We start from the raw sequence: 58886 nt of genomic DNA, 5'->3' as shown, positions 1-58886 counted from the left end.
GGATTCGGGAGGGGGAAAGAGAAGAGAGAGAGAAGGAAGGGGGGGCGCCGCCCCCCTCTCCTTGTCCTATTCGGACTAGGAGGGAGGGGCGCGCGGCCCAGCCCTGGCCACCTCTCCTCTCTTCCACTAAAGCCCACTAAGGCCCATATACCTCCCGGGGGGTTCCGGTAACCTCCCGGTACTCCGGTAAAATCCTGATTTCACCCGGAACACTTCCGATATCCGAATATAGGCTTCCAATAGATCAATCTTTATGTCTCGACCATTTCGAGACTCCTCGTCATGTCCGTGATCACATCCGGGACTCCGAACAAACTTCGGTACATCCAAATGCATAAACTCATAATATAACTGTGATCAATACCCAAAGAGTACTATGGTGTGATCATGTTTTGCTTGTGAGAGAAGCTTAGTCAATGAGTCTGCCAAAATTTAGATCCGTATGTATTTTGCAAATTTCTATGTCTATAATGCTCTGCACGGAGCTATTTTAGCTAATTGCTCCCACTTTCAATATGTATCCAGATGAAGACTAAGAGTCATCCGGATTAGTGCCAAAACTTGTATCGACGTAACCCTTTTACGACGAACCTTTTGTCACCTCCATAATCGAGAAACATATCCTTATTCCACTAAGGATAATTTTGACCGTTGTCCAGTGATCTACTTCTAGATCACTATTGTACTCCCTTGACAAAATTAGTGTAGGGTATACAATAGGTCTGGTACATAGCATGGCATACTTTATAGAACCTATGGCCAAGGCATAGGGAATGACTTTCATTCTCATTCTATTTTCTGTCGTGGTCGGGCTTTGAGTCTTACTCAATTTCACACCTTGTAACACAGGCAAGAATTCTTTCTTTGACTGTTCCATTTTGAACTACTTCAAAATCTTGTCAAGGTATGTACTCATTGAAAAAAAAACTTATCAAGCGTCTTGATCTATCTCTATAGGTCTTGATGCTCAATATGTAAGCAGCTTCACCGAGGTTTTCTTTGAAAAAATCCTTTCAAACACTCCTTTATGCCTTGCAGAATAATTCTACATTATTTCCGATCAACAATATGTCATACACATACACTTATCAGAAATGCTGTAGTGCTCCCACTCACTTTCTTGTAAATACAGGCTTCACCGCAAGTCTGTATAAAACTATATGCTTTGATCAACTTATCAAAGCGTATATTCCAACTCCGAGATGCTTGCACCAGTCCATAGATGGATCGCTGGAGCTTGCATGTTTTGTTAGCACCTTCAGGATTGACAAAACCTTCTGGTTGCATCATATAAAACTCTTCTTTAATAAATCCATTAAGGAATGCAGCTTTGTTTATCCATTTGCCAGATTTCATAAAATGCGGCAATTGCTAACATGATTTGGACAGACTTAAGCATAGATACGATTGAGAAACTCTTATCATAGTCAACACCTTGAACTTTGTCGAAAAACCTTTTGTGACAATTCTAGCTTTGTAGATAGTAACACTACTATCAGCGTTCGTCTTCCTCTTGAAGATCCATTTAATCTCAATGACTTGTCGAACATTGGGCAAGTCAACCAAAGTCCATACTTTGTTCTCATACATGGATCTCATCTCAGATTTCATGGCCTCAAGCCATTTCACGGAATCTGGGCTCATCATCGCTTCCTCATAGTTCGTAGGCTCGTCATGGTCAAGTAACATGACTTCCAGAACAGGATTACCGTACCACTTTGGTGCGGATCTCACTTTGGTTTACCTACGAGGTTCGGTAGTAACTTGATCTGAAGTTACATGATCATCATCATTAGCTTCCTCACTAATTGGTGTAGTAATCACAGGAATAGATTTTTGTGATGAACTACTTTCCTATAAGGGAGCAGGTACAGTTACCTCATCAAGTTCTACTTTCCTCCCACTCACTTCTTTCGAGAGAAAACTCCTTCTCTAGAAAGTTTCTGAATTTAGCAACAAAAGTCTTGCCTTCGGATCTGTGATAGAAGGTGTATCCAATAGTTTCCTTTGGATATCCTATGAAGACGCACTTCTCCGATTTAGGTTTGAGCTTATCAGGTTGAAACGTTTTCACATAAGCATTGCAACCTCAAACTTTAAGAAACGACAGCTTAGGTTTCTTGCCAAACCATAGTTCATACGGTGTCGTCTCAACGGATTTAGATGGTGCCCTATTTAACGTGAATGCAGCTGTCTCTAATGCATAAGCCCAAAACGATAGTGGTAAATCTGTAAGAGACATCATAGATCGCACCATATCAAGTAAAGTACGGTTACGACGTTCGGACACACTATTACACTGTGGTGTTCCAGGTGGCATGAGTAGTGAAACTATTGCACATTGTTTTAACTGAAGACCAAACTCGTAACTCAAATACTCTTCTCCACGATCAGATCGTAGAAACTTTATTTTCTTGTTACGATGATTTTCCACTTCACTCTGAAATTCTTTGAACTTTTCAAATGTTTCAGACTTATGTTTCATCAAGTAGATATACTCATACCTGCTCAAATTATCTGTGAAGAACAGAAAATAATGATACCTGTCGCGAGCCTCAATATTCATCGGACCACATACATCAGTATGTATGATTTCCAACAAATATGTTGCTCGCTCCATTGTTCCGGAGAACGGAGTCTTAGTCATCTTGCCCATGAGGCATGGTTCGCAGGCATCAACTGATTCATAATCAAGTGATTCCAAAAGCCCATCATCATGGAGTTTCTTCATGCGCTTTACACCAATATGACCTAAACGGTAGTGCCACAAACAAGTTGCACTATCATTATTAACTTTGGATCTTTTGGTTTCAATATTATGAATATGTGTATCACTATGATCGAGATCCAACGAACTATTTTCATTGGGTGTGTAACCATGTAAGGTTTTATTCATGTAAACAGAACAACAATTTATTCTCTTACTTAAATGAATAACCGTATTACAATAAACATGATCAAATCATATTCATGCTCAACGCAAACACCAAATAACACTTATTTAGGTTCAACACTAATCCCGAAAGTATAGGGAGTGTGCGATGATGATCATATCAATCTTGGACCCACTTCCAACACACATCGTCACTTCACCCTTAACTAGTCTCTGTTTATTCTGCAACTCCCGTTTCGAGTTACTAATCTTAGCAACTGAACTAGTATGAAATACTGAGGGGTTGCTATAAACACTAGTAAAGTACACATCAATAACATGTATATCAAATATACTTATGTTCACTTTGCCATCCTTCTTATCCGCCAATCATTTGGGGTAATTCCGTTTCCAGTTACCAGTCCCTTTGCAGTAGAAGCACTTAGTCTCAGTCTTAGGACCAGACTTGGGCTTCTTCACTTGAGCAAAAACTTGCTTGCCGTTCTTCTTGAAGTTCCCTTTCTTCCTTTGCCCTTTTCTTGAAACTAGTGGTCTTTTCAACCATCAACACTTGATGTTTTTCTTGATTTCTACCTTCGTTGATTTCAGCATTACGAAGAGCTTGGGAATCGTTTCCGTTATCCCTTGCATATCATAGTTCATCACGAAGTTCTATTAACTTGGTGATGGTGACTAGAGAATTCTGTCAATCACTATTTTATCTGGAAGATTAACTCCCACTTGATTCAAGTGATTGTAGTACCCAGACAATCTGAGCACATGCTCACTAGTTGAGCGATTCTCCTCCATCTTTTAGCTATAGAACTTGTTAGAGATTTCATATCTCTCAACTCGGGTATTTGCTTGAAATATTAACCTCAACTCCTGGAACATCTCATATGGTCCATGACGTTCAAAACATCTTTGAAGTCCCGATTCTAAGCCATTAAGCATGGTGCACTAAACTATCAAGTAGTCATCATATTGAGCTAGCCAAACATTCATAACGTCTGCATCTGCTCCTGCAATAGGTCTGTCACCTAGCGATGCATCAAGGATATAATTCTTCTGTGCAGCAATGAGGATAAACCTCAGATTACGGATCCAATCCGCATCATTGCTACTAACATCTTTCAACACAATTTTCTCTAGGAACATATCAAAATAAACATATGAAAGCAACAACGCGAGCTATTGATCTACAACATAGATATGCTAATACTACCAGGACTAAGTTCATGATAAATTAAAGTTCAATTAATCATATTACATAAGAACTCCCACTTAGATAGACATCCCTCTAATCCTCTAAGTGATCACGTGATCCAAATCAACTAAACCATGTCCGATCATCACGTGAGATGGAGTAGTTTCATTGGTGAACATCACTATGTTGATCATATCTACTATATGATTCACACTCAACCTTTCGGTCTCCGTGTTTCGAGGCCATATCTGTATATGCTTGGCTCGTCAAGTATAACCTGAGTATTCCGCGTGTGCAACTGTTTTGCACCCGTTGTATTTGAACGTAGAGCCTATCACACCCGATCATCACGTGGTGTCTCAGCACGAAGAACTTTCGCAACGGTGCATACTCAGGGAGAACACTTCTTGATAATTAGTGAGAGATCATCTTATAATGCTACCGTCAATCAAAGCAACATAAGATGCATAAAAGATAAACATCACATGCAATCAATATAAGTGATATGATATGGCCATCATCATCTTGTGCTTGTGATCTCCATCTTCGAAGCACCGTCGTGATCACCATTGTCACCGGCGCGACACCTTGATCTCCATCGTAGCATCGTTGTCGTCTCGCCAATCTTATGCTTCCACGACTATCGCTACCGCTTAGTGATAAAGTAAAGCATTACAACGCGATTGCATTGCATACAATAAAGCGACAACCATATGGCTCTTGCCAGTTGCCGATAACTTGGTTACAAAACATGATCATCTCATACAATAAAATTTAGCATCATGTCTTGACCATATCACATCACAACATGCCCTGCAAAAACAAGTTAGACGTCCTCTACTTTGTTGTTGCAAGTTTTACGTGGCTGCTACGGGCTTAAGCAAGAACCAATCTTACCTACGCATCAAAACCACAACGATAGTTTGTCAAGTTGGTGCTGTTTTAACCTTCGCAAGGACCGGGCGTAGCCACACTCGGTTCAACTAAAGTTGGAGAAACTGTCACCCTCTAGCCACCTTTGTGCAAAGCACGTCGGGAGAACCGGTCTCGCGTAAGCGTACGCGTAATGTCGGTCCGGGCCGCTTCGTCCAACAATACCGCCGAACCAAAGTATGACATGCTGGTAAACAGTATGACTTATATCGCCCACAACTCGCTTATGTTCTACTCGTGCATATAACATCAACACATAAAACCTAGGCTCTGATGCCACTGTTGGAGAACGTAGTAATTTCAAAAAAATTCTACGCACACGCAAGATCATGGTGATGCATAGCAACGGGAGGGGAGAGTGTGATCTACGTACCCTTGTAGATCGACAGCGGAAGCGTTAGCACAACGCGGTTGATGTAGTCGTACGTCTTCACGGCCCGACCGATCAAGCACCGAAACTACGGCACCTCTGAGTTCTAGCACACGTTCAGCTCGATGACGATCCCCGGACTCCGATCCAGCAAAGTGTCGGGGAAGAGTTCCGTCAGCACGACGGCGTGGTGACGTTCTTGATGTACTACCGTCGCAGGGCTTCGCCTAAGCACCGCTACAATATTATCGAGGATTATGGTGCATGGGGGCACCGCACACGGCTAAGAATATGATCACGTGGATCAACTTGTGTGTCTAGGGGTGCCCCCTGCCCCCGTATATAAAGGATCAAGGGGGGTGCGGCAGGCCAGGAGGAGGGCGCGCCAGGAGGAGTCCTACTCTCACCGGGAGTAGGATTCCCCCCTTTCCTAGTTGGAATAGGATTCGGGAGGGGGGAAGAGGAGAGAGAAAAGGAAGGGGGGGCGCCGCCCCCTCTCCTTGTCCTATTCGGACTAGGGGGGAGGGGCGCGTGGCCCAGCCCTGGCCACCTCTCCTCTCTTCCACTAAAGCCCACTAAGGACCATATACCTCCCGGGGGGTTCCGGTAACCTCCCGGTACTCCGGTAAAATCCCGATTTCACCCGGAACACTTCCGATATCCAAATATAGGCTTCCAATATATCAATCTTTATGTCTCGACCATTTCGAGACTCCTCGTCATGTCCGTGATCACATCCGGGACTCCGAACAAACTTCGGTACATCAAAATGCATAAACTCATAATATAACTGTCATCAAAACCTTAAGCGTGCGGACCCTACGGGTTCGAGAACAATGTAGACATGACCGAGACACGTCTCCGGTCAATAACCAATAGCGGAACCTGGATGCTCATATTGGCTCCCACATATTCTACGAAGATCTTTATCAGTCAGACCGCATAACAACATACGTTGTTCCCTTTGTCATCGGTATGTTACTCGCCCGAGATTCGGTCGTCGGTATCTCAATACCTAGTTCAATCTCGTTACCGGCAAGTCTCTTTACTCGTTTTGTAATACATCATCTTGCAACTAACTCATTAGTTGTAATGCTTGCAAGGCTTATGTGATGTGCATTACCGAGAGGGCCCAGAGATACCTCTCCGACAATTGGAGTGACAAATCCTAATCTCGAAATACGCCAACCCAACATGTACCTTTGGAGACACCTGTAGAGCTCCTTTATAATCACCCAGTTACATTGTGACGTTTGGTAGCACACAAAGTGTTCCTCCGACAAACGGGAGTTGCATAATCTCATAGTCATAGGAACATGTATAAGTCATGAAGAAAGCAATAGCAACATACTAAACGATCGGGTGCTAAGCTAATGGAATGAGTCATGTCAATCACATCATTCTCCTAATGATGTGATCCCATTAATCAAATGACAACACATGTCTATGGTTAGGAAACATAACCATCTTTGATTAACGAGCTAGTCAAGTAGAGGCATACTAGTGACGTTTGGTTTGTCTATGTATTCACACAAGTATTATGTTTCCGGATAATACAAATCTAGCATGAATAATAAACATTTATCATGATATAAGGAAATAAATAATAACTTTATTATTGCCTCTAGGGCATATTTCCTTCACTTCTGCTTCGCTGGGTCTAGGTATCTGCTTATCTTCCCCGCGTAACCGTAAGGAAGTTTTACTCCTATGAGACAGGTGAAAAACTACTCGATCTCCTCCTGACTTAGAGTGAAGCACACGGGAGGGTAGTCATTTCCGGTCTTCTTGGCCTTTTTGCCTTTGCGACAACTTTCTTTGTCCTGCTTCCCTCATCATCATCATCATTAGCGTGAAGCTCCTCCCTGATGCCCATTGATTTCATGTCTGCCCTTGCTTTCGGCCCATCTTTGGTCCTCTCTGGCATGTTGAGCAGGGTACCAAGCAGACTCTCGCACACGTTCTTCGTGATATGCATGACATCAAGGCTGTGAGGCACACGGTGGATCTTCCAGTATGACAAGTCCCAGAAAACAGACCTCGTTTTCCATACCTTCAGCAGGGGCTCTGGCGCCTTTCGCTTCTTTCCCGGCTCTGGCGCCTTTTGCTTCTTTCCCGGCAGTGGGCAATCTTTCCAATTTTTCAACAGCTCGTCTATTTCCTCGCCGCTCCTCGTATGCAGGCATCTTCGGGGTTTGGTTTCACCATCGAACAGATCCTTGCGTTTTCTCCACGGGTCATCGTCGCGAAGCCACCTTCTATGTCCCATGAACACAGTTTTCGAAGACCCGGGATCTCTATCTAGCTGGCGATACGTTGTGTCATCCATGCACCCGACGCATCCAGAAAGTCCGTGGACCACCTGCCCCGCGAGATATCAGTAACCGAGATAGTCGTGCACCGTCGTGAGCAGTGCGGCTCTCATAGGGAAATATTATTTCTCTGCGGCGTCCCACGTATTGGCTGGCATTTTCCACAACATGTCTAGCTCCTCTTTCAGCAGCCCCAGATACAGATTGATGTCGTTCCCTGGTTGTTTCGGCCCTTCAATTAGCATACTCATGTGAATGTATTTCCTCTTCATGCACAACCAGGGGGAAGCTTGTACATCCACACAAACACAGGCCAGGTGCTATGTGTGCTTCTCTGGCTGCCAAACGGATTGACTCCATCGGTGCTCGCGCCCAGCATGATGTTCCTTAGATCGTTCCCAAATTCTGGGTCTTCGAAGTTCAACGCTTGCCACTGGCTCGCATCCTTAGGGTGACTCAGCATCTTGTCTTTTTTATTTATCTCCGTATCATTTCCGTCATCTTCTCGCTTCTTCTCCTCCCTATCCGCGTGCCAACGCAGGAGCTTTGCTACCTTAGGGTCCACGAAATACCACTGCAGACGAGGAGTGATCGGAAAGTACCACACCACTTTTCGAGGAGCTTTCTTCCTCTTCTTGTATCGAGTGACGCCGCACACCGGACATATGGTAGACTCCACGTGCTTGTCCCGATAAATGATGCAATTGTTCATGCACACATGGTATTTCACGTGCGGTAAATCCAGAGGACACACAATTTTCTTCGCCTCCTCGAAACTGGTCGGGCACTTGTTCCCCTTGGGAAGACGTTCGTGCCAGAATGACATGTTCTCATCGAAGTATGTGTCGGTCATTTTGTGTTTTACCTTCATCTCCAGAGCCATGAGTGTTACTTTCAGGCGGGTATCCTCGAGCCTTCATCCTTCATACAATGGAGTAACCGCGTCTATCTCTAGTTGATCCAGCTTGGCTTTCTCTCGGGCGGCAGCTCTTGTGTTATCCGTCAGCTTGAGAAGTAGCTCTTGAATATGAGGGTCCTGCACCCAGCCTCCATCGTCGTCTGCTCCGACATCTTCATCTTCATGATCATGCCCTTCGTCTTGATCTTCCTCATCATCATGTCCGGCATCTTCTACATGATGACTGTGTACAGTATCACCGTCGTGATCATGTCCTGGAGATTCTCCGTCTTCTCGCCCGCCCTCGCCGCGGTGATTGTCTTGCTGCCCTTCCTTATTTCTTGCCCGGCCCCCATGGACGACTTCATAGTCATCTTCATCACCTTGTCACCGATAGCGCCATCCATGAAACCACGCAAGAGCAGGTGGTCCCGCACCTGCCCGGAATCCGAGTCCGCAATAAGGCTCTTCAGCTTGCATCTTCGACACGGACATCTTATCTCCGTCTCGTTCTTTTGAAGCATCTCGGCCTTCGCGGAGCTCAAAAACCTATTCACGATGCCTTCGGTCATCGTGCGGACCATGGTCGCATGCGGGGTAGAGCAAAACGATATTTTAGAACCAAGAAAAAATTTGGCATGACTTTCCCTAAAAATAGGACCAAAAAGAATGCATAGTGCCAGAATTCTCGCCGAAACGGAAATGAATCAACATTCCGGCAAAATATTGGCAACTATCGCATTTCAAATACCGGTACCTGCAAATACAAACATATATGCAACACCACAAACATACATAGATCTAGCAAGGCCATAAAAAGTGCATGTGCACGTTGTTGGAGCGAGCTAGGGAGAAAAAAAGTAGATCTACAACATAAAGATAGTTTTTCCCTTACTTACCTATAAAAAAGGTAATTTAACCACTTAATTTTGATGAATTTATGGTGCAAATGAGGTGAGGAGGAGGAGGCAGCCGACACAAGCTTGGAGAAGAAGGTGGAGAGAATGAAGTGGGAAAAGTGAGTGTGTAGGTGTGGCTGTCCAAAATATGTAGCTGATCCCAGGTTACTAATGGCGCACCACTCACAAATGCGCCATTAGTAACCCTTGTTACTAATGGAGCACCAGCTTGAGGTGCGTAGTTTTGCAAAAAAAAGTAGTGGTGCACTGCGTTGGTGGTGCGCCATTACTAGTTAAACTAGTAATGACGCACTCTTCCCTGATGCGCCATTAGTATTTTTGGAAAAAAAATTGTTACTAATGGTGCACCGTGTGTCTGGTGCGCCATTAGTGTCTACCACACTAATGGCGCACCAACTCATGGTGCGCCATTACTATATAGTAGTGACGCACCACATATCTGGTGCGCCATTAGTGGCCATATCATCTATAGCCCTTTCCTAGTAGTGAGCTTAGCAAACACAAGCTAAGCACCTATTGGGGAGTATAGTTGCTAAGCTATTTAATATGCTTAGCACCTCATCTAAGCACTCATATATTGGGAGCAGCCTTATAAACTAATTATACCTAATACTAGCCACAGTGGAGAGTAACATACACGTATCCCTAGACTATGTTATTACCTTCATAATGGGTAGTAACTTAAGTGTGATAACATGTAAAGATTCATTTATTAGGTTATAGACTCATATTGCATTGGAACGTGTGATATTACAGTAACCAGCTAAGTTACTACAACTACCTCTCTCCTCATTGAACTAATTGTCACATAAGCAAATTTGCTGAGTTGAATTTGATGTTACTGTTGAAGTTACTTCCACTGTGGCTAGTCTAAGCCATGTGTGTAACACGAACTAACACGCATTTTGTGTATTTAAGCTAGGTGGTAGACACGGTACCAAGTGTCATGTCATAAGATTGAAGGTCGATGCGATCTTGAGATGGGAGAAAAGTTTCCTTGGATGCCGCTTCGACTACAGTGGCCTGTTAAATTACAACGCACTTTACTAGCGTGGTGTCGTGCCTAATCGAGAGATTCCTCGCTTGCTCCCTGATCGAGACCATTTGTACGTGTGAGCAACTCTAGTTAATTACTCCACCCATGCAATATTCAAACTCCCGCCCGTTTCTTTGGCGCTTGTGAATATGGTACTATGTGCCTGAGACGATCCGACCTATGCCTCTCAGCTTGCGTGTGCACTAGTTTAGTTATAAACTGCTTAGTTTGCATTACCAAGAGAGATGCCTCTGAGCAGATGCATTAGTTTGCATTAATCAAATTAGGCACCGCGCACCACCATGCGCACCCATTTTACTGATTCCATTCCATGCATATATGGTTGTTGTGAAATTAAGATCAATTCCTCATACTTCGCAACAAAAAAAAAAGATCAATTCCTCATGTGTCCAGGAAGAAAATGGCGCTTGCAAAGAAGACACTCGGATTGCCTACGACCGCTGCTCTTGCAGAGCCTACTCATTCTCTTGCTCATGGTCACTCACTGATGCTCATTCTCTTGTGCAAATTAAACAGACTTCAGTTAGACATATCTGTGGAAACAACTGAACAAGATGCTTCTGTGAATTTATCATACCAAGTTGCTAGTAGACAGGTCTTATTTGTCTGCGGCACCATACAATTTGGTCGCAAAATAGCAAAATAAAACATCACATGATTTGCTCCCCTGTATAGAGATAGAAGAGCCACTTGAGTTGAGGGCAACATCCAATCATTCTCTCGTCCAGAAAGCGTTGCATCAGTTGAGGGCAATACTTCCACTCCAGAGTGATTGACAGAAAAGGTACCCACGAGACGAAATGGCAAATCAAGTTCCAGTTGTACTCCAACAGAAAGATGTACTCAATACAGGTCCTAAGCGGGTACATCAAAATGACACTGCCGACTTCCCTGTTTATTTGATCAAAATGACAAATAGAAGATGGAACTTCAGAACATAGGACAAACTGAATGCGGCATTTTAGGTTGCGAGTCTGAAATAAAGTTATTACAAACAATGGAGTGTAATGAAGAATGCAGGAGAGCAGGCAAACCAGACATCAGTACATATATAATAACTAATGGTTCATACGGGCAAATTGCACTGGCCACCATACAAACTGGTTGTTGAATTGACAGAAAATTAACCAGCCAGTCATACATCATAAGTACATAACTCTTCCTTACAAAAGAAAGAAATGGAGAAGGAAGTTCATCATTAGCAAAATGCAGGAGCGCTGCAGAAACTTGGTGCTTCTTGAATCTAACTGAAGTAATAGCAGTATTCAGGCATAAGTGGGTACAATTACAATGAGAGTTTCATGTTGCTGCAGAAGACGAATCAAAACACCATGGCAAATGAAGTGTTCCTGAGCCTCACCATCTCAATTGGCAAGAATGGAAGTGCTCACCACAATATTCTAAATCTAACACATGTAGAACATAAACGCTCAACATATGCGACGCTGAATCGACAATAGCACATGGATATACAAGAGAGCTCACTTGTGGCATTGTTGCTTCTTCTGATGGTGGTCATATCTGACATTCTCTTTCGGGTGGATAATATTCAAATCTTGCCTTTGTATAGATCGCTTTCACTCAGTGCCATGTTAGTGTTTTTCTTCACTTGGCAAAAACATATTGGATCAATCATCATATCATAACACAATAAGATTTTTCATGCCTTCATCAAATTGATGTCTATTGGTTGAATCATGCTTCTATTTATGATCTCATTGAGTAACTCTATCACTGAGCTCAAATAGGCTAATCTCTGGTTTTCCATGATAAACAAAACATTCGGCTATCAATTTACCTATCAAGTGACCTTGCTTAATCTTCTAATCTTCTGAAAACATACTTAGATATAATAACTAATCCTATAGATGACAAGGTAGATCGAAACTAATAGTAAAAGAAGCTTGACTCTAGATTATCACTTTGACATAATCTACAAGTCAAGAGCTTCTTTTACTATTTCTTTGCTGCTTTCCATGTCATTCGTGTGTGTGGCTTCTGTTGTGTTCTATCTCTAGTTTACCCTAACTTGCTTAAGACTAAAGATTATGGTTTTGTTCTATGATCTATCTTCACATCATTTATTATATGTAAGCATATATCCAGAAGATTACAAAATTAAGCGAGACCAATTCATATGAAGATGGATAGCTGAAGATTTGTGTATCATGTAAACACGAAATTAACCCATTTGAGCTAGGAGAGTTACTTCAGTGAGCTGATAAACAGAAGTACGATCCAACCCGTAGACATCACTATCAACGCAGAAAAGTCTTATGGTGTCCATGACATGATGCTTGATCTAATATATTCATTGCGTAGAGAAACGCTCATGGCAATGTTCAATCTAAAAGAACATCGATGGTAGCAGCCAAATAACAGGATATTCTTCATTTCCACCACAACAATTGTGATTCCCATTCCATGCCCAAGTACCTGTGCATGTGAAGATTTTGAAACAATTAGTTGGCAGGCAAGTCAACATGAGTATACTATTTATTCATAAAGAGAAGATAACAATGAATAATGAGCTATTTATCAAGGCAAAAAATAAGCAGAATCTAGAGTGAATCACAAATGATTTGCACTTAAGATGTTAATCTGATATATGTTTCTTCACAAAGAGAGGTCAGTAGTGAAGTATGTGCTAATTATCTGGCAACAAATGGCCTCACTAAAGCAGACCCTAGGAGTAAATCTAACATGGATAATCAAGGATTTGCACCGAAGGATTAAGATGCGCACACCGGCCGGCCGGCCGGTACTTGAGGAAACTAGATTAAACAACCTAGAACGGAAGAAGACCAGAAATTTGAACTGAAGATGCACACCACCATGAGTTTAAGTTCATCGGATCCAGATCAGGAAGAAACGAAATATACCTCATGTCCTTGTTCTGCGAGATCCAGCCTTTGGCACCTCTCCGGGCTGCTGCACGTACTCACCGACGAGGAGGTCGCCGGCGGCAGGCAGGACGCACCAGCCCCGGGACGAGCCCAGCCGGCGAGATCTACTCCACGGCTCGACCTCTGCCTCTGACTGACGGACTCTCCCTCTCTCTAAACCGGTCCCTCCAAACGCTGTAGAAATAACCGACGGGGGGAGAGGGGTTAACGGATCCGACCAATCACATGCCGGCACAGAGCTGCTACCATGTGGGTCCTCCGCGCGGTATGGTCCCATGTGTCATCCAGCTTAGACAAACATTGAAAAAGCTAAGTTGAGGTCTGATAGATCTCCTGGTCAAAGAGCATCTCCAGCCGCGCCCCTAGAAAGGTCTCCCCGAATGATTTTTTTGCGCCGGCGCCGAAAAAACGGCCTAGTCACGTCCCCGGGAGCCATTTTTCACCGGCTTGGGCCGAAATCAGCGCCGGCGGACCCAGGTCGAACCCGACGCGCCGGGGGGCGCCGGGGCGAGTGTTTTTGCGCGAAACAGCCGCGGGCCCGCCAAGTCAGCGAGACAGGCGCTTCGTCGACCTCATCGCCTCGGTTCCCGTGGGAATCAATGCGAAGGCTGCCGCGCCGGTCGCCTCCATTGATGCCTCACGGGCGGCGCAGTGAAGACGCGCGTCCCGCCCGCATGCGCCACGCGTTCGCCCGCATGCCGCCCCCCGGCCACCCCGCTTCGGCTATAAAAAGGCGCCCCTCCCCGCCGGTGAGCGCTGTAGCCTCCCCTCTACCTCCAGTGAAAGCCTTTTCCCCGCCGGCGAGCTCTCCCACCACTCCCATGCCCGCCGACGAGCGAAACCATGGCGGAGAGATACCCAGGCGACGGCGCAGCGGCGAACGGCTTCGGCCGCCGACACCTCCAGGAGCCGGAGGCACGCCTTCTGTACGAGGCCGAGTACCCGGCGCCCCCCGATATGCGCGTGCCTGGCTCGTGGAGACTGAGCGTCGGCGGCGTCCCGGTGCCGCCGGTGCCCGAAGGGGCGGCACGGCGGGCGGAGATCACCCGCATCCGCTCCTCGTTGACGGAGGAGCAGCGGAACGAGCCGAGGTACGCGCCCGACAGCGAAACGCTGTGGACGATGTACTTCCAGCACCGTCGCGAGGAGCAGATCGCCTCCGTCAACGACATTGTCCCCGCGGCTGCCACAACTCCGAAGGACGGCACGAGTGGTGGGGCGTCCCCGGCCGCACACTCGACGCCGTCCTCGACCACATCGAGACCGACAATGTGTCGCGGCTGGAGTACCCGACGCGGACCTCCTTCTCTCATCGGCGTGGCAGTTCCTGGATGCCGCGGCGGATGGAGCCGGGGTCGTCCTCGTCGTCGGGCTCCGGCAGGGGCGGAGCTAGGACTGGGCCATGCCCCGGGCCCCAGGCTGCTACAGTGCGCTACAGTACCGCTACAGTGCAGAATTGCTATACTACACGAAGTAAATCTTCTACACGCCCCAGGCCCAGGCCCCCCCCCCCCCCCCGGCCTGGGTCCTGGATCCGCCACTGGGCTCCGGCTCGCCGGCCCTCCGCCCCGTCAAGCCCGAGCTGGAGGAGACACCGCTCGGGCGTCGTGCTCGCAGCGACGCCCTCGTCATCAACGAGCCCTCGCCTGCGACTGCACCGACGAGGCGCTCCGTCTGCCTGGTCCGGTCGAAGCCCGAGCCAGACATGCTCCCCGTGAAGCCGGAGCACACCGGCATGGTGGCCCCCGACGACGAGTCCGCCCTCAAATGGGTGAGGGAGGACTACGTCCGCGAGCAGGTGCGCCGCCAGCGTCGGGCGTAACTGGAGACCCAGGCCCGTAGCCGCGCCGAGGAGCGTCGCCATGTAGCCGAGGAGGGCGGCGTTATCATCATCGACAGCGACGACGAGGGCGAGTCCGGGCCGTCAACCGCTGTCGGCGACCCCGGCGAGGGATGCAGCAGGCACACAGGTGAGGCGCGCGGCAATGACGACGACGACAGCGGCGGCGGCAACTACACCCGCTTTTACAGGCTTCTCGGCATGTAGACGATGGCGGCAGCGGCTTATTAGGCTTTTAGTTCGTTTTTAAGTTAGTTCATGCATGTTTTTAAGTTTTTGTACAAATTTCGTCAAAAATCGGCCGAACTTCGCCGAGTTTGCAAAAAAATTGAAACGAACTTTTTGCCGAACCCACGGCGACCGTGGGCGCGTGACTGGGAGCAAACCGAGCCCCAGGGGGCGATCTAGCGCCGGCTCGTCCCCAGGGCGCTCTTTTTCGGCGCCCTGGGGCCGAACGGCTGGAGATGCTCTAATTGTGCGTGATTTCACTTTCACCGGAGGATCATTTTCTTACTACTACTAGTAAGCTTGGGCACTGCATCTTTCTGATTGCAACTCCATCTGAAATCTCCCCACTCACGCAGAAGTTGCTACAAAAGAGCAGACAGCAGAAGGCCTGACCAACGTTTCTGGAACGTGTGGTGACAAATCGGAATACCTCACAACAACGCAAGGACCTGAATGTGCCCATGTATAACAAACGCTGCACAAACTGAGGCATCGCTAAATAATCTGTCCGACTGAATTTGGCGTGGCTTCAGCCTTACAGCTTCACTTAGATTTCTGTTGAAACTGCGGCCGAAACCGACTGGCTCTCACGCACCGTTCAAGAAAAAAGATTAATCATGCATTAACCGAGGGGCAACATAACAAGACACTGCTAATGACAATCGATCTATGAGATCATCGTCTTTGTATGCTTCACTTGATACAATTTTGTTGCAAGATAACAAAAAAAAACATCACATATATGATTTGGTCCCCTGTATAAAGTTAGAAGAGTCGGTTGATTTGCCTCATCTTGTTGCAGAACGAAGACGGATCAAACGGCATGGCAAACGCAGTGTGCTTGACAGTATGGCTGGAGAAGAAGCGGAGGCATGCGCGATCAAGTACATGTCGACGACATTTGTTAGCTCATGCTGCCTGCAATGCCATGTTGAAGGACATACATGTCAATGGCCCAGCTAAATGTTACAGAAGAAGAAAACATAGTCCATCCAACTACGAAAAGGGCACATATACAGGGCACGTATTTGTACTAGTACTACTAGTGGATTGCTTGCTAATGTAACGTGGAGCACTTTATATGTGATCTTGTGGCAAGCAGAAGTAACAACTGATGCTATGTATTTATGCACCATAAGTAACCAAGGCGAAATCCACATTGCAGATTTGCTGGAACTTCAGATGGGCGCGTAGCATATACTGCTAGCAAATACATGCAGATGTGGATCGTGCAAGCACATGCATACAAATGGTTCAGTCAAATGTTCCGAACAGAAAATAAAAGCACAGGTTTCATCCAATAGAAACACATATTACTTAGTGGATTGCTCACTAATCTGAATTACTTCACATATGTAATCTTGTAACTTTGCTGCATAAGTAGAAGTAGTTCATATTACAATATTTAGGCTTTAGGGTCCAGATCAATCGACCTAGCTAGCTAAACAAAATATTGAAATTAAGTATAGCTCAATGCTGTTAGCATAATACCTGCTGAGTGAAAGAGTTGGTGAATCGACCTAGCACTCTCGCCGCCTAAAACTGTACAAAGAAGTGGAGAGGAATTAAACACTTGGTGAGAAAACAAAAGAATACACGTACACCAGAGGTTAGCTCGTGGAGGTGTATTTCTCTAGAAACTGAGAAAGAAACAAAGAAAGAGCAATGACACATAAGAATGAACACCTAGTGTGCGTACCTATTCCTATACATGCGTCAATGTAAGTCAAGGACGGGATGGTTGGGGTGGTCCTCTGCTGCGGCCCTCAGCACTACCTTTGCTTCATACACCTCGCGATCACTAGCTTCCTCCTTAATAACTTTAACCTCAACTCGCTCCAAGGAAGGGAGGTGGCACATGCACAAATCGATGTTTTCACGGGTGATCCACTTAGCTGAGAAGGTGAAGCCAAGGTGCTTAAGCCTCGGTGCAGCTCCTCGTGGAAACATAGATGGCACTGCACCAATACAAAGGAAGTGACACTCCGTCGCACACGGGAATAACGCAACAGAGGAAAGGGCGGACATTTCCACCACACGCTCTTCATAGAACTTAGAAATATCCATTATCTCGAGAACACAAAGAGCAGGAAGCATCCCAATAAGTTGGATGGCCTCCGATGACACTTTAACCACCTTTATATGAAGATAGGTGAGGAGAGAAAGCGATGAAGCATTGATCCATGATGGCAGTGTCTTGAACCAACTCGACGGTAACGAGAAAGCCAATCTACGGAGTTGCAGAGGAGGCACCCAATCTTCGCTCAGGAAATTGATTTCTCCACCACGGACATAAATATCTAGACTGTCCAGTTTGTACAGATTACTAAGAGATCTCATCAAAGCTTTATCCAGGATCTCATCAACATGGTAGTAAACTTGGAGCACCCTGAGCTTGGTCAGATGGCCCAATTCTTTCACAGCATTGAGGTCCTTGTCAAACATCATCATTGTACCTAGCACTTCTAGGGAAACCAGATTACTTATCCCAGACGGCAGCTTCATATGATAGTCAACATGCAGGCACATCAGACGTCTTAGATGAACAACACTTGATGGCAGAACTTTTATCTTAGTACCTCTTAAATCCAAGGTAAGCAAAAATTGTAGCTTCCCAATTTCAGTGGGAAGGTCCTCAACATGAGTATATCTTAGTCCTAAGTACCTCAGATGTAAAAGATCTCCCACATACCCAATATCCGAGATATCACAACCTTCGAAATCCAACACACGAAGAACTTGAAAACTTGAAATATCCAACAGTTTCCCGACAACCTTATTGGTGAAAATGGTAATAGATCTCATGTGTGCCATCCTAGAAATATCAACATCCATCTTGCTATTTTGGATGGACAATCTGCGAACCAAATTAGGCATTTTTCTTCCGGTGCCATCCAAAATTGTGACGAAGTTTTCTTCACTTGACAGTGAGCATATGAGATCAAGCACCATGTCATGTACACGACACGCTTGTTTATCTTCTCTATCATCAATGCAAATTGGCTGGATCATACTTCTATTTACAAGTTCATTGAAGTAGTTGTTACCAAGCCCATATAAGTCAGTTTCTTGTTTTTCACTATAAACAAGACCTTCTGATATCCATCTCCATATTAGCTTTCCTTTCATAATCTTGTGATCTTCTGGGAAGATGCTAAGATATAACAAACAAGGTTTTAGATACGAAGGTAGATCATAATAACTGAATAATAATATCTTTTTCATCTGCTCCAAACCGCAATCTTCTGTAAGTCCGCGACCAATGGAATTGAGCAAAGCATACCATTGGTCCTTTGTTTTCATCTCATGATTATTAGCCAGAAGACTTGCTATAGAAATAATAGCTAATGGTATGCCACCACATTTTTTCAAAATGTCTTTGGATACTTGCACCAACTCTTGAGGACACCCTTTCTCATTAAATACTCTTTTATAGAAGAGCATTCTTGACACAACGTCTGAAAGAGGTTTCATTCTGTAGATATCATCCTTGGAAGAGCAGCATGCTTTAGAGACACTGATGATGCGGGTTGTCGTAATTAGTCGGCTTCCAGGACTCTTCTTGGAGAAAGCGCACTTGATTAATTTTCACACTTCTGTATCCCATATGTCATCAATTATGATGAGGTACCTTTGTTTACATTTTGCATTAGTTAGTAAATCAGTACAATGAAGATATATACAGTAAGATATATATTATATTAGTATGGGTATGTTATTTCAGAGGAAACTAACAAAAAAGTATTTATAACTCGACCAAATTGCATATTCTGAGACCTAGATTTCCACAAACATACCATAACTTATGTGCAACTATAGTTCTAGAAATGTGCAATTGTTGCATTAACAGTTGAGATCATCCACTTAGGCATAAGAATTTCTTGGTCGCCTTAATGTATGCACTCCCTAATTGTTGAAAGATGGGTTATGTACTAACTACATCATTTACGCCAAAAGCATAAAATTGTAAGTCAACAATATGGTATCAAGATGCATATGCACTACTCTAAAATACTATCATTATTTAAGTAGACAAAATGATAATTAATCCGTTTGCAAAAGGAAAGAAACACATGTACCTCTTGCCATTAAGGAATTCAATTATTTCATCGACCAGATGATTTTCTTCCCATTCCTCACTATGATTGCGTGCATACTTGCTCTTGTCAAGTTCATAGAGAATATTCTTGAAGACTTTCTTCTTGCTGGGATTCTGAGAAACCGAAATAAAAGCATCATAATCGAATTGCCCTTTGATCTTCTCATACGCTGATTTGGCAAGAGTTGTCTTGCCCAACCCACCAAATCCAACAATAGAGACTGTCTTCAATGGATGCTTCAACCAATCATCACCTTCAATCAACATGTTTATCAACTCATCTCGTGTTTCATCAATGCCGACGAGTTCAGACACATCTGTGTATAGGGCCATCATGCGAGGGTCAACACTAGCACTAGTGCTAGGATCTCGCATCCCTTGCTCATACCTTTGGCGCAGCTCGGCCAACAGCTTAGCTTGATGAACCGCTTCTTTTAGAGCATCAGAGATCTGATGGAGGTCCTTGCCATTCTTGAATAATCTTTTAACCTTCTTGAGTATCTTCTTGACTTTGTTCTTTGGGTTGGCAGGTTTGCCACCATCCCCCACGCGCACCATGAAAACATCAACAATTTCCTCCATTTGGTATGACAACTCCTTGACATTTCCTGCCCAAATCTTGACCCCCTTGTGAAGCTGGTCCACGGGAACTTCTGCCACCTTACTCAGGGCAGCATGCATCAATGTGAGCTCTACCATGAGAGACTCGATGCCTTTCCTCACTTGTTTCTCCATGGTGAGCTCTCCCATGAGCAGCTCACTGAGCTTCGGGAGGAGAGGGCCAATAGCCCCCATGGCAATCTCCATGTCTCGGCCTCTCTGGGAGTGGTTTGGGTCTCAGAGGGCTGGAAGCGCTATGTGGTTACTCCAAAGGCACACTAGGCAATGATCGTGTCATAAGGGAGAAACTGGCTAAGGTATAGAAACCAGTGTTGTACAGAATTCTTACTAATTTAACGATGTATCTGGATTAGTTAGACGGTCATGTTCATAGTCTGGCTGCCATGCGGGGCTGTGGATAGCGGGGTCCCATGTATCAGCGGTTGTGGTAGTAATAGTAGACGGTGTTACTCTGACAAGGCTTAGATTAGATCTTGAGATGCAAGAAATAAATAGCCTCGTAATTATACACCGCACCACCAATCACAAGGCACTGACTTAGCGTACGCGTAGTTTTCATGTGACTTAGAAAAACTAGAGAGATTCCTGATGTTCCCTAAGATCATGTGTGCATCACTAATTAACATCCATGTGGCCATGTTTAAGCACCAGGACAACTCAGTTTGCATTGACTCCAGACAAGCATGACAGTTACTTGGATAATTGGATTAATCAACTAGGGAACCACCGCCCGGCGCACCGAAAGAAAAGAAAAAACACAAAGGACAGATTTGAACCTGTTTAACTCCATGAATTGTTGCATCATTTAAGGGTCAATAACTCGAGAGAAGCGTTTTGGATCTCGGCCTACATGAAGGCCGAATTTTTGAAAAATAAAAACTTTTGGTTTCAAAAAAAATCTGGAAAAAACTGTACAAGTAAACAAGGATGTGAGGTGTATGTGTGTAAAATTTCAGAATGAAATACGTTGAAATACTACTTGTACAAAAAGACAAATTCATGGTCTGGGGATGACTAGTATCATGTGTTAAAAAGCCCCAAATGTTTTTTATTTTCTGCAAAGCCCTCATTCCAATGTATTTCATCCTGAAAATATACACACTTGTGCATTATGCCTTCATCTATATCTGTATTTTTTTCCAGAATTTTTTTGAAATGTATGAATTTTCATGAATTTTGAATTTTGCATTTGGAGGCCTCCATGGAGCTCGGCCTCCAAAAGTAATTTCCACAGTAACTCATATGTCTTTCCTATTTGTATTGTCAAATTTGAGCCAATCAATCTCCATGCGCTGACTTTGCGACGCGTTGTCACCCATGTGGAACACACTAATTAATAGCCATGTGGATGTGGATCAGTGGATGTGTATGTGACTATGTCTAAGTATGCGCTAGGATAAGCGTATGCCCCTTTGGCCCTGTCCTTTGGTGCTTGCCAATAGACAATGGGCGTCAGGACACTTGAGATGATGCCATCGATGGCTCCATGCCCCAACTCTCTAAACAGGTGCATTAGTGTAGTTAAATAGCTAAGTTTTGCGTTGTCTAGAAACCCACAGCTGCCTTGGTCGTTGGATTTAATCAACTTTGGAACCACGCACCTCCTTGCGTCCGTAGTGGAGCAAATGACCACATATTGCTAATTTTAAGAACGGTGGTTGATCTAGACTCCGCAGCTATATTCCCGCAGCTAACTTCGAAGGGCCTCTTTCACTCAAATGATTTTTAAAGACAATTTGTAGGATTGTAATCCTTAAGGCTTTTTCCTACATTCGTGGTTTGATTCCTAGGATTACAATTCGTAAGATTTTCTTCCTTAGGATTTGTTTGTACTAGTTTTCATAGTAGAATTTCCATCTACTCCAGCTCCGTGTCAAGAACATCTATCCTATGTGCAATCAAACGCCCATTAGTCCTATAAGATTGGAGATGCCATGCTACTGCGTTCCAGTATTTTTCCTATTCCTGCATTTTAGAAATCCTATGAATCAAAGAGGTCCTAAGACTATTTCCTTGCACTGTTTGATCGAAAGTATAAGGCCTCATTCGGTATAGAGGAAACAAAAACGTAGGATTTAGGAGTAGTAGAGAAATTGTCTTGTCTCGCTCGTACACACAAAATAAGCTTTGAGTGGATGTGTAAATTTCTCTAAAAAATAGAAAATAAATAGTATTCCTACAAAATTCCCGTACGCGTTTCCTACAAACCGAATGCATCTATAGGAAATTCTTCTCTGGATCTTTGTTCCTATGCTTTTCTTGTAAAAATCCTTCAAACTGAATGAAGCCTAAGGATGGATACAAAATATATTTGCTGCATCGGAGCATCTAATGCGCTTGTGGACAAACAGATGCCATCATAAACTGAAGAAGTCCTCATGATAGAATTAAAACAATTTTGTCATTCTGCTCATCAGCCATCAGTTGGTGGGATGAAGTATCATCAACACGGTTTGTGGTGTTCACAAAAAAGGGCAGAAATTTGACAACATCAACACGATATGCTTCTATTACACCACACAGTTTCTAATCTAGATTCAAGTTTCACATCAATAAATAAAATAGAAAAAAAATAGTTGATTATATAAATTTTGAATTCTAGCTAATTAAAAAAGATGGTGCGTGAAAAGTGCGACCCAACTAGAGGCAAGAACGCGTAGAAGAAAGAACCAGTGAATAGTTGATTATATAAATTTATTTATTTACATTTTTTCAAAAGGAGAATTATTTATTTTGTTGCCTTTGTATTTCCTTTTGTTTGCTACTGTGTGCCCTATCAACCTAAAATCATGCTTATGTACCGTCATGACATGTGGTGTAAACTGACGTGTTGCTACGCTACAGAAAAGTAACAAGTTGCCTGATATGGTTTGCTCATCAAATCTTTCTTAACTTCAGATATCGATGCATCAACAGGGTCACTAACACCCACTACTTTTCCTCTTTGTTTGGTAAACTTTGTACCATGAAAAGGTGATGAAGAAACAAAAACGCAACGGCTAGAATTGAAGGCAAAACTTCACAAGATCTTATTAACTGAACAAATTCTTATTCCACAAGTCTGCACTAAACGAGTCTGAATTCTGAAAGCTGCTATGAAGAAAGAAACGAAACAGATAATCCAAGCAGGCAAATTAACCTACCAGCAGTACATTGTAATGCAGGAGGCACGGCAGAAACTTGACAGTTCTTGAATCGACGGAAGTGATAACTGAATTCAGGCATAAGTGAATATCATGTAAGGAGGTGTTCAGCAGTCTTCCAGCTTCTTGAAATCTCAAAATCTATGGAGCTCCTTTTTCCCCGCTCCGTCATTTTCAACTATAGCTCCACCAACTCCCAGAGCGGACTTGGGTAGTGGAGAGTCTCCGAACAGACCCTAAGCTTCATGTTGTTACAGAAGGCAAGGCAAATGCAGCGTCCTTGAACCTATATCTTGGTCGGACTAGAAGCAGGGGAGCGCTGGAGGCTCGCACCTTGGAGTCCATGTCGACGAATTCGATTAGCTCCTGCTACTTGCAATGCCACGTGAGGAGACATGCGTTGATATGAACGGCTCGGTTACTCTAAATACAGAAGCACACACAGTCACATGTAATATTCACCACGTTATGTGCAATGTTGAAGCATGCAACATAAATGTTTCAAACAGTTAATGTGATGCATCACCTCTGTTCCAAATAACAAAACGTTCTCGACATTTCAATATAGACTACATACGGACTGAAATAAATAAACAAACACACTGAAACACGTGTATATAGTTCTGATTTTTAAATATATTAGAACATCTTATAAATCAAACTGGGGGAGTAGTATTTTCTGGCACCATCAGTAACCTGTCGAAGCGAAGATCACACTGCGATCTCCCTGTCTTAGCTTGTGCGGCTTTAACTAAACGCGAGTCTGGTGGTGTTCTGGGTGAAGTGGCTGGTAGCGTGCGAATATTCATTTCTAACCCGGGCTCGGCTGCTCTCAGTGAACAGTAAATCTTTTTAAAAAAACACTAGAAAAATCTTTGTTTCCTAGTAGAAGCTGGGGTAGCCAGGAATGTAGAAGGAAACCAACATTGACCGCATCAGTACTTTTCTCAGCTCGAGATCAAATGCTTCTGGTGTGAACAATAGGGTCCAAAAAAATGTGAACCATTTTTTACAAACTTTAGGTAATGTTTGTAGTGCTTGCAGAGTTTCATTATAATAAAATCACATTGGTGAAAATCATGGCAAACAAAATAAATTTATGTGTTCAAAAGTACCATTTCAGAGCATTGATTTGATTTTTCTTTTTGGCCACGAGTGCAAGCACTCCAAACATTTCTTAAAGTTTGCCTAAAAGAATTCAGATTTTTTTTTATTTTTAAACAATTTTCAAATTTACTGTTCATCCAAGAGCATATGAGCTGACCGCGTTGTTGTTGTTTGTGCCAAAGAAAGGTACATCTTGCACCATGGGCCGCTATAACTATCCAAAGTCTCAAAAAATTGAAAGGATCATGTACACTACAGCTTGTGGAATTGGCTTTGGATCGAGTAACACTAGAATTTCTAGGGATCAAAAAATTGTTGCGGCTAAATTAAATCGTATCTCAATTACAACTTCATGTCTTATTATAAACTGAACTGTTTGAAAAATTGTACTATAAACTGAACTGACTGCAATACAATCTCAATTAGAACTTAATGCCCCTACTACAGAAGAAATACAAATCAAAACAAGGCAAATGCAGTGCTCTAGAGCCTCAGCCTCTCATGCCGCCTCGATTAGCAAAAACTACTTAGCAAAAATGGAAAGCATGCAGGACCAATATCCTCAAACGGCTTAACAAGTAGATAAGCACGGACATTGCACGGCCTCACTTGTGATCCTGCCACTGATGGCAGTCAGAAAGAAAATAACAGTTGAAGACGTTGGTACTGTACATGTAATTTTACCTACAAAAGTAACATATACATATCATTTCAGAACAATTACCTTACATTTCATACAAAGAGCAGAGCAAGAAGACTTCAAAAGCTGCTACTGCTATAAAGAAAAGAGACACAATGTATAACAAGCCAGCATCAAAATAAAGGAATAGGGTAAACAAGTTCCTCATGAGCTAACGGCAGGAGCCGACACAGAACTTTGACAGTTCTTGACTCGAACTATAATTCAGCATCAGTGGGTACAAATACACCAAGAGACTCGTGACTAATTCAGCACTAGTTGGTAGAAATACAATAGGAGCTTCATGTCATTGCAAACACAGTATTCTTGAATCATTGTGACTGCCAAGAATGGAGACATGCAGCACAATATTCTAAATCCAGGGCATGTAGAACTTGGAGCACTCAACAAGCTACACCCAATCAACAATTGCAACAGACCTCATTGTGACATAGCTGCTACCTGTCATGCTCTTTCGGATGGATAATCTTCACATCTTGCCGCCTTTGGATAGAAGGCTTTCACTCAGTGCCATGCAAGGGTTCTTCAGCATATGAAATCAATCACCATATCATGTATACAATAAGATTTTTCCATGCCTTTATCAACATTGATGTCAATTGGTTGAATCATGCTCCTATTCACGATCTCACTAAGCAATTCTACCACCGAGCTCAAACTTGCTAATCCCTTGTTTTTCATGATAAACAAAACCTCAAACTATCCACCTTACATATCGAATGAGCTTGCTTAATATTCTAATCTTCTAAAAACATGCTTAGACATAATAACTAATCCTATGGATGAGAAGGTAGATCAAAACTACTGGTAAAAGAGGGTTGACTTCTAGATCATCACTCTTTTATAATCTACAAGTCAAGTGCCTCTTTTACTCATTTTCTTTGCTAATTTTCTTAGTATTGGTGCATGTATGCCTGCTATTTGTGTTGAATCACAAAAAGTAGCCTACACCATCTTGCTTTAGATTAAGAATTGTGTTCATGTTTCTATGATCTACCTTCGCATCATTTATTATACGTAAGCATATTTCCAGAAGATAACAAAATTAAGAGAGACCAACTGATATGGAGATGGATAGCTGAAGGTTTTGTGTGCCACACAAACGAGAAATTGGCCCATTTGAGCTACGAGAGAGTTACTTCAATGAGCTCATAAACAGAAGCATGATCCAACCAGTGGGCATCAACGGTGAAAGCATAGCAAAATCTTATTGCGCACATAATATGATGAATTGATTAGTACGACCAAGATACTCTGCTCTCTTCACTTCATTCTATACCAAGGCACCTACTGAAAAGAAAATATTTGTAAGGTCAGCAGGCAAGCAAACCTGCAGGAGTACAATATATCTTCATGAAGAGAAATACAGTACTGAATCATGAGCTAGTTATCTCATCTAGGAAAGAAATGAGCATTACCTAAAAGAAACTCAGACACTCTAAATGTACACATAAAAAATAACAGTGAATGACAAGCGGTCTGCACTTAAGATCGCACACACACCAACCATCACAAAAGAAGTAACGGGAAAATAACAATCTCACACTATTATCACTGGTGCACATCTCTTCATAGAAGAAACCCAGAGCAACCTAAAAGTAGTAGAGCAAGGCATAGAGAACTTTTGGTTTCCTCGAGCAGCTTGCACCATCAGATTAGCACACTATAAATCTACCATGGATGGCCAGCAATCTGCACTGAAGAACTAAGATGCACACACGAGCCGGCAATGAAAAAAAGTACTTGGCACGCATGATTTACTTGTTGAAGAAAATAGATCTACTCATGATTCGGTCGACCCCCTACCATTTAATCATATTTCCAAGTGAAGGCGCGATTCTACTACGGTGGATGCCCAGCAGTTCGGGCTTGAGATGCACGCACCCATGATCCTAGTCCAACAGCCTAGCTCAAGCGGATCTACTGGAACGGAAGGAGGAGATAGTAAAACCTACGGCGGATCACCAACAGCTCACGCTTAAGCAGTGGATCTACTCAGTACGAAACTGAAGTAGACGGACGGATCCAGACCAGGAAGAGAACGAGGTATACCTCGGGTCGCTGGCGCACTTTGCCCCGCGAGTACGCGCCTCTTCGGGCCGCTGCGCGTGCTCACCGACGACAGAGCAGGCCGGCAGGGGCGTGCTCGCCTCGGTGGTAGAGGCGGCCGGAGACCCCGCTACAAGATTAGTCTAGTCTATTCCACCTCCACTGACTCTGCCCTCTCCAGGCGCGGCTCGGCCCGGTAGAAATAACCGCGGGGGGAGCGGGCGAGGTGGCGGTCGCGACCGGCCATGCGCCCACGCGGAGGCGCTGCGCTGTGGCCCTCCGCGCGGAATGGGCCCATGCGTCGGCGGGGTGGGGCGGGAGTGAGAGGTGGTGGGCGTGGAGGGCTCAGATCCGATCTCGGGGCGGGTGGGTGGGGGCATTGGATGCCGCCGTCTGGACTGGTGTGCCAGGGCCCAGGGGTGGGTAAATTATGGTGGATGGGCCGGGCCGGGCGGTGGTGGGTCGGCCACGAGCGCGCCTGCACGCGGTTTGGCGCTTGCGGGGAAGCTTCCAGGAACTTGCCGTGGCGTGGCGTGCGGGGTGCGGTGTGCAGGAGTAGTTTTTTTTTTTTTTTTTGAGGGAAGAGTAGTTTTTCTTTGAGTGTTTGGCTCGAGGCAGGCAGTGAAGCCCGAAACAATGGCTGGGTTAATTATCTACTATGGAGTAGTACATGGGAGTGCTTGTTCGCTCTCTTGTGCACGAGTTGTTTTACTGAGATCTCTGGTCATTTTTACTCCTCGTGTCAGATTTGTGTCAAGACAAATTTTATGAAGTTTAAATCTTGACCAAATTTATATTGAAAAACATGAACATCTACAACACCAACTACATATACTACGAATCTACATTTTATAATAAATCTAGCAGTGTTGCCTTGACATTGTGAGTACTGATACCTTTTTTTGTAAATTTGATCAAAGGACTGATACTTCGGACAAAACTAATATGCACACTAAAAAGGACAAGAGGTAGCATCACCTTGTAGCTGTACGAAATAGAGAAAAACGTGCAGTACACAGTAAGTTTACTGCTAATCCACGTATCAGTTCGAGAGAGTATCACCTTGTAGCTGTACGAATTACAGTAAGATTACTGCTGATCCACGTACAAGTTTTGACATGACCACGAAATAACTCCCCGCGCGTGCATGGTCACACGCCATACTACGGGCAAAGATTCCGATCGACATAGCGCATTCCGTGCACAAAGAAAAAATTGCAGATCCAGACGAGGGCAACCCATCACGTGACACCTGCTACGCTCGGCATGTGTGCTTTACTAGGCTGCCACAGACGCTTTAAACCTCAAATGCTACTACAGCAGGGCCAGCAAATTCTACCGACTGAATTTCCAGCCAAGGCATGCATGCACGCACGCACGCGCACTTCAGAGACGACCGCAAGCCGTCCACATTATTTCCACACACTTCGTCTCGTCTCAATCCAACCGACACACGACGCATACACACAAGTGATAACAACACAGATGGTAGTATATGGAGGCAGGCGACGCCGCTGACTCGGCACTTCTACCGATCGCTTACAGGTGGCTGGCCAGTCAGCCGCTCTTGAGGAACTGGGCGTGGTGCGCGATGTGGTCGTCGATGAAGGTGGCGATGAAGAAGAAGGAATGGTCGTATCCCGGCTGCATGCGCAGGATCAGGGGAGCGCCCGCCGCCTTGCACGCCTCCTCGAAGTTGCCCGCCAGCAGCTGCTCCGCCAGGAACTTGTCATCCTCTCCCTGTTCCACTCCACGCATAAACTTAAGTGATTGTGCCAACATTACTTCCTCTTCACTGTTATATGATTGGAAGCAAGATAATTAAGCAATGCAGATGTGAGCATTAGGCAGTCCAGATTGCAAATAAAGCGCACTCTGATTGTGAGATGATAAATGTCACATCTTCTCAAATTCATATCCTTCAGAAACAAGTCATGTACAAGCCAACGGTTACTCTCCAGGGCCTTGTACTCTCAACTAGTTCAATCGAACCTGTCATCCTATGTATAATCGATTCCTTGACGCAGTGCTGTTGAATTGCCAAACTTCAGCTCTAGGCAGTTCAGTTGAACATGCATAATTATAACCTCGCAACATCTCACTCCCTGCCAGAAAAGGGATGCTACACTTGGAACTTCTAACATGTTGACCTTGATATTGGCAGATTCACTTACTGAAACATGCAATGAACTCCTACCAGTGTTGGCCAATCTAGACGGAAGAAAGTATCACTGGATGAGGAAATCATATCAAAGCTAACCGATCATGCCCAGCTAGAATACCAATCAAAATGGCATCACGTCTTTCAGGCACCAACTCATTTTAAATTGGTCTAGGCCCCAATTTATAACTAACCGATCAATTCCCTGTTGTCCACGAGGATGACTCCATGTTATCACAAGCACCTTACAACAGGATCCTTGTGTCACATCAAGTGAATGGCTGGTTTGAGAATGGAAGGAGGGAGGGAGGGAAATGATCTCAGAGAAGACTGCGTCTCATTTATACCTTCCAGGGACCTTATCCAACTACCTTGTATGCTTATGGAGATGACTAGTTGCTTGGTTGTACTACACTTCGAATTGAAATATGCAATGTAACACACTAAATGGTTCATTCCAACAATATAGAATAAAAACATCGATGGGCTAGAAATAACATGAAAGCAGGAAAAGGGCATTATTTATCGCACTGTTGCATTATACCTGGTCAACCAGGATAGGAGTTGAAAGTGTGTTGCACTTCTTAACCAACAAGGTTGCATCGTATTCCTGCAGTAAGCATGCACTATTAAGTACTTTACATGGCCGGTTTGAGAATGGAAGGAGGGAGGGAGAGAGGGGAATGATCTCAGAGAAGACTTGCCTCCCATTCTGATTTAGTTGTGCCCAGATAGTTTGAGAATGCTTTCTGACCCCAAGGGCAGTTTATTGGGTTAGCAATTGGAGCAAATGCAGACACCGACTGCATAGGTAAGATAAATTCGCAATGCCAAGTGAGATTTCATGGAAGTAATTACAAGAGAGTACAGATATTGTGTGAAGTAGATGCCTACGGGTTTCCTAATCTGAGAAAAGGTTCATAGACAGGAATTTCCAGATGCAGAGGGTTTAACAAATAGTGTCAAATAGTACCTTGTATTTGTCAGTGTTCTTCAAGTAGATAGTCAGTGCACCGTGCCCTCCCATAGAGTGGCCAAAAATTGATGCACATGACGTGTTAAGCTGTTCAAAGTTGTCAGTTAAAACTTTTGGCAGCTCCTTCACAACATAATCATACATGCGCCAGTTTTTCCACTTCTCATTTGTGGCATTCAAATAAAATCCAGCACCTACGCATAAATAGTCAAGATAGGAAAGTTAGTTACCTCTAGCCACATGCACAACACATAGGCCTATCCATATGACACAATTCTTGAAGTGGTACTTGCATATAAAAACTCAACAAATATAAAGCAGCTGCACCTTCTAAGGGACAAATTCATGAATTCATTATTACCCAAATGATTTAGACCTTGTGTAGAAGAACCTCACAGATTAATGAATAGAAATCCTATTATGACCAAATAACATGTACTCCATTATTGAATCTTTAAGGTCAAAAATAGGTGACAGATGAAAGAAAAATGTCCACATGACATTTCCATTTGCCATATCTGTCAAATTCACTTGGTGAATGAATAGTACATGATGTTTGACTTAACAGGTAACAAAGGCTAAAGAGCAACCACATTATCAGATACCACATTGATAAAAAAAAATCTAATCCACAAGATATAAATCTGCTATGCTTTGCATAATTAGAAATAAAAACATCTGAGCTGGCGGCACACTGATGGTTGGGAACTTGGGATAAAGCGTGTCACCGCTAGCTGTTAGGACAATCAGACTACTTTCTGGTTGAGTTTTGACCACATAAATATACAGCAATGTCAACATGAAAAGGACTATTCTTCATCTGATGTGTTGATTAAATAATTACTTTCTCTTCAACACCACAAGAGGTTTATCTGTCAACTGCGGCAATTATGTGCAGATGTTTTTTAACAAAAGCAAACAAAATTATAAATATATGCACCGTAACTAACACAATACAAACAAAGCAGCATAAATTTAACACAAAAAATAGCAAACAGTACAGCTACTGGAAGGTTTTCGACGAATGCTAGAAATCGTTTATAAATGGCAATGGAAGTTCATGCGTAATTTGTAGACTCCCATGGAAGTTGCCGAATTATATATCCCATAAAGTGCAAATGGCACAACAAGAGTATCGTAGGTATAGTCCTTACCAACACCAAAATCCCAACTATCTGCCTCCCCTTCTACATTTAGTCCACCTGCATGAAACAAAGGAGTGATGAGAAAAGGAAAAGGTTTAAACAAGGACCAAGATCATATAATGTGTTCATGACAAAAGAAAGGCAATAAGAAGAATACATATGAGATCACATTGAACATTCCAAAAGTTATTTGGTAGTCAAAGGAAACAAAACACTTTGTCGGTTGGCAGAATATCAGGAAAACGGCAGTCATTCATCAAGCTAGAATGCCCATAAAATTATTCAGACTCGACTCTACGCCATCTTTAGGCTGGACAGAAGAATCTGAATCTTATTCCTCAAAAAATTAAAAAATGAAATGTAAAATACAGTTTATACATGTTGCAGACAAGGGGCAGATTGTGTTTTGTTGGCCTTGTTTGGTTATAGTGTCTTCCAGGCTCCAGCCCCGAACAATCCCACTACCGCAAACAATTTTGGACACAATAATCCATGGAGGCACAAAAATGGCATAATATAACCATTAAACAGGAGCAATTCAAACAGTCAAATGGAGGCGTGGTGCTAGCAAATGGACATGGTCTTCAGGACTATTTATGGGTGGATAATGTAACAGACCCAATTGTGTAGTTTACTAATATCTGATCAGTTTTAGCATCTATGGTTGCAAATTGCCCTGAAGCCTCAGCGTTCAGCAAACACATCACAAACGTAATCATCAAACAAATAGACGACATGGTACCACAAGTCATGTGCACTGCCACCATTGACATGATGCAATTACACATTAGTGATTAGAGTTAGGCCCTTAATAGTCCCTGAGGCAGAAAATGCTTGGAATTGAGTGTATCCATATGCACGCACAAAACTTACTCTGAGGCATCAGAGGTTATTTCCATCGAAATTCAACATGCAGAATTCAAGCCGCTCATACCTATCCTGATTGATCTCAATTTTCTTTTCCCTTTTATTTTTCTTTTTCTTTTTTGATAAAATAAAAAAAGAATTGGTCGTGAACCCGTGGTAATTGCAGGCATATGGGTACATCCTACAATTTGTCTGGTAGAGGCATCCCAATTCCCGAATCTAAATGCATAAACCACCAAAAAATTCCACAAAAACAAATCTTAACCTTACTGCGTTTCGCCAGTCGCCACATCACCCCACCAATTCCAATATTCCACTCACAATTGGATGGTACGGCCGCGGAGGGAGGGACAGGCATAAACCCTAGAAATTGAACGCGGCGAGAGAGGGGGGTTAAAGTTAAACGTACGCGGGGAGGTGTCGGGGGCGACGAGGGCGACGCCGTGTGCCGCGGCGGCGCGCTGGGCGCCGGACTTGATGATGAAGTTCTCGTCGGTGCAGGTGAGGCCGGAGAGCCAGTACAGCACCTGCACCACACCCACGACAACGCCGTCAGATCTCTAGGCCGGAGACGGGGAGTGTGGTCCTGGGGGCGGGAGCTAGGGCACGCACGGGGAGCTTGGAGGCCGGGGACGCGGGGAGGAAGAGGGAGAAGGTCATGGGGCAGCCGAGCGAGGCGCTCTGGTGGCGGAAGCGGAGGTTGTGGCCGCCGAACATCTTGGTCTTGCTCAGCTGCTCCAGCGCCGCCGCGGGAGGGGGAGCGGCCGCCGCCATCGCGCGGTCGCCGGCGGGGTGTGAGGGAGTGGTGGTGGGTGGAGACTGGACTGGAGATGGGAGAGTGTAGATTCTAGAAGGGGATGGATCCCAATCCAAACCCCATGGTCACCCGGTGGCCTCTTTTAAGTGGGACCTCCTCCTATCTGTCGCTCCGTTGGTATTTTCGTATTCTCATCTTGTTTTTCCTTGGTTTTTTTCTTTTCGGTCCCAAAAACACGACAATAATTACTTTAAAAACATTAAAAAGCATTTTAAAACAAGGAAACCATTTTATAAACTCCTATGAACATTTTTTTAAACAAAAAATTCAAAAAGCATGATTTTTAGAACTTTTGTGGTCATTTTTAATACTTAATTTATTTATTTTGCTATTTTTTCAAAGTTAGTTTTTCAGAAAATATAAAATCCTAAAAATTATGAACGTTTAAAAAAATTATGAATATTTTAAAAATTATAAACAATTTTACCAACATTGTTGAAAAATAATAATAAAAGACAAAAGACAAAAGGGTAAAAAAGTATAAATAAAATAACGAAGGAAGACAAATAAAAATAAAGTGGCAGCTTCTATAATGTTGAAAAAATCGGATTCTATGTAGACATAATTGCGGCAACTCATTACTTGTAACGCCCACGATGCGGCTATATCTCCCACGTGTCGAGGCACGACTTAGAGGCATAACTGCATTGTGGTTTTGTTGGAAGAAAGATCATCTTCACACAATCCCATGTAATGAACAAGAAAGGGATAAAGAGAATTGGCTTACAATCGCCACGTCACACAATTCTTAAATAATTCATACATCATCCAAAATACACACATAGACCGACTATAGTCAAATCCAAATGAAAAGAAGATAACCCCAAATGCTAGATTCCCGATCGTCCCAACTGGGCTCCACTACCGATCATCAGGAAACGAAACATAGTAACGACCAAGGTCCTCGTTGAACTCCCACTTGAGTTCGGTAGCATCACCTGCACTGGTATCATCGGCACCTGCAACTGTTTTGGTAATATCTGTGAGTCACGAGGACTCAGCAATCTCAAAACCCGTGAGATCAAGACTATTTAAACTTATGGGTAGGATAAGGTAATGAGGTGAAGTTGCAGCAAGCGCTAAACAAATATGTTGGCTAACATACGCAAATAAGAATAAGATTGGAAGCTACGCAACGAACGTGAAGCTAGAAGTGATTAAGAAATGATCCTGAAACTACTTACGTTCAAACATAAACCAAAACCGTGCGGCTACACACGCGGTTGGTTCATTTTAATTAAGTCAAGTGTCAAGTTCTCTACAACTGGATATTAACAAATTCCCAACTGCCACATAACCGCGGACACTGCTCTCGAAAGTTTATACCCTGTAAGGATGTCCCAACTTAGCCCATCACAAGCTCTCACGATCAACAAAGGATATTCCTTCTCCCGAAAAGACCCGATCAGTCTCGGAATCCTGGTTACATGACATTTCGGCAATGGTAAAACAAGACCAGCAAGACCGCCCGACTGTGCCAACAAATCCCGATAGGATCTGCACGTATCTCGTTCTCAGGACACACCGGATGGGCCAGACGTCGGGTTGGCTGAGACCCTAGTTGCCCAGGGGGCGCTGGACATCGCCCAGTTCGGACCAACACTCAGAGGAGCACTGGTGAAAGATCGTGGATGTCGCCTAGAGGGGGGTGAATAGGCGTTTTAAAATAATTACGATTTAGGCTTGAACAAATGCAGAATAAACCTAGCGGTTAATTTGTCAAGCACAAAACCTAAAACAACTAGGCTCACCTATGTGCACCAACAACTTATGCTAAGCAAGATAAGCAACTATGCGATAGCAAGATATATGACAAGAAACAATACGGCTATCACAAAGTAAAGTGCATAAGTAAAGAGCTCGGGTAAGAGATAACTGAGGCACGCGAAGACGACGATGTATCCCGAAGTTCACACCCTCGCGGATGCTAATCTCCATTTGGAGCGGTGTGGAGGCACAATGCTCCCCAAGAAGCCACTAGGGCCACCGTAATCTCCTCACGCCCTCGCACAATGCAAGATGCCCGTACAAATGGCAACCCTTGGGGGCGGTCACCGAACCCGTACACTATGGAAACCCTTGGGGGCGGTCACCGGTACCCGTCAAATTGCTCGGGGCGATCTCCACAACCTAATTGGAGACCCCGACGCTTGCCCGGAGCTTTACACCATAATGATTGAGCTCCGAACAACACCAACCGTCTAGGGCGCCAAGGCACCCAAGAGGAACAAGCTCTAGGGTGCCCAAACACCCAAGAGTAATAAGCTTCTCAAACTTCACTTCCACGTATCACCGTGGAGAACTCAAATCGATGCACCAAATGCAATGGCGAGGGCACATGGAGTGCCCAAGTCCTTCTCTCTCAAATCCCACCGGAGCAACTAATGCTAGGAAGGAAAATGAGGGGAAGAACAAGAAGGAGAACACCAAGAACTCCAAGATCTAGATCCAAGGGGTTCCCCTCACATAGAGGAGAAAGTGATTGATGGAAATGTGGATCTAGATCTCCTCTCTCTTTTCCCTCAAAAACTAGCAAGAATCCATGGAGGGATTGAGAGTTAGCAAGCTCAAAGAAGGTCAACAATGGGGCAAAAACGAGCTCAAGATATTTTGTTCATTGGGGAAGAAGACCCCCTTTTATAGGAGGGGGAAATCCAACCGTTATGTGCTCAGCCCGCACACGAGCGGTACTACCGATCCTGGTCCCGGTACAACCGGGACTCACAGTATACGCACAGAACCCTACCAGGCGATACAACCGGGCGACCAGGCGGTAGCACCGATTGAGAGGAACAACCGGACCAACCGTCCAGCCACCGCTCAACCACCGCATAGGAACATAAGGGAGTCACCCCTGAGTACGGTAGTCGAGCGGTACCGGGCCGGTGCAACCGCATGGCCTTGAGCGCTCGGGCGGCTAAGTCCTGAGCGGTAGAACCGCTCCGGACACCGGTGGTACCGGTATGACCGGACCAACCGGGCCACCACCGCCTGAGTACCGCATCAAAACAGAGGCCTGACCGGTACTTGGGCGGTGCCTGGCCGGAACAACCGCCCAAGTCTTTGCTGAGCAAGTTGGCGGTACCACCGCCCGGAAGCAGTGGTACAATGGCTGAGAGCTCCAAGTGGTACTACCGCTGGGGCACGCGGTACTACCGCTGGGACCAGACAAAAACCACTTCCAAGAAAACAAGAACTGCCATAACTTCTGCATATGAGCTCCGAATTGAGCAAACTCAAGCTTGTTGGAAACAAGACGACGAGTAGCATCAAAACAGCGAGGTATGCCAACAAAAAAGGAGTGAAACCTCCAACAGAGAAGAACCGGCAAAACCTCCAACATCGAAAACATCATAGAAGAAGCATGTGAACTCAGTTTTCGATGAACTCAAGCTTGTCATCAAGATGACCATAAGCTCTAAGACTCACAAATGGAACCAAACAAGAACCAAGAAAGATGATGTAAGGATGCAATGGTTTGATCTCTCTACGAACGATACGATCAAGCTACTCATCGAGAGCCCCCCTTGATAGTACGGCAATCGATCCTATAACCCGGTCTCCCAACTACCATTATGAGACCGGTAAAATAGAAAACCTATCAAGGGCAAACCTTTGCCTTGAACATAGTCCACTTGAGCTAGATGATGACGATCTTGACTTCCTCAAGTTGGACCACCTTTCTTGATTGTGTTGGCTCGATGAAGACTAGTTGATTGCTCCCCTATACTCCACTATGGGTGAGCCACTCTTTGGCACATCTTCACAAGTCCATCATCACCACAAAGGACGGCAAGCTTCAAGCATTTGATCTCTTCGTGATGCTCCACTTGAACTTGCACACCGCAACCTAACCCCACAAAGAACTCTCACGAAGACCATGGGTTAGTACACAAAGCGTGATTGACAATTCTTACCATACCATGGGATCACTTGATCCCTCTCGGTACATCTTCTGCGCTTTGTGAGTTGATCAACTTGATTCACTCTTGACTTAGTCTTGATCAACCTTGAACCTTTTCAATTCTCTTCATTTGAATGATGTCTTGAAGGTAGACATGAATGATCACACAATCTTCTTCTTCAAGACATGCTTGCAATAAGCTCAACTCTCACATGACCAATCTTTGGATAATTCCTTGAATAACACCTTGGTCGACACAAACTCTCCTTGAAATCAACACATGCACTCCAAGAAAATCCTATGGACAAAACCTTCAAATATAACTCAAGGAAACCATTAGTCCATAGAGATTGTCATCAATTACCAAAACCAAACATGGGGGCACCGCATGTTCTTTCAACTGGCCCCCGGGGGGGGGGGGTTAAAATAAAGATGACCGTCGGGTTTGCAACCCCAAGGGAAAGTTATAGGCTGTTAGGCAAATGTAAAACCAATGTTGGGCCTTGTTGGAGGAGTTTTATTCAAAGTGAACTGCCAAGGGGGTCCCATTATTGGGGAACGTAGTAATTTAAAAAAAATTCCTACGCACACACAGGATCATGGTGATGCATAGCAACGAGAGGGGAGAGTGCGTCCATGTACCCTCGTAGACCGAAAGCGGAAGCGTTAGCACAACGCGGTTGATGTAGTCGTACAACTTCACGATCCGACCGATCAAGTACAGAACGCACGGCACCTCCGAGTTCTGCACACGTTCAACTCGATGACGTCCCTCGAACTCCGATCCAGCCGAGTGTTGAGGGAGAGTTTCGTCAGCATGACGGCGTGGTGACGACGATGATGTTCTACCGATGCAGGGTTTCGCCTAAGCACCGCTACGATATGATCGAGGTGGATTATGGTGGAGGGGGGCACCGCACACGGCTAAGAGATCAAGAGATCAATTGTTGTGTCTATGGGGTGCCCCCTAGCCACGTATATAAAGGAGTGGATGAGGGGAGGGGCCGGCCCTCTCTATGGCGCGCCCTAGGGGAGTCCTACTCCCACCGGGAGTAGGATTCCCCCTTTCCTAGTAGAACTAGGAGCCCTTCCAAGTAGTAGGAGTAGGAGAGAAGGAAAGGGAAAAGAGAAGAGAAGGAAGGAGGGGGCGCAGCCCTTCCCCCTAGTCCAATTCGGACTAGGCCTTGGGGGGGCGGCCTGCCTCTTTCTCTTTCCCCTAAAGCCCAATAAGGCCTATACACTCCCCGGCGAATTCCCGTAACTCTCCGGTACTCCGATAAATCACTCGGAACCTTTCCGGTGTCCGAATATAGTCGTCCAATATATCGATCTTTACGTCTCAACCATTTCGAGACTCCTCGTCATGTCCGCGATCTCATCCGGGACTCCGAACTACCTTCGGTACATCAAAACACATAAACTCATAATATAACCGTCATCGAGCTTTAAGCGTGCGGACCCTACGGGTTCGAGAACTATGTAGACATGACCGAGACACCTCTCCGGTCAATAACCAATAGCGGAACCTGGATGCTCATATTGGCTCCTACATATTCTACCAAGATCTTTATCGGTCAAACCGCATAACAACACACGTTGTTCCCTTTGTCATCGGTATGTTACTTGCTCGAGATTCGATCGTCGGTATCTCAATACCTAGTTCAATCTCGTTACCAGCAAGTCTCTTTACTCGTTCCGTAATACATCATCCCATAACTAACTCATTAGTTGCAATGCTTGCAAGGCTTATAGTGATGTGCATTACCAAGTGGGCCCAGAGATACCTCTCCGACAATCGGAGTGACAAATCCTAATCTTGAAAATACGCCAACCCAACAAGTACCTTCGGAGACACCTGTAGAGCACCTTTATAATCACCCAGTTACGTTGTGACGTTTGGTGGCACACAAAGTGTTCCTCCGGTAAACGGGAGTTGCATAATCTCATAGTCATAGCAACATGTATAAGTCATGAAGAAAGCAATGGCAACAAACTAAACGATCAAGTGCTAAGCTAACGAAATGGGTCAAGTCAATCACATCATTCTCCTAATGATGTGATCTCATTAATCAAATGACAACTCATGTCTATGGTTAGGAAACATAACCATCTTTGATCAACGAGCTAGTCAAGTAGAGGCATACTAGTGACACTATGTTTGTCTATGTATTCACACATGTATTATGTTTCCGGTTAATACAATTCTAGCATGAATAACAAACATTTATCATGATATAAGGAAATAAATAATAACTTTATTATTGCCTCTAGGGCATATTTCCTTCACCCATAACCCCAACCGTGTAAGGAACGCAAAATCATGGAACATAACACCGGTATGACGGAAACTAGGGCAGCAAGAGTGGAACAAAACACCGAGAAAAAGGCCAAGCCTTCCACCCTTTGCCAAGTATATAGATGCATTAATTAAATAAGAGATATAGTGATATCCCAACATATCCATGTTCCAACATGGAACAACCTGCAAGGCACCTGCAACTAGCAACGCTATAAGAAGGGCTGAGCAAAAGCGGTAACTTAGCCAAACAACGGTTTGCTAGGAAGATGGGTTAGAGGCTTGACATGGCAATATGGGAGGCATGATAAACAAGTGGTAGGTAGCATGACATAGCGATAGAACGGACAACTAGCAAGCAAAGATAGAAGTGATATCGAGGGTAATGGTCATCTTGCCTGCAAAGTTCTCAGAGTTGTCGAAAGCTTGCTCCTCGTTAGCGTACTCAACAGGTTCCTCGTTCACGAACTCGTCTCCCGACTCTACCCAAAGCAAGAACACAAGCAACGGAACAACAATCAATCACGGTGCAGTGCACAATCAACATGATGCAAGACATGGCACGGAATGCAAGATATGATGTGCAATGCATATGTGTACTCCGAAAGGGAAAATGATGAACAGGGCATCAACTTGGCAAACCAAGTATGCCACTGGAAAGGTGGGGTGATTTCGGTCGAAATCGATATAAGTATCACCAGAAACGGATGCACGGTTTGCAAATGACAAGCAAAACAAGAATGATGCAAAACTGTGATTAACAGCATCATAGCACTTAGAATGCAAGAAGAAACTATGCTACAACACTCCAACATAGCAACAAAGCACACGACCATAAATTACAGGTGAAGCTACAAATCATGAACACTAAGCTCCTGCTAGATCTCACTAAATCAAGCTCAAAATAGCATGGCAAAAATGCAAATGATGTCAGCTTCACAGACTTAGAGAAAATACTAAACATGTCAAAACAGCATCAGGTAGCAATGTTTACAGCTAGCAAACAACATGCTACAGGAACATATCATGGCAAACAAAGGCATGACATGCTAGTACTAAATAAATAGAACAAAACTCCCTTATGGAACTTTATCCAAAGATGCATGGAAAATATGGTAGCAGACATGCAAACATGGCAAGTTATATGAACAGTTTGACTTAGTAGAAAAACAGAGCATGGCAGGAACAGATTCATGATAGCAACTTTACAAACTGATGCCACTCACCACAAAGCATTTCATAGCATCACAAGAGAACCAACATGAATTAGACATATTCATGAAGCTAAACATGGCAAGAGCAAGTTCATTGGGTACATGTATCACTAGCAAAACACATGGCAAAACTGAATCTCATATTAACAATCCGCCAAAAAAATATTTAGCAAAAGTAGAGCATGGTTATGACAATCTAGAGTACTCCATAATTACAACCGGAGACATTAATGGATAGAGCAATACCACATCTTCAAAACACTCTTACTGAACTATCTCAAAATGTGCATGGATCTCATGGTAGCAACAAGTTTACATGGCATCAAAATGTAACAGGAAAATGACTTAGCAAAATTTTCTAAGTCCCTAAAATTCATCACCATGTGTGCATGTTCATCACATCATATCTTCATGCATATTGCTCCATGTTTTGCGTGTATAATATGTCAAAATGTTCGTCTCGTGATGCTCTTCATGTTAGTGTCATTTTCATGCATGTTACTGTCCATATTAATGCCCTAATCCTCATTGCAAAAGTGATATATGATGTTGTCTGCTAGAATTTAACAGAACTTGATGATTTGTCATTTTCGTTGCATTTTGTGTGTGCATCCTATGAGCATGATGTCTACATGTTTTATGAGCTCCATCATGCCATAGTCACTCTATACGAAACGTCTTCACCTTTTTAACAAAATTAAAAATAAAAATTGACTTTTTAAAGATCCACTCTACCGCTCATTTGTCTAAGCCTCAAAGTTCTAAATGTTGGGCAGCCTTACGCCTTGATATTATACAGTCGACAAATTAGCGTGTGTATGATGTGTTTTAAGTGTCTAAGAGTTGGTTTTAAGTGTGTCATTTAGCACCATTTTTCTTTAAAATGCAAATTATGCAATCATTGTACAAAATCAAATCATCTACACATGATGAGTGAAATAATAATAACTGCAAATTTATACTATTTTTCCTTACTTATCGCAAATCATTCACTTCACAATTTTAATCATGTTTCTCTAATAATACAACTTCCAAATATTGTTTGAATATAAAACTCTTGTGGTCAAGCTCCATTTATTGTCAAGATATTTTATGGCATTTTGCTAAAACTAAACATTGTTTAAATATAATTAAGGCAGGAAGCAGATGAGAAAATCACATTTATCCATGGTATAATTGTTGATTAATTAGATGTATATAATTCATGTCTATTTTCACTATTATAAATATCAAGATATTTTCTTCTTCTTATAATGTAATATAACCCTAATAAATATCCTAATAGAAGTTTCTAGAGTACCATTGTCAAAATAATGAAAAATTAAATAGTGTGTTGTGCTGAAACACCAGAAGAAAATGACTCTCTAAAAACTTTTGGGATGTCTCCCGGAAAACACTTTCCTTAAAACCATATAGCCAGGCTTAAAGTGATCAATTAATCATTCCAATAGTTGTTCCAGCCCGTCAGGCCGAGGGACGTTGTCGGGCCACGAGGCCGTGAGGTCGAGTTGGGTTGAACGGTTCCTCCAAGCTTGTGTAAAACATGAGAGTTAATTCCGAACAAGTAAATAATGTCAATTGCCGAAAAGGGAGATCACCAATGCACTTACCACCAGCACCGGCTTGAAGGCGGAAAATCTAAGGTCTCATGGCTCGTGATGAGTCTCTTTAGTGATACCGTAACAGATAGCAGAAACGATTCTCGTCTTTTTCCACAAAGGTGACTCTGAGTTATCGAACCCACGAGAGGACATGCATTTATGACAAGGGTTTCTATCAAGCTTTTGCAAGAGTATTAAATTTCAGTTTTTAGACCGGACCGTTATCACTTAGTTCCTAACACTTATAGTACAAATAGACATACGTATGAAACTGTAATCTTACAACCATATACTTGTCATGAGGATCATTGTGATATTTAATTTGTGCTTTAGAAGATACCCGTTAAAATGTGCTTGCAACATATCGAGAGGGATGTGTCAAAGGACATCTTCACCAGAACGCACCCTGATCTTGGCCCTATCTTCCATGCCCCTGGTGGCGACACACAATCTCATCAGAGAGGCGTCATGGATCGTGCATGCGTGTAATGCGATACGGAGTTCGCAAAGATGTGGGTGCTGTTGGAGTCGGCCACCAAAAGCATGACTTGGTTGCCCACCAGTGCATGCAACCTCATGTTGCTTGTGGCCTATGTGGCCATGACAGCGTGTATCAAGATGTGATAGCATGATGTCGCCTCCTCTGGATTTTCATCAAGCAGCTCATGGGTGCGCATGGCATCGTCAGATAAGAACTTGCCATGATCACCCACTTCAATGGTGAGGAGCTGGCCAGTGTGATTGCCCTCATGCTTGCGGCTGTACTTGAAGCATAAGCCATTGGGGCACTTGATTTCTCGGAGGTTCCAATGGTGAACAAAATCGTGTACTGTCAGTGTGCGCTTTGCGGTGATAGCACCCGCGTGAACATCAGAGGGCGTACTCGCTGACGATTGTGCTCTGACTCCTCTTTCTAGATGTGTTCTAGAGTTGCCTCCCTTGACACGTTTGTTGGTGCATGCTGACGAACACATGTGCGCACTGATGTCTACTACACAACCTTCTTCTTGTAGACATTGTTGGGCCTCCAAGTGCAGAGGTTTGTAGGACAGTAGCAAATTTCCCTCAAGTGGATGACCTAAGGTTTATCAATCCGTAGGAGGCATAGGATGAAGATGGTCTCTCTCAAGCAACCCTGCAACCAAATAACAAAGAGTCTCTTGTGTCCCCAACACACCCAATACAATGGTAAATTGTATAGGTGCACTAGTTCGGCGAAGAGATGGTGATACAAGTGGTATATGGATGGTAGATAATAGTATTTGTAATCTGAAATTATAAAAACAGCAAGGTAACTAATGATAAAAGTGAGCGTAAACGGTATTGCAATGCTAGGAAACAAGGCCTAGGGTTCATACTTTCACTAGTGTAAGTCCTCTCAACAATACTAACATAATTGGATCATAAAACTTTCCCTCAACATGCAACAAAGAGTCACCCCAAAGTCACTAATAGCGGAGAACGAAAGAAGAGATTATGGTAGGGTACGAAACCACCTCAAAGTTATTCTTTCCAATCAATCTGTTGGGCTATTCCTATAAGTGTCACAAACAGCCCTAGAGTTCCTACTAGAATAACACCTTAAGATACAAATCAACCAAAACCCTAATGTCACCTAGATACTCCAATGTCACCTCTAGTATCCGTGGGCATGATTATACGATATGCATCACACAATCTCAGATTCATCTATTCAACCAACACAAAGGACCTCAAAGAGTGCCCCAAAGTTTCTACGGGAGAATCACGACGAAAATGTGTGCCAACCCCTATGCATAGGTTCATGGGCGGAACCCGCAAATTGATCACCAAAACATACATCAAGTGAATCACGTGATATCCCATTGTCACCACAGATATCCATGGCAAGACATACGTCAAGTGTTCTCAAATCTTTAAAGACTCAATCCGATAAGATTACTTCAAAGGGGAAACTCAATTCATTACAAGAGAGAAGAGGGGGGAAGAAACATCATAGGATCCAAATATAATAGCAAAGCTCACGATACATCAAGATCGTATCATCTCAAGAACACGAGAGAGAGAGAGATCAAACACATAGCTACTGGTACATACCCTTAGCCTCGAGGGAGAACTACTCCCTCCTCGTCATGGAGAGCACCGAGATGATGAAGATGGCCACCGGAGAGGGATTGCCCCCTCCGGCAGGGTGCCGGAACGGGTCTAGATTGGTTTTCAGTGGCTACGGAGGCTTCTGGCGGCGGAACTCCCGATTTATTGTGCGCTTTGGAAGTTTTAGGTTACGTAGGTATATATGGGTGCAAGAGGTACGTCGGAGGAGCTACGGGGGCCCCATGAGGCAGGGGGCGCGCCCTAGGGGGGTGGGCGCGCCCCCCACCCTCGTGGGCAGCTCCCGTATCTTCTGAGGTGGGGTCCAAATCCATCAGGTGTGTTTCCTTCCAAAAATAACTTCTCCAGTTGATTTTGTTCCGTTTCGACTCCGTCTGATATTCCTTTTCTTCAAAACACTGAAATAGGCATAAAACAACAAATCTGGGCTGGGCCTCCGGTTAATAGGTTAGTCCCAAAAATAATATAAAAGTGGATAATAAAGCCCAATATTGCCCAAAATAGTAGATAATATAACATATGGAGCAATCAAAATTATAGATACGTTGGAGACGTATCAAGCATCCCCAAGCTTAATTCCTGATCGTCCTCGAGTAGGTAAATGATAAAAAAGATAATTTTTGATGTGGAATGCTAGTTGGCATAATTTCAATGTAATTCTTCTTACTTGTGATATGAATATTCAGATCCGAAAGATTCAAGACAAAAGTTTAATATTGACATAAGAATAATAATACTTCAAGCATACTAACTAAGCAATCATGTCTTCTCAAAATAACATGGCCAAAGAAAGTTATCCCTACAAAATCATATAGTCTGGCTATGCTCCATCTTCACCACACAAAATATTTAAATCATGCACAACCCCGATGACAAGCCAAGCAATTGTTTCATACTTTTGATGTTCTCAAACTTTTTCAATCTTCATGCAATACATGAGCGTGAGCCATGGACATAGCACTATAGGTGGAATAGAATGGTGGTTGTGGAGAAGACAAAAGGGAGAGGATAGTCTCACAACGACTAGGCGTATCAACGGGCTATGGAGATGCCCATCAATAGATATCAATGTGAGTGAGTAGGGATTGCCATGCAACGGATGCACTAGAGCTATAAGTGTATGAAAGCTCAACAAAAGAAACTAGTGGGTGTGCATCCAACTCGCTTGCTCACGAAGACCTAGGGCATTTTGAGGAAGCCCATCATTGGGATATACAAGCCAAGTTCTATAATGAAATATTCCCACTAGTATATGAAAGTGACAACATAGGAGACTCTCTATCATGAAGATCATGGTGCTACTTTGAAGCACAAGTGTGGTAAAAGGATAGTAGCATTGTCCCTTTTATTTTTTTATTTTTTATTTGGCCTTTCTTTTATTTGGCCTTCCCCTTTTTTGGCCTTTTTTTGGCCTTTCTTTCCTTTTTTGGGGACAATGCTCTATTGAATGATGATCATCACACTTCTATTTATTTACAACTCGATACTAGAACAAAGATGACTCTATATGAATGCCTCCGGTGGTGTACCGGGATATGCAATGAATCAAGAGTGACAAGTATGAAAGAATTATGAACGGTGGCTTTGCCACAAATACAATGTCAACTACATGATCATGCTAAGCAATATGACAAGATGAATGCGTCATGATGAACGGATGGTGGAAAGTTGCATGGCAATATATCTCGGAATGGCTATGGAAATGCCATAATAGGTAGGTATGGTGGCTGTTTTGAGGAAGGTAAATGGTGGGTTTATGGTACCGGCGAAAGTTGCGCGGTACTAGAGAGGCTAGCAATGGTGGAAGGGTGAGAGTGCGTATAATCCATGGACTCAACATTAGTCATAAAGAACTCACATACTTATTGCAAAAATCTATTAGTTATCGAAACAAAGTACTATGCGCATGCTCCTAGGGGGATAGATTGGTAGGAAAAGACCATCGCTCGTCCCCGACCGCCACTCATAAGGAAGACAATCAATAAATAAATCATGCTCCGACTTCATCACATAACGGTTCACCATACGTGCATGCTACGGGAATCACAAACTTCAACACAAGTATTTCTCAAATTCACAACTACTCAACTAGCATGACTCTAATATTACCATCCTCATATCTCAAAACAATCATCAAGTATCAAACTTCTCTTAGTATTCAACACACTCATAACAGAATTTTATTATTAATCTTGTATACCTAGCATATTAGGATTTTAAGCAAATTACCATGCTATTTAAGACTCTCAAAATAATCTACGTGAAGCATGAGAGTTCATATATTTCTTCAAAATAAAACCACGACCATGCTCTAAAATATATAAGTGAAGCACTAGAGCAAATGACAAACTACTCCGAAAGATATAAGTGAAGATCAATGAGTAGTCGAATAATTATGCAACTATGTGAAGACTCTCTAACATTTAATAATTTCAGATCTTGGTACTTTATTCAAACAGCAAGCAAAGCAAAATAAAATGACATCTAAAAATAGCAAACATCATGTGAAGAAGCAAAAACTTAGGAACAACCGATACTAACCGATAGTTGTTGAAGAAGAAAGGTGGGATGCCAACCGGGGCATCCCCAAGCTTAGATGCTTGAGAATTCTTGAAATATTATCTTGGGGTGCCTTGGGCATCCCCAAGCTTGAGATTTTGTGTCTCCTTAATTCCTCTCATATCACGGTCTCCCTAAATCTCAAAAGCTTCATCGACACAAAACTCAACAAGGACTCGTGAGATAAGTTAGTATAAACCATTGCAAAAACCTTATCATACTCTACTGTAGCAAATCACTAAAATTATTATTCAACATTGCATACTAAATGCCTCTGCATATTTAATAGTCCTATCCTCAAATAGAATCATTAAAGAAGCAAACATATGCAAACAATGCAAACATAACAGCAATCTGCCTAAACATGATAGTCTGTAAAGAATGCTGCAACATCCATACTTCCCTAGCTCCAAAAATTATGAAATAAAATTCCCACTGTAAATTTATCAGAGCTTAATATGCAAAATGTTTCAACATTTTATCACATTCTGACTTTTCTAGGGAATTATTGCAACATCGGTAAACTTTTTGTTTTCAAACAGCAACATGTATACTTTTATTGAAATAAAAGATGCACAACATCGTTCTAAATAACAGAAAGCAAATCCTAACAAAATAAGTTGACACTCCAAGCAAAACACATATCATGTGGTGAATAAAAAAACAGCTCCAAGTAAAGTTACCGATGAACGAAGACGAAAGAGGGGATGCCTTCCGGGGCATCCCCAAGCTTAGGCTCTTGGCTATCCTTGAATATTACCTTGGGGTGCCTCTGTCATCCCCAAGATTAGGCTCTTGCCACTCCTTATTCCATAGTCCATCGAATCTTTACCCAAAACTTGAAAACTTCACAACACAAAACTTAAAGTAGAAAACTCGTGAGCTCCGTTAGTATAAGAAAATAAATCACCACTTCAAGATACTGTAATGAACTCATTCTTTATTTATATTGGTGTTAAACATACTGTATTCCAACTTCTCTACGGTTTATAAACTATTTTACTAGCCATAGATTCATCAAAATAAGTAAACAACACATGAAAAACAGAATCTGTCAAAAAACAGAACAGTCTGTAGTAATCTGAATCAAACGTATACTTATGGAACTCATAAAATTCTCAAATAAATTGCTGGACCTGAGGAATTTATATATTAATCATCTGAAAAAATAATTAACTAAATATCACTTTCCAAATAAAGATGACAGCAATTCTCGCGAGCGCTAAAGTTTCTGTTTTTGACAGCATGATCAACAAGACTTTCCCAAAGTCTTCCCAAAGGTTCTACTTGGCACAAACACTAATTAAACACATAAAAACTCAATAATAACAGAGGATAGATAATTTATTTATTACTAAACAGGAACAAAAAGTAAGGAACAAGAATAAAATTGGGTTGCCTCCCAACAAGCGCTATCGTTTAACGCCCCTAGCTAGGCATGATGATTTCAATGATGCTCACATAAAGGATAAGAATTGTAACATAAAGAGAGCATCATGAATAATATGACTAGCACATTTAAGTCTAACCCACTTCATATGCATAGGGATTTTGTGAGCAAACAACTTATGGGAACAATAATCAACTAGCATAGGAAAGCAAAACAAGCATAACTTCAAGACTTTAAGCACATAGAGAGGAAACTTGATATTATTGCAATTCCTACAAGCATATGTTCCTCCCTCATAATAATTTTCAGTAGCATCATGAATGAATTCAACAATATAACCAGCACCTAAAGCATTCTTTTCATGATCTACACGCATAGATAATTTACTACTCTCCACATAGGCAAAATTCTTCTCATTCGGAATAGTGGGAATATCATAGGAAACTTGAATACTATAAATTGTTTCCATATTAAAAGAGTAATGTTCAGAGAAGGGGTAATCATAATCATGACAAGTTTTATAAATATAATCACTACTTTTTATATCATAAGTATCATCACAATAATCATCATAAGTAGGAGGCACGCTATCATCATTATAAACTTGCATATCAAAAGTTGGGAGACTAAAAATATCATCTTCATTAATCATAGCTTCCCCAAGCTTGGGACAAACATTAATTTCAGCAAATATATTCTCAAATATGTCATCCTCATCAAACATAGCTTCCCCAAGCTTGGGCCTTTTCATATCATAAGCATAATCACTCTCATCATTAATACTATAGATAGCACCGATAGTATAGCAATTATCATATTCTTCCAAGCAAGTGCCAAAAAGATTTTCAAGATTATAAGAAGTATCATTATCTTCCATAATTATATTTTCATGAGGCACAATAGTAATATGAGCGGCATTATTTGGGAGAGATATATTTTTACCTCTCTTCCTTTTTCTTTTCTTCTTCTTCACCACATCATGTGTGGGTTCAATCCTCTTTTTGGAGCTCCTTATTAATGAGATTGGTTGAATAGGAGGCTCCTCCTCGTTACCTGATTCATCATAAGAAATAATAGGAGGATATTGGGAAGTCTCTTCCCTTTCATTAGTATTCTCTTCATCTTCTATTTGTTTTCTTTTCTTTATGTAGTTGGAAATATAAGGATTTTCAATGCAATTCACCGCACAATACATATAAATATTCTCTAGATCAAAATCAAGAACTCTATCAAGATTAAACTTTGGAATACCCTCAGTTATACGTTTCATTTCTTCATAACCCAAAAGAAGGCTAAGCTCTTTATGATGCTCAAGGGTAATCAAATTATCACAATGTTTGGACACGACTTGATCATGAAAAAATAGCATTGGAGCTTTAAATGACCATGTTGATTGCAAAGTTCACAAGGGGCATGAAAATATTGAATCTTTCAGCACATTCATCTAGACTTTCTTGCAACAATTTAGTTTCTAAGTACTTATGCCTCTTACAATATCTATCTTCCCTATTTGGTGTGTACTTGCAAACCCAATCTACTCCACAAAAATTGACATGTTTATAGGAGGTATTTTCATCATAACTAGTGCAATCATCATTAGCATCATGGATATTCAAAGAATTCATACTAACAACATTGCAATCATGCTCATCATTCAAATATTTAGTGCCAAACATTTTATAGATTTCTTCTTCTAGCACTTGAGCACAATTATCCTTTCCATCATACTCACGAAAGATATTAAAAAGGTGAAGCGTATGAGACAAACTCAATTCCATTTTTTATAGTTTTATTTTATAAACTAAACTAGTGATAAAACAAGAAACTAAAAACTCGATTGCAAGATCTAAGGATATACCTTCAAGCGCTAACCTCCCCGACAACGGCGCCAGAAAAGAGCTTGATGTCTACTACACAACCTTCTTCTTGTAGACGTTGTTGGGCCTCCAAGTGCAGAGGTTTGTAGGACAGTAGCAAATTTCCCTCAAGTGGATGACCTAAGGTTTATCAATCCGTAGGAGGCATAGGATGAAGATGGTCTCTCTCAAGCAACCCTGCAACCAAATAACAAAGAGTCTCTTGTGTCCCCAACACACCCAATACAATGGTAAATTGTATAGGTGCACTAGTTCGGCGAAGAGATGGTGATACAAGTGGTATATGGATGGTAGATAATAGTATTTGTAATCTGAAATTAGAAAAACAGCAAGGTAACTAATGATAAAAGTGAGCATAAACGGTATTGCAATGCTAGGAAACAAGGCCTAGGGTTCATACTTTCACTAGTGTAAGTCCTCTCAACAATACTAACATAATTGGATCATAAAACTTTCCCTCAACATGCAACAAAGAGTCACTCCAAAGTCACTAATAGCGGAGAACAAACGAAGAGATTATGGTAGGGTACGACACCACCTCAAAGTTATTCTTTCCAATCAATCCGTTGGGCTATTCCTATAAGTGTCACGAACAACCCTAGAGTTCGTACTAGAATAACACCTTAAGATACAAATCAACCAAAACCCTAATGTCACCTAGATACTCCAATGTCACCTCTAGTATCTGTGGGCATGATTATACGATATGCATCACACAATCTCAGATTCATCTATTCAACCAACACAAAGGACCTCAAAGAGTGCCCCAAAGTTTCTACCAGAGAATCACGACGAAAACGTGTGCCAACCCCTATGCATAGGTTCATGGGCGGAACCCGCAAGTTGATCACCAAAACATACATCAAGTGAATCACGTGATATCCCATTGTCACCACAGATATCCACGGCAAGACATACGTCAAGTGTTCTCAAATCTTTAAAGACTCAATCCGATAAGATTACTTCAAAGGGGAAACTCAATTCATTACAAGAGAGAAGAGGAGGGAAGAAACATCATAGGATCCAAATATAATAGCAAAGCTCGTGATACATCAAGATCGTATCATCTCAAGAACACGAGAGAGAGAGAGAGATCAAACACATAGCTACTGGTACATACCCTCAGCCCCGAGGGAGAACTACTCCCTCCTCGTCATGGAGAGCACCGGGATGATGAAGATGACCACCGGAGAGGGATTGCCCCCTCCGGCAGGGTGCCGGAATGGGTCTAGATTGGTTTTCGGTGGCTACGGAGGCTTCTGGCGGCGGAACTCCCGATCTATTGTGCGTTTTGGAAGTTTTAGGTTACGTAGGTATATATGGGTGCAGGAGGTACGTCGGAGGAGCTACGGGGGCCCCACGAGGCAGGGGGGCGCGCCCTAGGGGGGTGGGCACGCCCCCACCCTCGTGGGCAGCTCCTATATCTTCTGAGGTGGGGTCCAAATCCATCAGGTGTGTTTCCTTCCAAAAATAACTTCTCCAGTTGATTTCGTTCTGTTTTGACTCCGTCTGATATTCCTTTTCTTCAAAACACTGAAATAGGCATAAAACAGTAAATCTGGGCTGGGCCTCCGGTTAATAGGTTAGTCCCAATAATAATATAAAAGTGGATAATAAAGCCCAATATTGCCTGAAATAGTAGATAATATAGCATGGAGCAATCAAAAATTATAGATACGTTGGAGATGTATCACGCACCTCGTCGTGCAAGCCGATGATGAACTAGGAGACGAAGAACTTCTGATTCAGAGTAGGGTCCAGAGCGATCAAATGATACACGATTGTTTCGAACACCATGCGGTAGCCAGCAACAGTGCCCGGTTTGTTTGAGGTGATGTAGGCGGTGGAGCGGCGTGTCGAACCCATCCTTCCCAAGCTCAGCGTGCACCACCGCAGTGAAAGTGGACCAATCGCCGAGGCCAGATAAGCGCTTGTACGTTTGACATCACAACGCGGCGTGTCCTTCCATGTACAACATGGTCCGATGGTCGTGACCACCCACTGCTCCAGAGTTTGGTAGAGATCAAAGTAGGTCTGACAGAGGTCAAACGAGAGGCGCGATGTGTCACCCATAAGCGTGGAAAATCATGCTTCAATGGCTTATGATCATAGTTTTTGCATGACGATGGCGGTGGGATTGTTTGTGGTCGTGTGTAACCTAATGGCGCTCTAGTCCTAGTGCTTGACACGCTGGCGGCGAACTTGTGGAGTTGTTGTGGATGTGGTCAAAGGTGGAGGGGTGGTCCGTTGTTGGTGAGGGTCGCGGTCGGAGGCGTCGTCGATGTAGATGTGGGGGTGCGATGGGTTGCCTGCTAGCACTTGACCATGTCGAGATCCTCACCGGAATCCGCCACTTGCATGCTCCACTGTTGGACCATGGTAGGGAGAGACAAATTTTTTGGGTGCAGTTCTTCCAGGGTCTTCTGCACCCCTTCCATGGTTTGCAGCATGAACTTGGTTTGCACGGAGGGCGTGGCCTGCGGAGGCTGCCCTGAATCGAGCCTACCCTGCTTGGTATTCTGCGTCTCATCACTGAAGCAACAAGTCACCGTTCGTACTGGGTGTTACAACCGATTAAGGAATTATGGTGCGACAGCGGATCGAAACCGGGCTCGGAATATCAAAGCTGTAACAACCCTTGCGAATCGAACGGGAGGGATCGGTCGGGTGGCGAGGAGAGGAGGATGAGATAGTTTCACATACTTTTCATTCAACATGAATAGTACTGTGCACACCGATGCGTTAAATAGCCATGCCAACTGGCCTATGGCCCACATGTCATACGCACACTAGCACGGTGTGACTAATTCTCCTCTTCTGCTGGTGGGTCCCGCCTGTCTTCTTCTCCACGCCTTGCACCTGGCTGGCTCTCAGCCTCGCTGTTTGTCTCCACTTCTGGGCTAGCCGAAGGGGAGGACCTAACAGTGAGGAACATGTCTGAAGGAGATGAGGAACATGGGAAAAGAGTAGGTGAGGTACAGAGATACAAGCCGAGAGAGAGGTTGCTTCAGGATCTGGTCATCGACGACTCATGCATGTGCATTTTTTAGGCAAACTCGCAAAGCTTTTTATTAACCCGTCACAACGTTTACAGGGACGAAATTAAGCTCTCCAGGGTGGCCTAACCAAACATGGCGACCGGTCCCTAGAGTTAAGGAATGCTTTGCAAGCTTGTGGGCCTCGACATTCGAGGTTCTAAACTCATGAAAGAAAATACAAGAATTGAAATCTCTAGACATGTGATTAATCTCCATCACCACTGCCCCATATTCAGATGAGTTGCCTTTCCCAATTGCCTCCACCGCGGCTTTGCAATCGGATGCAATCGACACCTTTTGGACGTATAGATCATTAGCTAGAGCTAAGGCTTCTCGGATGCCAAGAACCTCAAGCACCTCTGGATCCTCAATGCTCCCAAACACAATAGCTGACGCTCCTTGGAAGATTCCTGTTTCATCCCGGCAAATCGCCGCAACCGCACCAAAATGGCCCGACCTTGAAACTGCGGCATCCGAGTTAATCTTTGCATGATCCTCTGGGGGTGGTAACCAGCCCCTAGGCCGAACTGGAGTTGACTCTCGAGCAGCAGGCGGTGGAGAGGCCATGCACTCCAGGTCAGCCAGGAATCTATTTATGAATGCATGTGTTGCAAAGGGTGTCTGCAAGATTCCCTCGTGGATAACTTTACGACGTGCATACCAGATGGCCCATAGGGTGGTGATGAGAATGGTGAATTCCTTCTGTGAGATTGAGTCGCTCATGGCAAATAACCAGGCCTTTGCATCTTCATCTTTATTCATACACATGTGTTGAACTAGCTCCTCATTTGACAGTGCCCACATGCTCCGAGATAAAGTGCAATCCAACAAGGAGTGTTGCCAGCTATCTTCCATACCGCAGATGGCACAAACATGAGAGTCTGACATGTTTCGTCGGTGTAGCACGTCATTTGTTGGAATGGAATGTTGTGCCACTGCCATGTGAACACCTTAAGCTTGGAAGGAACCTGAAGTTTCTAGACCGACGTCCAGCCCCACCGCTCGCCCTCGACATTTGAGGTATCGTCGCTTCCCACTAGCCATGCTTCTCTTCCTCTTTTGACTCAGCTAAGTAAGTTATATGCTGATCTTACCGAGAAAATGCCCTTAGGGTCCCCGGCCCAAGCCCAAAAATCATCAATTTGCCTGGTACATAGTGGGATCTTGAGAACTGATTCAGCATCTAGAGGAGTGAACACTTGGCGTACTAGCTCCTCGTTCCAGCTTGCCGTTGTTGCATCGATTAGCTCAGACACAAGTTGCGGTGGGTTGTCAACCATGGCTCTGATCGGTCGATATAAAAGATCCTAGGGTATCCAATTGTCTGTCCAGATATGTATTGTGGTTCCATCTCCTATTCTATGCACAATGCCAAGTCGCATGATATCTCGGCCATCTAGGACAGCTCGCCAAATCTGTGAAGGATGGTGGCCCAGCTCTGCCTCTAGGATTGTAGTACCAGGAAAATAAACAGCCTTAAATAGTCTCGCACTGAGGGAGTTGGGCTCGTTCAACAATCTCCACGATTGTGTTGCTAATAAAGCAAGATTAAAAAGTTCCATGTCTCTAAAGCCCAAACCCCCCAGATTTTTTGGCTGTGTGATAACGTCCCATGACACCCAACAAGGCCTTCTCTTCCCTTGCTTGCTTCCCCACCAAAACTGTCTTATGATCGAGGTGATACTTTCACATAAGCCTCTTGGAAGTCTGAAACAAGACATTGAAAAAACGGGTATGGATTGTGCTACTGATTTGATGAGAACCTCTTTCCCGGCAGCTGACAGAAGTTTCTCCATCCAACCCTTGATCTTCTCCCAGATCCTGTCCCTTAGATATTTAAAAGTGCCATTCTTCGACTGCCCCACTTCTGTTGGCAAGCCCAAGTATTTCTCACTAAGGGACTCGTTCTGCACATTTAAACAGTTTTCACCTCCTGCTTGAGAGCATCAGGGCACCCTTTACTGAAGAAAATTGATGACTTATCATGATTCACTCGCTGTCCTGATGCCGCACAATAAACATCCAATAGGTTTGAAACCAGATTTGCACCCTCAACACTAGACTTGAAAAGCAGCAGGCTGTCATCTGCAAAAAATAGGTGGTTAACAACTGGAGCTGTGGGGGCCACCTTGATTCCGAGCAAAGACGACTGTGAACTAGATTTTAATAGGCACGAAAGGCCCTCTGCTGCAAGTAAGAATAGATAAGGGGAAATAGGATCTCCCTGTCGAATTCCTCTCGACGGTTTGAACTGTTCAAGCTTTTCTCCATTGAACAAGACCGAGAAAGAGACATACCTAACCATGGCCATGACTATCTGTATCCATTGAGTAGCAAAACCCAATTTTCCCATGATTGCTTGCAAGTAATCCCACTCTAGTCTGTCATATGCCTTCATCATGTCAAGCTTCACTGCGCAAAAAAATGTTTGATTTGGACCTGTTCCTCTTCATGAAGTGAAGGCATTCATAAGCACATATAATGTTATCATTTATCAGTCTACCTGGGACAAAGGTTGACTGCTCCTCCGATATGATATCTGGCAAAACTACCTTCAGTCTATTGGCCACCACTTTTGAGGCGATCTTGTAAAGCACATTGCAGAGGCTAATAGGCCGAAATTGAGTCAACAGAGACGGATTCATTACCTTTGGGATCAAGACAAGGACTGTATCATTAATACTTTCTAGGCTTTGTTCTCCTCTGATTATTCTTAACACCACCGAAGTTACTTCATCACCACACAAATCCTAGTGCCTCTGATAAAAATGTGCTGGGAAGCCGTCAGGCCCCGGTGCCTTTGTGGGGAACATCTGGAAAAGGGCATTCTTAACTTCTTCAGTTGAATATGGTGCACATAGGGATTCATTCATCTCCAGTGTCACTTTGCGTGGGACATGTCTCAAAACCTCATCAATGCCGTGAAGCCCTTCGGACGTATACAGAGATTTGTAGAAATCCAACACCATCGCCTTCAACTCCGCAGGATCCTCTGTATATATGCCAAGGGAGTTATAAAGCGCTTTAATCATGTTCTTTTTCCGTCTCATACTCGCCCTCATATGAAAGAACCTCGTGTTTCTATCCCCCTCCGTCAACCATTGTAGCCGGGATCGTTGGCACCACATTATTTTCTCCCTATGGTATAGCTCTACCAATCTATCACAAATTTTGATCTCCACATGTGATGAGCCAGTTCGGGCTGGGTCATCACGCAACTTTGCAGTTGACGATTTAGGTCCTTTATCTCCTTCCTTACGCTGCCAAAAGATTCTCTGCTCCAGGAAGTAAGTTCTTTGGATATTCTCAGAAGCTTGTCCCGGAAATCACCAACGCCATACCCAGGTGAAACCGCATTCCACCGGGCTGAGATGTTCTGCTGCCATTCCTCGTGTTTTTCCCACATTACTTCATAACGAAAAACCTTTGGGGCCGAGCTGCTTGCTTGTGTATTCTCAAACTGAAGGAAAATTGGTCCATGATCAGACGATGCGGCCGAGTGGTGACTGAGTGTTGCCAGTGGGAAACGCGTGCACCAGCTTGGAGATGCCAGCGCCCGGTCTAACCTGACTCGAGTGTAAGAGCCCCCTGCCACTCTTTTTTCAAAAGTCCAGAAACGTCCCTAATGCCCTAAATCCATGAGCATGCAAACATCGACCGCGTCCCGAAACGCTTGTATTTGCGCATTGCTGCGATTAGCTACTCCTTGGTGTTCATCCGGACGTAGCACTTCATTAAAATCCCCCATACATAACCACAACAGATCATTCAAAGTTGATATTCCTTTCAACACATCCCATGCCTGATGCCTGAGGTTCGTTTGTGCTTCTCCGTATATGACTGTTAAACGCCACGGTTCCTGTCCTTCCTCCTGCACTTTAGCATCAATATGATAGCAAGAATCGCCCAAGATTTCAACATTGCTTATATTATTCCAAAAAATTCCTATTCCACCACTCCTTCCCTGGCTATTAATTGCATAAGAGTTTTCATAACCTAATATACTTGCTACAGCTTCTACACGTGCACCGGAGATCTGAGTCTCAACAATCCCAAGCACGGTAGGGGCAAACTTCCTCGCGAACTCGCGAAGCTCTCGGACTGCCGCAGGTTTGCCTGCTCCGCGGCAGTTCTAGCATAGAGCACTCATTGGGCATGGCGGCGCCCCTCGAAGGAGCCCGCCAAATTTTTCACCGCAGAAGTTGATCCCTCTTTCTCTTAGCCGCTGATCCTCGTCCTCTTGAGATCTCTGAGAGGAAGCGGACTAACTCCCGAGCCTGCAGATGCCACGATGGCCAGCTCATTACCTTCAGCGTCCTGGACTGGGGGGGGGGGGGTCACCTGATAACCATGCAGCACCCCGGTGCGATCCTTTTCCTGTTCGTATCGTCCATGCCCACATCCTCATCCCTTTCCCTATCCTCCAGTTCTTCCTCCTCGTGTGCTTTTTCCTTGGACTTGTCTGCTAAATAATTGCCTCTTTCCGTTTCAAAACTGCCGCCTGACCGTCCGCCAGACCGGCCTCCCCTTCGACCTCCTCTTCGTCCCCTACCTTCTCCAGGGCCGCGACCAGTGCGCATAGCCCATTCTGCTCTGAGCTCTTTGAAGACCAAAGCTGATCTGGGGTGGATTCCGTTACCATGCTCCTTAAAAAGATGCCCTAGCATACCACAAATAGCACACCAATCTGGTAACTTCTCGTATTTAACCTTATAGATCTGTCTCTTGCCATCTCTTATCATTGAGACTGCGTTCTTGAGAGGTTTGAACACATTGATCCTAACCCAGACTCGATAGATGTTCCCCATAAAATCATGTGATGGGGCTTATGCGAAGAGCACCTCCCCCACCTTAGCAGCAAGCGGTTTAACCAGATGGGCGTATAGATCAGGCACATCGTGGATTTGAATCCATATATCAATTGTCTCCAGCTTGACCGTCGATGGTTTTGAAATTCCATCATACGGTGCTATGATCACTGCATCCCCTCTGAAGTTCCAAGGGCCATCATGCATAACTCTCTCCCAGTCACCCAAGCAAGAGAATTGGATCGTGTACAGGTTATCTTCAAGAGCTTTGAACTTTGCTACCTGCGCTATGTCCCATGCAGATCTCATGTTCCTATAGAACCAAGTTTGACTATAGGATTTTGTGGTGTTGACCTTGGCGATCGCGATCCATCGAGGTTCTTCCGGCGGCGCCTCTTGCTCATCAAACACCACATCATCCAAGTCTTCCTCTTTCAGGCCCAATTCTTCCATCATCCATTCCACATCGCTGACCCCCGCAGAGCCTGACGCCCCTTCAGATGCCATTAGTCCCTAACCCGATGAAGTTCTGATCGGGTTTTGTTGTGAACCCTAGGTCCGCCTCTCCCCGGTTCCTTCGAGATGAGGGACGATCAGCGACCGCCCCCCAGCCCTTGTAGGCGGAGACCAGGGAGAAAAACGACGGCAGGGGAGTGAAGGACTCAACGGCGGCGAGATCGCCCCCGAGAGAAGAGAACCCTAACGTGAGGGAAAAAACCTGATCACGAGCATAGATGTGCATGTTCCTTCGCCTGTATGCTCTCAGCGCATCCAGTTTGGGCCGGTAACCTTGGGGTTGGGCCGAACCACGCTAAAAAGAAAAATGGACTCCACCTTTGCCTCTAAAAAAATGAACTCCACCTCCTAGTAACCTTTAATA

At 43.7% G+C, this 58886-nt stretch overlaps 1 protein-coding gene, 2 long non-coding RNA genes and 1 pseudogene across 3 annotated transcripts; all 4 read right to left on the bottom strand.

The window, feature by feature from the left end:
* Positions 1 to 11591: 11591 nt before the first annotated feature.
* LOC123063399 (uncharacterized) lies at positions 11592 to 13656 on the bottom strand. The gene is made up of 2 exons (XR_006430311.1): positions 13452 to 13656; positions 11592 to 13005 (listed from the first exon to the last, which is right to left on the bottom strand). It is a non-coding gene; the product is annotated as an uncharacterized lncRNA (long non-coding RNA).
* Positions 13657 to 16254: 2598 nt separating this feature from the next.
* LOC123063398 (uncharacterized) lies at positions 16255 to 27558 on the bottom strand. Its single transcript, XR_006430310.1, has 2 exons — positions 25108 to 27558; positions 16255 to 16461 (listed from the first exon to the last, which is right to left on the bottom strand). It is a non-coding gene; the product is annotated as an uncharacterized lncRNA (long non-coding RNA).
* Positions 17249 to 20449, bottom strand: LOC123063397 (disease resistance protein RGA5-like; annotated as a pseudogene).
* A 699-nt stretch (positions 27559 to 28257) lies between the features above and the next one.
* LOC123063396 (S-formylglutathione hydrolase) lies at positions 28258 to 33305 on the bottom strand. The gene is made up of 7 exons (XM_044487160.1): positions 33024 to 33305; positions 32821 to 32938; positions 31554 to 31601; positions 30397 to 30593; positions 30128 to 30226; positions 29968 to 30033; positions 28258 to 29002 (listed from the first exon to the last, which is right to left on the bottom strand). Exons 1-7 carry the CDS (start codon positions 33183 to 33185, stop codon positions 28820 to 28822), a joined length of 873 nt encoding a protein of 290 aa, XP_044343095.1. The 5' UTR covers positions 33186 to 33305; the 3' UTR covers positions 28258 to 28819.
* Positions 33306 to 58886: the final 25581 nt, after the last annotated feature.

Source organism: Triticum aestivum, chromosome 3A (genome assembly GCF_018294505.1).
Source record: "Triticum aestivum cultivar Chinese Spring chromosome 3A, IWGSC CS RefSeq v2.1, whole genome shotgun sequence".
Classification (NCBI taxonomy): domain Eukaryota; kingdom Viridiplantae; phylum Streptophyta; class Magnoliopsida; order Poales; family Poaceae; genus Triticum; species Triticum aestivum.
This window is presented reverse-complemented; position numbering and strand designations above follow the sequence as displayed.

Bases quoted from the DNA above. Each gene is read 5' to 3' on its own strand.
- LOC123063396 (XM_044487160.1), bottom strand. From the start codon at position 33,185: ATGGCGGCGGCCGCTCCCCCTCCCGCGGCGGCGCTGGAGCAGCTGAGC. The intron at 31,602-32,820 runs GTACGTTTAACT...TGTTTCATGCAG, and splicing joins CGCCCCCGACACCTCCCCGC to GTGGACTAAATGTAGAAGGG. The intron at 30,227-30,396 runs GTACTATTTGAC...TTACCTATGCAG, and splicing joins AGAACACTGACAAATACAAG to TCGGTGTCTGCATTTGCTCC.